The following is a 72,089-nucleotide window of genomic DNA, read 5'->3' on the forward strand; positions in this document are numbered from 1 at the left end:
GATGATAATGTTATCAAGTGAAATGCTAAGTTTCTCAGCCTCCTTTGCAGGCAGGGATGGCTAATAACTTTTCAGTAGCAGTCATACATTAAATAGGTGAAGTACGCATTTGCTTATGCTCACCCCTGTGTCTTCCTGCTGCTTGAAATATGGACAAAATCTTAAGAGCTCTAGTGGCCATCTGGAATTCATGATGCATTATTGAGAATGAAATCTCTAGCTAGACAGAAGAGAAAAAAGGTAGAGACTGAGTGCTTGATGACTCAGCACTGTCAAATCAGTCCTGGACTGCCCACCTCTGGATGCCGTTTATGTTGGAGGACAATAAACACTTACATGTTTCAGTCACTGCAATCGGACTTTTGTTACCAGCAGCTGAAGTAGTTTGTAAATGATACATTTCTGCTGTGGAAGTGTGAGGGGAGAAAGGGTGCTATGCATCCAAGCTGAGAGTTAACACTGAGTCAGCCACGGACATCCTCTCATCTGCCTCACGAGCGCAGGGAAACGACCTCCTTTTCCTTCCAAAGATCCACTGGAAGTTCTCCTTGTACTCTCGCTCTTCCTGCTTGGAGGGTCACTTACCTGTCTTCTCCCACATGGTTAGAAATGTGAGAGACAACAGTTTACTCCTCCTGATACTCCAAAACTATGTCATCACTTAATCGTTACATAATTCTGTTTGAACATCAATGTTAGTAATACTTGCGTGTTTCCAATTTACAACTGATTACAGATTCTGACTGTAGCTAAGGGTCAAAGTTATAGATTTGAAAGTCACCATCAAGTGCATGGTTGTTGAAGTCACCTGAGTCAGAGAGATACCTCAGGAAGAGCCCAGAAGAGAAGGACACCAAGAACTGAACCTAGAAGAATCTCAACCTTAAGAATGCTTCCTAAAGAGAAAAAAGTAGTCTTGCTAGAAATTAAAACGTCATGATGTGAGGAGATGAGAGAGTTGTGGTCTTGTGACAGAAGGACTCACTTTAGGACAGATCTGACACTCAGTTTCAAATTATGTCTCTGTTACTGGAATGCAACAGCCCTCAACCCTGCTTCTATTTGTTTAACACTGTGAGAACAAACAATTCCTTAATGTCAGCCCAAAACAATATGCAAGATGATCCATCCTTGGTTTGAGACAGAAGTGCAGACCTTCTGAACTTATTTAATGTTGTATTTTCTGTGGGAGCAATAGATGCTCTTATTTGACTGTTAACAAGAGCCAAGAAAAGTCACTCTGAGTTTTTATCATGTCAGATCCTCAGTCACAAAGGAACTTCTTTCCAAAAGATCCAAGCCAGTGTCTGATTAAGTCAAACATACCTTCACGGCTACTCACCCCAGTGCCAATATGGAGTGAATGCAGGGAAAGTTATTCTTGGACTTTAATGCATTGATTACATAATTGTTCCTTTCCATTCATATCCTATGCCCTGACTTAGTTCTTGTTCCCACTCATTTATACCAATGGTAATTGGGTTTTTTTTCTTTTTCCATATCAAAGTAGATTTACTTTTATCCTTCCTTATTCTTGATTCTTTTCTAATATCCCAAGACCCCCATGGACCTAGACACAGACGGTCCACTGGAGGGTGGGATTCAGCAAGGCCCAGAGGACTGACCAGCAGTGGTTGAGTAAGGTATTAAATCAATTCCAATAAATGAATTAATGTTTAAGATATCTCAAATAGTGCACAAACACATAGTGCAAGCTCAGTAACTGTTAATTGTCATAATTATCGTAATCAAGGCATAACCCAGGTATCAAAGTTTTTTTCCTCCAAAGATCTTCTTCCTCTAACAGACTTGGAGAAGATAGAGTTTGTCTCACGTCTCCTGTTGGTCAGCTCTGTGCTGCGAGTGCTTCTCTGCCCTGCTCTCAGCTGTCCCTCAGAATGTCTCCTGGCCACAAGCTGGAGCACCAAGCTCTTCATTGTAGAACAGCAGAACCTTTAGCAGAGTAATTCAGAGTGGTTTTCTGCACTCAAAATCCAGATCCCTTCCAGACTCCCTAAGAGTGGGAAGTGTAATATGACTTCTCTTTCTTTCCGATTCTGTATTGATTAATTGTAATACACACACACACACACACACACACACACACACATTGTCAGAACTGTAAAAATCTAAATCCACTTTAAAGAATAAGCAATCTTCCTAAAATCCAATAGTGTGCTCAGTATCTCCAGAGCAAGACAGAGGCCACATTTTACAGATCATGCAAATCTGTGGAGTTCTTTGTTTTTTCTTCAACCTGAGTCTCCAGAGCTGAAGAAATTGGGTCAATTACACAGGATCACTTACCCCTGATTACCATTCCAAGGCCCAGAAGTTTTAAAACTTTGAAATAAAAGATTTGGATTTGATTTATCCTTACACAGCAGAGCACAGAAAATTCTTGCATGAGGGCTTCTCTTATGTACATACATGTATATGAAAAGGAGGATTTATGATCTTCCTGACCAACCAACCTCCTGAAGGGCTGGAAGATTATATTAGCATTGGCAACAAGGTATCTACCTTTGATCTTTAATAAGTCTGCTCATGTAACTAAAGAGAAAATGTTCCTCAACCTTTATACCATCACCTGCCCCTTGTTCCAGCCAGAAACACTCTTGCTCAGAAAAACTCATTTAGCCTACCAAGAAAAGAATGGAAGGCACGGAGCCTCATCTTACTCATCTCTTGGGCCTAATACAGAGTTCAGTAAACAAAAGGCATTTCTTAGGTGCTAACTCGCATGCAATGAGCCAATTTAAGTGTTGCAAAATAGTATAATCCTCAAGGAGAGTATAGAAAAGAGATTTCCAATTTTTAAAAGTGGAGAGAAGACTCTCTGAGGAGAAAGATTAAAATTCCACCTATAGATAGAAAGACACTTGAGTATCATGCTTACCGAAAACCAGTTGCCAGTGATACAGAGAGACCCATTAGAAGCGCACTCTCTTCAGGGTTTTACCCAGGGCAAGTTTAACATCCTTATTCCTCAAACTGTAGATCAAAGGGTTAAGCATGGGAACCACATTGGTATAAAAGACTGAGGCAAATCTGCCATGGTTCACAGAGCTGGGAAAAGATGCTGTGAAGTAGGTGAATGCCCCTGACCCAAAAAACAGAGCAACAGCAATTATATGGGAGCTACATGTGCTAAAGGCTTTGGATCTGCCCTCTGCAGAAGGAATATGGAGGATGTTGGAGAGTATCAACGTGTAAGAGATGATGATGCTTAAGCTGGATAGCGTGATGATTACTCCAACAACAATGAAAAATACCAGCTCATTGATATGTGTGCTGGTGCAGGAGAGCTGCAAGAGAGGGAGAACTTCACACAGATAATGGTCAATGATGTTGGAATCACAGAAGCTCAATCTCAGCATGCTTCCAGTGTGGACCATGGCCCCAGCAAACCCTACCACATAGGAACCAAACATCAGCAGAAAGCAGACCCTTGGGGACATGGAGACCATGTATAGCAGAGGGTTGCAGATGGCCATATAGCGATCATAGGCCATTGATACCAACACATAGCACTCAGAATTGACGAAGAAACAGAAGAAAAATAGCTGAGTCATGCATCCCACATAAGAGATGATACTTTCTGACACAAAGTCATTCAGCATTTTGGGGGTAAACACACAGGAATAACAGAGATCTATAAAGGACAAATTGAAGAGGAAAAAGTACATGGGGGTGTGAAGGCTCAGATTTATTCCAATTAGGGTGATCAAGCCCAAGTTGCCCACCACAGTGAGCACATAGATCCCTAAGAACAGAAGGAAAAGAGGGAGCTGGAGCTCCGGCTGTTCTGATAATCCCACAAGGATAAACTCAGTCACTGAGGAGCTGTTTCTCAGAGTCATTCTCTCCTGGCGAGTTGTCTGGGGAATCAGAGGGCAAAACACAGAGTCATGACAGGCACAAGCATGGCTAAGGGAGGGAGGCTCTAGCAGACCAGCCAGTGTGCAGATGCCCTCTCTTCCGTCCTCCCTCATCTACACACCTGCCCACCCTGAGGTATGGACGTGTCTGTGAGAGGATTTCAGCTCTGCTGGGCCAATCATGAATTCAAGCTAGCATCTCTTACCAAGAATTCTGTCTCTGCTTGAGAGATGAGGAGGGAGAGAACACATCTGAATTGGCTGCCCAGGGACTCTCAGAAAGACACCCTGAGAACTAAGAGTACAACCTGGGCCGCTGCCTCAGGTGCTGAGAGACCAGAGCTCTCAAGGTCCCCAGGACGCCCTCCCATTCTCTGCCTCCATCTCCCAACTAGATAGTGGATTTCCATTTGGAGAGAAAGCCAGTAGTTTTCCCTACTGGCTCTGCACATCCCCCGACCCGCCGCCTCCTCAAAGATCCTCCACTCCATCTCAACAGTGTCAGTGTTGAGAGCAGAGACAGGATCCGTGCTTCCCAGAGCCCTCGGTTGCGAGTTTCAAAGAGACCATCAGGAAAGACGGGATTCAGACCTTCACTTTCCTTTTCCTGGGCCCCACTCAGTGCTGGGCCTCACGCCGTCTCCTTTTCCATTAGCCAGAAAGAGAAAATGGTGCTGCTTGTGGAGAAAGCACACAACCTTGCCTATTACCTCTTTTGACTCCCTCGGTGCTGAGAATCAGAGCTTTTACAGACCCCAGGCTTCAAGGTGCTCAAGGAATAGACCACGGTTTCTGTTTGTGGATTTTCCCAGATGGTCTCAGCAACTTCAGGAAAGAAAACTAGGGACTCTCATTTTGACCAGAACCCCAGCTGTCATATCGCAGAGGAATTTAAGCTGTTTGATGATCTCAGGGACCTGATTAGACACAGTTTCCCCTGGGAATTTCTCCAAGATCTGTCTCTATAGGGAAGGAATTGCACTTTGTTTACAGCCTGGATAACAGTGCTTATCTAGCATCTTGGGAGTGGGGGGTCCACTCAAACTTTCCCTCTACTCCAGGGATTTCATGTTACTCAGTGCTGAGTTTAGGAACTCATTTTTTCCTTTCTTATTAACTCTCAGAGCCTAAGCTTGAATTTAAGGATGAATAACCCCAACCTTAGCTACCATCTCCAAATCTTCACAGGGAGCTATGAGAGTAGGACCCCTCAAAAAAGGTCAGATCAGATCCACAGAGAGCACCTCAGACAAAAGGCTTCTTGGACCATGTGCTGCTCAGAACAGAAATCACACCACCTCCACCACAAACACCACCTACTTGCAGCTCTAATAAGGGCCACAGACAGGCCTTTACTATATATGAAGAGATTAAAATATCACAACACATATGCAAGAAAGCGCACACACACACACACACACACACACACACACACACACACACACCCTACACAGAGTTACTCTCTAGGCATGCAGGCTTAAAGTATAATGGGAGATGGATGTGAGGGTTTAATCCTGCCATTTTTCAGATGACAAAGTTGCTCTCCATATGATCTGCTAGATGAATATTTTAAGAAAAATTCAAAGACATGGGAGCATCTGCATTTGTAAGTTTCACTAAGCTGCCTAAAATAATCCCAGTTCGCCTGGGACGGTCCTGACTTCCACTCTTATCTCTGTATAATTATTAAGAGCATACCCTTTCACTCTCAGAAGCATCTGGACTTGGATAACAAATTGTATGATCACTGGATAAAAAGAGCAGAAGTAGGCGGGGCGCGGTGGCTCAAGCCTGTAATCCCAGCACTTTGGGAGGCCGAGGCGGGCGGATCACGAGGTCAGGAGATCGAGACCATCCTGGCTAACACGATGAAACCCCATCTCTACTAAAAAATACAAAAAAAAAAACTAGCCGGGCGAGGTGGCGGGCGTTTGTAGTTCCAGCTACTCGGGAGGCTGAGGCAGGAGAATGGCGTGAACCCGGGAGGCGGAGCTTGCAGTGAGCTGAGATCCGGCCACTGCGCTCCAGCCTGGGCGACAGAGCTGGACTCTGTCTCAAAAAAAAAAAAAAAAAAAAAAAAAGCAGAAGTAGCTTTTCAGGTCCTCTGGCCCCCAATGTCTCCTAAATCCACTGACTTTCATCCCCTTTTGGACAGTCTCTGTATTTCACCCTCCTTAAGCCCACCTTTCTGGACAACCAATGTTCTCTCTTAAGGAGAACCAGTCTTCAAAAATGGGAAAGGCATTAACTGCAAGCTGCTTCTGATTTATACCTAGCCCCAAAATCCTAAAGCAAAGAAGCACAACCCCTACCTAGTTTTCTGCCTAAAATCAGTGAAAAGGGAAAAAAGGGGGATAGGAATTACCTAGGTATAAGGAACAAATATTAGTACGTTGTTGTACATCACTGTATGTGGGAATAGTAAATTGGTTGGCAGTACTTGACAAACTTGGACATATGCATACATTTTGACCCAGTGGCCTACCACTAAGTGTATACTGAATAAAAATAAGTATGCATGTTTACCTAAAGACATGTCAAGATTTTGCACAGCAGCATCGTCCTTCATAGCCACAAACTGAAATCACCCCATCTGTCAGCCAACTGTAGACTGGAAAATAAATGGTAGGATGTTAATAAAATAAAATTCCACACAGCCATGAAAGATAATGACATAGATAAATGTCACAAACCAATAGGGAGTGAAAGGAGCCAAGCACAAAAGAGGGCATATTTTATGATTTCATTTATATACACTTTAGAAACAAGGAAGCTAATCTATGGTGCTAGAAGTCACACAGCACTTCCTCTTGGCTGGGCAGGCAGGGGCTAGTGACTGGAGAAGGATTTGAAGGGTGCTTTAGGGTTGTTGGCAATGTCTGGTTCTGACAGGGGTGCCGGTGACACAGATGTATGCAGTTAGCAAAAATTCATGGAGCTCTATCCTTATGTTATACTTAAATAAAAAGTTTATTTAAAACGTAAGTGGAGAACAAAAAATAAATCATCCTACCAAATTAGTTTAAGACAAAAATTACTCAAAAGCTTTGAGCTATAATTCCCCCATTTGTAAAATGGATATTTACTGCCCTGGCAACTCAGCATAGTAGAACGTGCAAGAAAAATAACACCGTTTATGTTTCTTTTCCATCTTATGGCACTTAAAATTTAAAAAAAAAACAACAACAAAAAAAACACATTTTTTAGTATAAAAGGAGGAAATCAAGAGAAAAGAGAATTAATGCATATGGAGCAACTACAGAGTGCCTGGCCTTATGCTGGATGTTTTCTGATGTAATATGTTGTTTATAACAACTATACAATGTGTATGTGTGTGGCAGATTGCATTTCCCGAGTATGACTATACCAGTGAACACACACATACACAGTCACACATGTATATACCTTGCATCCCACATGCTCTTGATATAATAAGACTGAAACTCCTCCAATCAAAAAGATGAGGCCTATATGCCCTAATTTTGCCTCTAGGCAGGGACTTGGGATTTTTCCAATCAATAGGGTATGGTGGAAGTGATGCTATGTGACTTTCAAGGTTAGGTCATAAAAGGGTAGAGCCTCCACCAGGCATGCATTCTCTCTCTCTCTATTCTCTCTCTCTCTCTCTCTCTCTTCCTCCCCCACCCCCATCCCCCGCTCCCCGTACTCCACATTGATCTCTCTTTTGACATCCCTTAACCTTCAGGAAAGTCATATCAAAACCCTCTGGCCTTGTCACAAGATAAAATTACATAATTACATGCCATAGGAACTTAACTCTTGTTTATGTCACTTACCCTGTAGGAAAATTGCTCTCATTATACAGTACATTATTTCATTTAAAGTTGTGATTTCCAAGCACCTACCAAAAATGTTGAGCGTGGACTTACTGTACACTATAAGGTAGCAAGTGGGTGGTCATTTGTCCAGTGTTGAGGAGCAGGAGCCCCTTAGGACCGACATGCCAGTGAGTGGACACTTGGAAAAACACTCAAGGGAAATAGCCAGGGGACTCACCAGGACAGGTATGGATCACTTGGCCCAATTCTCCCGCACTACCAAGAAAGTCTCCTTCCGGTTCCATATTTGAATAATGTTTATGAGGTTTACGAAGAAAACAAGCATTGCTTTTTAGTACACATAATTCCTTACCCATTGCATTTTCCCACCCTGAATGGCAGTTTATTAGATATGCAGCAATGGTCTAACAATGGAAGAGAGAATCATTAGAGTAGACATCAATTTATTAATCATCCAACAAATATTTATTAAAGCTAGTTATTTCCAGCAATATTGCAAATGCTATTGTATTAGTCAGGGTTCTCTAGTGGGACAGAACTAATGGGATATATATAGAGAGAGGCATTTATTAAGTATTAATTCACATGATCACAAGGTCCCACTATAGGCTGTCTGCAGGCAGAGGAGCAAGGAGAGCCAGTCTGAGTTCCAAAACTGAAAAACTTGGAGTCCAATGTTAGAGGGAAGGAAGCATCCAGCACTGGAGAAAGGTGTAGGCTGGGAGACTAGGCCAGTCTCTCTTCTACATTGTTTTGCCTGCTTATATTCTGATCTCGATGGCAGCTGATTAGACTGTGCCCATCCCAGATTAAGGGTGGGTCTGCCTTTCCCAGCCCACTGACTCAAACGATAATCTCCTTTGGCAACACCCTCACAGACACACCCAGGATCAATACTTGGTATCCTTCAATCTAATCAAGTTAACACTCAGTATTAACCATCACAGTTATATTCAGAAAAAGTTCTCAGGATAAAAAAAAAACAAGAATTCTGGACAAAATATTAAAAACATCTATTTGTTCACATTTGAGCTGCCAAAAACTAAGTAAAAATCTGTGGGAGCAAAAGAGAAGTAACAAAGTAAGATTTCAGAGGGATGCACAAACCCCAGAGCTAGAGTTTGTCTTTGGGGAACTAGCGGATTCCTGGGGAGCAGAGTTGGGGTTTAATGAGTTAGCTATGCAGGAGATAAAAAGATAAAGCCTGGAACCTTAAGCAGGTTGGAAGTTTGGAACCATGACTGACTCATAATACTGACTTCCCAGAAAAAAAAAAAAAAAAAAAAAAAAAAAAAAAAAAAATTCTCAGTGGCTAACTTGGAGAAAAAATGCCCACAGCAGGAGCCAGCCTAGAAATATAACTGACTTGGCGTTGGCTCTAGAATGGCAGAAAAACAGACAAAATAACCTCTGACAATTTCTAATCACCTCTGTGTTTCAAGTAAAAAATGCATATTACAAATATAACAATAACAAAAAGTTCTTTCTGGAGAATACCACTTAAATCCAGATATGAAATAATTTCCCCAGATAAATATCCAAGGATCATGAGCTTGTGGAATTACTAAACAAACACAGAATAATCCACCATCAATGAGACTCACCAGGAATGATAAAACACAAATTACATACCTAGCCAAACCTGCAAAATTACTAGCTTGTCAGGGACAGAAAACAAAATATATGTATATGATATGTTTTTAAAAATTATAAAAGCAAACAAAGTATAAAGAAGGAACCATCAAAACTGAAAGAACCCTCCAAACTTTAAAGAATCAAATAGAAGTTTTAGGAATGAAAATATGATGATTAAAATTGGGACCTCTATGAATATGTTAGATAGCTTATTGGACACAAGTGAAGAGAAAATAAGTAAACTGGAGGGTAGATCTGAAGAAAGCGTCCAGAAAAGTCAACATCAGTGTGAGAGAGACTATGAATTAGAAATACAATTTAAGATATGTAGAAATAAGAAGTTTCAATGTGCATGTGTATGTGTGTGTATACATAAGCATTTAAAATAATTTAAACCCTGTGTTTTGCTGCAAAAACAAGGCAACAATCAAAACAGACACAACCCCTGAACTTTCAAACATATAATCTAGATGGAGAAAGCTAGAAGAAACAGATATTGACACATAATTAGAAATACAGTAAGTGTGCCAGGAAGAGGTTCTAGAGTTCTATGAAACCATTTAAAGTGGGCCCTACGAAGTCTTCAAGGTCAGAGAAGGCCTCCCTAAAGAAGTGAAATTCAGTTTTAAAGCTAAATTTAAGTAGAAATTTAAAAATATATAGCTGTTTGTTTGTGACTGTCCAGCATTGGAATTCCTTCCAAATTGAGGACTCTGCCCCTATGTGAGCCTTGGCTGGAGCAAGCACCCAGCCTCCTTCTGTGAAAGCACCCCAGAGAACATCAGATCTGAGCTCAGCCAGTCAGATGTTCCCAGGCAGAACTCTTGAGTTTGGGGCAAGTGACAGAAAAAAAGCCACGAACAATTTATGTTTCATTTTTGCAAAATCAAAAACAAACACAAATCTACCGACCAATAATAAATGTTAGGTACTAGTGGTGCCAGCAGGAACAATCAGTGCAGTCTAACCGGATAGTAGTGTGGTATAATTTGGCTGAGATTCCACCTGTCTAGCTCCAAAAACTAGTTCCCTAGCCTGCTCTAAGATTCTATGAACTACCCCATTTATTGCTAATGAGCTCCCTTTTTTGCTAAAGTTAACCAGAATCAACTGCTGCTTGCAGCTAAGATCTCTGTCTACTAAAATAGGGACTGGTGGTTAAGGGGTCTGTGGGAAGGGACTAGAGACAGGGAAAGCATCACAGGCTGTGGGACAATTTTTTTCATCTCCCTATGATCGGGACAGGCACACTCCCTGCAATCATCTGCACAGAGGCGTGTAACAAACCCTCTTCAAAGCATGTAACAAACCCTCCTCAAAGTTTTGGTCTATTTTTAATAGACCAAATGATTTTCCCCTTCCAGGAATATGTTTGGATGTGGTTTGGAAAATAAAATAAAAAAGCATCCCAGTTTCCAAAGACTGCTATTCTTCATACTCTTGCAACAAAGTTCTTAAAACCTTGGATTCTTCAATGATTCCTTTTTTTCTAAATAAGCTAAATTATGCTTCTCAGTGGAATGAATATAAGTTTCTTTGCCAGTTAAACAGAAATGCATTTAATGAATTATCTAGCCAGGTTTTTTAATGGAATGTGGGCCATATATAAATAAAATAAAATGAAAAGATTATGTTTAAAATCTAAGGAAGTTAATGGCTCAATAACTAATTTTATTAATGAAGAATATCTAGTGTATGTTTACATTAGTCAATGTTATGATGGTGTTCTGCTTTTCCATATGCTCTATATTCACTTTATTGGTTTCGAGATCCCTTATAAAATCAATACATGGAATAACGTTTTGCACATCTTGTAAAATTTGGAAAATAATTTTGCTCTTAAAACTATTATAGGCTATTATGGAAAGTATATCTTTGATTTTATAACAGGTTATTTTATACTAAATCTTTATTCAGAACCTCTCCAGTTATTATATTGTTACTATGGAAATTCACAATCTGCTTTATGACATAGTTTTAGAAATGTATTGCTATCAGTCTTGAATAACAAGTAGAAGGTTACCAGCAGAGAAAATCAGGAAAACATTTTGAGCAAAAGGAACCACAAAAGGAAATGGAAAAGGTTATAAAGGAAAAAAAACACTGCAAATTTTAGGAATTGCCAAGTGACAGAGAACTGAACAGCTGTATACATGGCAAGGAGCGGTTGGAAATTGTGGAACGGGTTAATGATGAGAAATGTAAAAAGAAAATAAAATGTCAGTACCTTCCAAATTCATTGTACTGAAGGGAAAAGTTAAGCTCTGAAAGCTGACTCACTCATGTTAACATGACTGTTTTTCTTCTCTGCTGCTTGACTGCTGCTTTGTGTTGAGATGTTATACAGTAACTAAACTCCCTGTTCTTTATTCAAACTCAACTAAATGACACTGGAAATAGAGACCCCTTGTGACTGTTACCTCTTTACAATAACATGTAAAACAGCCCCCTTAGAGTGGAACCAATAGTAGTCAATCAAATCTTATATCTGTGTGTTAGCCTTTGCATGGAAAGTGTAATCCTGTTCCGCACCTCCGTTTTTTTTTCTGTATAAATTATCCTTATTTTTCACCACACCAGGAGCATGGATCACCATTCTTTGGTGTAGCTCTGCTCCCTGGACCATGCCCTCATACTTTCCATTTTAATGAACTCTGCTTAAATTAGATTCTGACCCTTTTGATTATCTTAGGGTGACATAATTAATCATATCCCTTTCTGTCTGAGACCAGAATCAATCAAAAAAATTAAAACAGCAGTAACACAGGAAAAAAAAAAAGCCAACTTTATTGCTGATAAAGTTAATTGGGAAACCAGCTTGGATGTGCAACAGGACCTTGTAATTCTCTCAATGCACATCACAGATTAAATTTGTTCATTTAGGTCTAAACTGAGCTGGACAACAGTTGTCTTCACTACAAAGGAGAAAGGTTGAAAATGCAAGAGATTAGTGGGGGCCCTGAGAACATACCTATTCCGCTAGGAAAAAAAAAAAGGAAAGGGTCTGTAGGAAGAAGGCTGGGTCACCCTGAACCACAAGTTCATTCTCCCAATTTCTCATCAGTCCTATAAACCACTCCTCTCCCTCAGCAGCTTCCTGATTTACCTTCTGGGACCGAAAGCCCCACATGCTCTAGAGAATGCGAGGTGCAAAGCATAAAGGAGACCAGAATCACAGTTTGGGCCCAAATCAGTTGTTACCACAATTTGGACTTGACTGTGGCCAATGGTAAGCAAGATGGGAGAGTGCTGACATCATCAGGCTGGCCTTCTGGCTTTTAGAAATGAGACAGATGGGACTGGAGACAAAAAACCTGAACTGGAATGGTGCAAGGGATATGCAGAATTTGACACCTAAGGATAAGAAAGGGAAAGCTACTTTTAGAATTTAGAAAAGGAAATAGGATCATCAGATGAAATGTCACTGTTACAAAGTTCTTTGCGAAGGAGGAAACTATGTTTTCTGTGAGGCAAACAGAAACATTTGTCTTTCTACTGACCTGATAGCTATAAACACAGCAAAGGAAAAATCATAATTTTGGTATATATATTTAATCATACAGAATTCTAGCTGTTTATAACATTTCACACAATGAAAATAAAATTGCAGTTCGGGTGCAGTGGCTAATGCCTATATTCCCAACACTTTCAGAGACCAAAGCAAGAGGATCACTTGAGGCCCAGAGTTCAAGACCAGCCTTGGCAACATAGTGAGACCCCATCTCTACACAAAATTTAAAAGTCAATTACAAAAAAAGAAAATTGCAAAAGGGAACTTAACATGATCACATCTTTGTGTGTGTATATATATATATGCACACATATATATGTCTGTGTGTGTGTATATGTGTTTGTGTATATATATACATGCATATATATATGCACATACATATATATATACGCATATATAATTTTTGCAAACTGGTCTGTGCAATCACAACTACACAGACACACCCAGGAAAATATACACCAAAATGCTAAAAGTAGTCACATTTAGGTGCCAGGATTATGGAATTTTAAAAAAATTTTGCTTATTGCTACATATTCCTTATCTCACATAGTCCTACAATAGTAAAACATGGCTTTTGCAAATTTAAGAAAAATAATTTTTAAAAATTAAAAAATACTGCATAATTTCAGTATTTTAAGGTCTAAGGGTTTCTTCAAAGTGTATTTAGCATCTTCTATACCTAGCAGGCATTATTACCTGGCTGAAGTTGGGAATATAACCTCAATAAACATTTTCTAAATACATTATTGCATAATCCATGTAACAGGAGATCAGTAGGTCTCCGATATGTTTATATTACTGATCCTTAATAATAATGACTGAGCTAATGCTCAGTGCATTAAATAAGGAGAAAAATCTTTAATGTCTTCATCTTAGCATTTTCTTTGACAAATTGTTTCAACTGAGAGTGAATGTAGGGACTTGTTCAGCTCAAAGGCAGCAAGGACTTGGACTTTGTACAAGGTGAAAATATATATGCACCACGCGTGCTCCTTCTTGCACACCCAGACTGAGCCTTCTGGAAGGCAACTAGTGTTGAAAGTGTGGGCGACTCTGGAGTCCTGCAGTCTCAATTCAATTCTTTACTCCACCACTGACTATCTGTGCAATCTTAGGCAAGTACCTTAACTTTTTACAGCCTCGGTTTGCCCATTTATAAAACAGGGACAATTATCTCATGCATTTGTACAGGAGATTAAATGAGAACTTGTATCTAAAGTTCATAAGACAAATAAAGTCTCAAAAATGTTATTATTAGGGTTTGAAAAACTCATGTCCCTTAAATATTAAATTTTTATCTATATGTGCACATTCATTCTCAGATCAGGGTAGTATGGAAAAAAATTTAAAAGGGAAGAAGCAGGAAAGGAAGATATTACAAAATACTACAAGAATGGAAGAAGCAAATGGAACAAGCTGTCATGTCTTTGAGGAGGCCAGACAGAATGGCATTTACAACCAAATTGCGTGGGTAAAAGTCTCAGGGCTTTCTTTCTTCCACCTCAGGCTGATTTTCTTCTCATCTAGTCCCATCAGTTACTAACAGGAACTGGAAGAAGCTGTCATGTGAGGAGGTAAAAAGTGGTAAGAAAAGGGCCACAAGTGACACTTAGGAATCATTGGCTTTGGCCAGAGTATTGGCCCATTCACAGAGACAAGTCCATTATTTGCCCACAGACAGGTGTATTCAGAGGGACAGACATAAAAATTGTATTTTACAGACATGAATGTTCTTCCACTCAATATCTGCTCACAGAATCACATTAAATATAGCTCATCTCCACTACCACTCATTTCTTAGTTGTAAATGCCATCAATCTCTAAACAGTACCAATGCTGGGCGGGGAACGGGCAGCAAGAACCTGAAATGTACCGTTTTGCCAGACAGTGATAAAGTGGTGCTATATTAAAAGGACACAGAAATCAGTGTGAAGTGGCTCCCCCTGGCCACATCAGGGACAAATTGAGCATCAGAGTAAACAATGATGATAATGAGTCATAACCAATTAGATAAAATTACAAAGCATGAGTCCATAATGACATAAATGAATGAACAAACTGATGAGAAGAAACAGTTCTTAACAGAATGCCCACTAACAAATAAAGAAGGCCTGATGGAATTAGAAAATCTTCATTTTTCAGGCATTAGAGTAATAATTGATTCAGGCAATAACTGATCATTAATGGATGCTAAAACCAATGTGTGAAAGTTTGAAAAAGAACAAAATATTTGCATAGTCTCAAAATATCTCCCTATAATGTACTGTGAATTGCAAAAGAAAAAGTGGCAATCTTTGCCATTAAAACTACTGAGGAACTTAGTTACAAAAAAACTCTGTATTATCAAATGCCCCAGAAGCAATTCTGGGAAGATATAAAACATACTTATTTGTGAGAATTTGTTTTTAAAAAAAAGGAAGATTTGTTCTGAGAAAGCAGTATCGTACCCTGCAAAGACAGCAAAAATGAATCAGGCTATGGTCTTGGTGGCTTTTTTCTAAGTATATTCATCTTTTCAAGGCGAGTGTTCAGGCAAGTATTCTGGGGAAAATGAGAGCTCCATGCGTGAATGATTCATTTTCTCATCATGTAAATTTTTCTTCAATGTGTTACCTCTGGGATATCAGTTTAAATGGAGAGTACAAAATGAATGCTCAATTGTTGGTGTTTTATAAAATCCTTCAAAGCCCTATGTTCAATTGAATAAAGATTTAGAGCTTAAGTTACCTATTTTATATTATGCTACACATTTTACCATATAAAGGGGTGGAAAGTTGAGGTTCACAAAACTAAGGGAGGGTCTACTTTCTACTACAGCCACTAGGTGACATGAGTCTAAAGTTGGGGATCCTGAGTGAACAGGAAGAATATGATCAGGGGACCGGAGTGACGGGCATATGTTCATCAATGTGGTGGAAGAAAGGAATGTGTTGCCAGAAGGATGAAAACAGGAAAGCCCCTTTCGTAAGGCAGCTTCTAAAACTGCTAGACACTCCATTCTTGTATCCAATAAATATTTGCTAAATTCCTACTCTATATATGCCAGACACTGTGCTAGGTATGGGGGATATAGCAAAACAGACACTGGTGATCTTGCCTGTACAACACTCAGAGTGTAATTTGTGGTGGGAGTATATACGGAAAAGTAAGCAAGTGACAGTCCCACACTGTCCAGCACTTACTAGGTTATGTTCGTGTGCTGTGAAAGCACAGAGAAGCGGCACTTAAACCCAAGAGGAAGAATGGAGGAAGGTATTCCAGAAAGAGACTTCATATTCATACATTACCACAAAGGCCAAGGGTGTCTGCCCTTCCTCAGATTAAACCGGTAACCAGAAATATGGTCAAGCCAAGAAAAAGCCATTTAAGAAATAAGGCGAGTTTATATGGAAGGAAATGTAGAAGGAAAAAAACATTTTCAACGTTGCTCCCTGTTTTCTTTATCGATCCACATACCACAAGTAGTTGTTGAAATAAAGTAACGGGAAAAAAGATGTAAAAAGGAGGAGACAATAATATAAACACTACCATCACCAAAACTAAAAGTAACACATCCCTATGAGCAGTGCCCCGGCTAGGACAGAACCTGACCAAGAGTAGATTTTCCAGATATGCTTATTCTGGTAATGAGAGTGCACACGGAGTTAAACTTTCAAGAGGATTTTTGCAACCAAATTCAGGAATCTTGTGCAATTCAGTCAGTCTCTGTCCAGGAATATATCCAAAGTATGGGGAAAACCCAAAGAGTTGCTGAATAAGTGTGTTAAACAAGTATTATTCATAATTTGGAAAAATGGAAATGGCCTAATGTACAGTAGTAGAAAACTGTTAATTACATATAATACATCGATATGATGGAATTTTGTGCAGTCATGAAAATTGAATTGGAGGCAACGGATCAGAACAAACAAATTCTTGCTGTGGGCTATGTCTTTCTTGGGGTGTACACTTTTGCAGCCAGAGCTAAAGCTCCCTTGTTTTCACATCATTACTTTCTCGCCCCCGCTTTTTTCCTAACCACAACCCTTCATATACACTTTTAGGCTTTTCTCTCCATTTATTTATCTTAGTAACAAACCCTAATTCATTCCTCTTCTAATTAATTTTCATAGTGGATATATTTCAAAGCAGGTTGTCATGACTTTGGAAACAAATTAAAAAAATTGTGTGTATGTATGTGCAGGCACACACAACTTGTACATGAAGTGGCTATGTAAAAATATACAGCTAACAGGCAACTATGATAACCCCTAGAAAAGAAGAGGACAGGATGACAAGAAAACTGAAGTAAAAGGAGGCTTCCTTTCACTGATTATTCTTTGGTACTAGTTTTAAATTAGTACCAAGACATAAACATTGTCTTAGTCTGTTCAATCCACTATAACAAAACCACACACCAGGTGGCTTTTAAACAACAGGAATTTATTTCTCATGTCTCCAGAGGCTGTGAAGTACAAGATTAAGGCAGCAGCAGATTCCGTGTCTGGTAAGAGCCCACTTTCTGCCTCATAGACAGAGCCTTCTTGTTTTGTTCTTACGTGGTAGAAGAGGTGGGGGAGGTCTCTCTCAGGCCTTTTTGTTGTTGTTTTTTGTTTTTTTGTGTGCTGGGATTATAGGTGTGAGCCACCACGCCCAGCCTCAGGCCTCTTTTATAAGGACACTAACCTCATTCATGAGGGCCTCACCCTCATTACCTAATCACCTCCCAAAGGCCTCACCTCCTTTCAACATCCGTCATTTCAAAATCTGAATTTGAGGGGACACATGTGTTCAGCCTACAGCAAATGTACGATCTGGTCAATATATAAATAAACACATCTTGTAAATGGAAAGTAGAAATAATCTGATAGAATATGATCATTTTCATATAAGCAAGCATAGGTCTAGAAAAACGAAGCAATTGTGCCAAAGTCACATAATAAATTAGTGCAAGCGCTGATACGAAAAGGAAAAGGATCTGGCAGGGATAGAAACAAATTTACCGCCCGGGCACGGTGGCTCAAGCCTGTAATCCCAGCACTTTGGGAGGCTGAGACGGGCGGATCACGAGGTCAGGAGATCAAGACCATTCTGGCTAACACGGTGAAACTCCGTCTCTACTAAAAAAAATACAAAAAAACTAGCTGGGCGGGGTGGTGGGCGCCTGTAGTCCCAGCTACTCGGGAGGCTGAGGCAGGAGAATGGCGTGAACCCGGGAGGTGGAGATTGCAGTGAGCTGAGATTGCGCCACTGCACTCCAGCCTGGGTGACAGAGCGAGACTGTCTCAAAAAAAAAAAAAGAAAGAAAAAAGAAAGAAAGAAACAAACAAACAAATTTACCGAGAATCTGGCATTTAATTATCTTAATACCGCTGAGAAAAACGTTTTTAAAGATGAAGAAATTGATGCTCAAAGACATCATGTAATGCTTAAGGTAACACAGCTGGTGAGGAGAAGCTCAGGTTCAAATTTGATTCTACCATCCAGTTCTCTGGGCTCTGCTCTTCTTGAGCCTTTATGCTGCTCTGCCCCTGTCAATCCCATAGCCAGCTAAATTCTGTGTTGTTTATCTAGTCCATGCTGTCCAAGACTCAATCCTCTCATTCTTTTGAATTCACCCTTATTAATCTGCACCATCACAAAGAGCAATACTATACATCCATTCAAACTTTACTCTTTCTAAATAGAAGAGAATCTTCCTAAAGGGAGACTCATAAGTCAACACATTTTCACAGCATTTCACATATCGTCGTTTTACAAAGAAATCTACTATTTATAATCTTGTTAAACCGAAAAGCAACTCTACCTTCCTTTATACAGTACCATTAGGCTGTGGGCCTACAAACCTGAGCCATGTCATTTCTCCCACCCTTTATTGGAAGGTGCAGCAGTCAGGGTTTCTGCAAAAATCAGATGATCCGCACAAAAACAGTAATTGAAAATACAACAGAGAAACTACTTGCATTCGTTTAAGCAAAAGTAGTTGGGAGAACCCACAAAGGGATGGTCAAGCTCTCTGAGTTAGCAACAGCAAGGAGACATTATCACTCCTTGGCATGAAGAGACGAGGGAGGGAGCAGTTATTATAATCCAGTAAGAAATGGGGCATTCAGTTACTGCCACTGTAGCCCAGCTGGGAGGAAGTCAGGTAAATAAATATCATAATATCACACTCCTACCCTTTGAAGTCCTCTGCTGATGTTGCCATTGGTCTAACCCAACTGAAACCAGAGGGCAAGGAGACCGGTTAGGGAATATCTCCCAGGATTCGGCATGAGGCGCCAAGGCGCAGAAGGTTGATCTATGAAACCATGCAAAAAATACCCCACATGGTTTCTGCTGCATGCAGCATTATACCACTTGGTGGTCATTCCCTCCACTGACTGACTGCTGTGTGGGTCTCATCTGACTACTGACTTGTAACACAAGGCTCTCTGTGGTTCTGAAATATTCTCCAGATCCATAACTGACCACCTGAGGCTGTGGACTTCTCCATCTTGAGATTTTGGTTTTTTTGTTATTGTTTTGAGATGGAGTCTTGCTCAGTTGCCCCAGGCTGGAGTGCAGTGGCATGATCTTGGCTCACTGCAACCTCCACCTCCTGGGTTCAAGAGACTTTCCTCCCTCAGCCTGCTGTGTAGCTGAGATTACATGCATGCACCACTGTACCTGGTCCCTACCTTGACTTTTGAAAACAGGGAAATGATTGTATGTGATAGTATGTGAAATAATTCCCAAATTCTGTTCTTCGTAACCTTGACATTTTCTATAAGTTCTTCCACCCAACATCGCTAAAACTCTTCAAGTCCAAGTCCCTGAAGCTCCACCCCACTATCTTAAGAGGTATCATGCATGCTGCTCTCTGGGTCCTAACACACTTCCCCTGCACCTTCTGCAAAATGCTTCAAGAATTTCCCTGGTCATTTGGCCAAGGCCATCTCAACAAAAAATTCTGTATACTCCCTACCTACTTGCAAAAGTGCGACATTTAAAATTAGCCTTTGAAAAGTTGCACATAATTTCTGAGGACAGAATCAGATTTTAACATCCTAGGCCAGCTCACATTTGAAATGAAATCTTCCAGAGGCTGAGGGAGGAAGAAAGTGAGCCATAATGAAAAGCAGCCAGTACTGGAAATAAAGAGCCTGGATTTTAGTCACAGTTCCACTGCTGAGCAGCTAAGCGACCTCGGGGAAGGTACCTAAGCCTGAGTCTATCCTCAGAAATAGCGGGCAACTGAGTGAAATGATCTTCAAGACTTGCTGTGTGAGTATTCAATGCTCTTAAGAATATTTCTAAATTAAAGAACCCTTAAAATGGGGATGAAGAACCTGTTTGAGGAAAAATTCTATTTCTTCCATGTAACCAATGGAATCCAAATCACTTATGGGAGAAACAGTGTTTCTTTCCCGAGCATTGCCCTTTTCTCAGGAGAATGCATTTTTGTTCAAGATTTTCTTTAGAGCAACTTTGACGTCCTTATTCCTCAGGCTATAAATTAATGGGTTGAGCATGGGCACCACAGTGGTATAGAACAGGGAAGACACCTTGCCCTGGTTCATAGGTAAAATAGAAGAGGGTCTGAGATACACGAATGCTCCTGACCCAAAGAACAGAGAAACTGCAATTATGTGGGAGCTGCAGGTGCTGAAGGCTTTGGACCTGCCCTCCGTGGAACGAATGTGGAAGATGCTGGAGAGAATGAGAGCATAGGAAATGAAGATGGTGACGGTGGGCACACCAATATCGATGCCCACAACAACAAACACTACCAGCTCATTCACATAGGTGCTGGTGCAAGCGCGCTCGAGAAGGGGAAGGATGTCACACATGTAGTGGTTGACAAGGTTATTGGCACAGAAGGTCACACCCATCATGCATGCTGTGTGGGCCATGGCCCCAGCAAACCCCATCCCATAGACACCCAGCAAAAGGAGCAAACACACCTGGGGAGACATGGTGACCGTGTATAACAGTGGGTTACAGATGGCCACGTAGCGGTCATATGCCATCGCTGACAGGATGAAGGACTCAGAAACAACAAAGAAAAGAAAGAAGAAGAGTTGAGTCATACACCCAGCATAGGAGATGCTGTTCTTCTTCGAGACAAAACTCATCAGCATTTTGGGAGTGATAACACTGGAATAGCAGAAATCTATGAAGGACAAGTTATAGAGGAAGAAGTACATAGGGGTGTGCAAGTGAGAGTTGAGCCCTATCAGGGTTATCAAGCCCAGGTTCCCCATCACAGTGACCACATAGAAGCCTAGAAACAGGAAGAAGAGGGGGATCTGGACTCCCGGTTGGTCGGTTAAGCCTGCGAGGATAAACTCTGTCAGGAAGGAGGAATTCTCTGCAGCCATTTTCATTTAAGGCATTCTGTGGGGACAAGGGAAAAAGTTTAGAGAGAGAGAGAGACCACTGCTGCCCTCCCAGTCACCCTTCTTTCCTTCTTGAGAATAGGAGGCACACAGAGAGATTTTGAACTTCAGCAGAGGCGGCTTTGCTGCGGCTCCTCTGGAGTAGGCCCCCTCTCCATGGCCAGGGCAGGTGCTGCCGGGAAGGCCTCCCGTCTTTACTTTGATCCCTTTGCTGCGTCCTTTCAACTCCAGTTTCTATTTAAGTTTACAGACACTGGGACCAATCTCCAGGAAGAGTCCTCGCAAAGGCCAGACCCAGTCCACCTGTGCCTGGAGACTTAGGGTTAGGGTCATCCTGGACAGAGCAGAAGGGTGGGGTGGTCTTCCCCAGGACTTTAGTACTTGACACTGAGGACTCAGGAGAAGTTCGGACTGCTCATCCAGATTCAGCCACTCACCCTCTTCAGCCCAGAGCTTCAGTGATGTACCTTTTGGTCCAGCTCTTATCTTCACTTGTTCAGACAGATTGGCTGCGGAGATATCACAGATGAAACACTAAGCACCAGCCCGCTACGCCCTATCCCGATGGCAGCACTGGAGCCTCGGCTGCCTCAGAACTCTTTCTGAGCTACAGAACATGGCATTTGATGGAGGCTGTGCCCTGAGGCCTTTCTCTAGCTTGCAGAAAGGTGACAGCATCCTTACCATTATCAGTGACAGCCGATGATAGGAGACTGAGCAGTTTTATTTTGAGTTTAGAGATCTGGGGTACTGATTAGAAGTAGAACAGCAGAAGTTCACCTGGGATCACAGCCCGAAATATACCAAAGTTGTGCTCATACCCTTGATAATATTTGAATGGGCTTTTAGAAACATGCAAATATTTGCTCAATTAACATTTACTCAGAAATACACAAAGCGTTGTGCAAAAACAATAATTTACCATTTATTGCGCACTTAATGTATACTCAATGCTTTTTTCATCCTAGCATTATGCACTGACCTTAGCATGCCAGGATCCAATACCATTTTTCATATAATGCTTCATTTTAATTCTACCCCAAATTCTATGAGCTGGGTTTTATCACCCTCATTTTAGAGATGAAGTAACTCCCTAAATGTTACATTACAAGGCCATATTATAACTAGGTTCATCTTACTCCAGATTTGGTGTTCTTAATAACTGAGTTTAATACCTCCCTGTAGAAGATAATGAAGTATGTAAAGCCCAGTTCTTGCCTTCAAGGCTCTGACCATGTCTTGAAAAAGACGCTAGAACACACATAACTAAGCAAAAGCATGCGATAACATCCAGAAAAGGTGAAAACAAAATGCTAGGCCACTCTGGTGGAAGACATTCAACCTATCATTTATATTTCAGTTCACTGCTGAGCTGCACAATACCCAGTCCAGAAGACAAACCAACCTGTCTTTCCTTGGAATTTGAGCTTTACAGTAAAAATCAATCTCCATTGGTTAAGAAGAGTTTTTTTCCAAAATTGCTAACTTGTTGGGGCTCCCCTAGATGGCCCCTGTCCTCTATCGTTGCTCTTTCCAGTCTTATTTTCAGCTTTCCTCAGGCTCCCATCCCCTCATCGTGAGCCTGAAGGCCTTGTAGTTTGATTCTCCTTCGTCCCACGGGGTATTTGCTTTCTTGTTTTGCTTGCTTTGCTCTTTTCATAACTTCCCTCTCTTATTACGAAAGTCATCCCTTCTGTGTCCCAGCCTCTCAGAGCCTTGCCTGAGCTCAGTGACAGCTAATTATCATTCTTGGAGCCCCATACATTTGAATCAATATTTAAAAATCATCTGATCCTGTGGTTCATAAACCTGGCTGTGCAATTGAATTAGATAACTCCATGCTTATTAAAAGTATGGATCCTGCTGCCCCATTAGCATCCCGAGGCATGGGGTTTTATAACTTGTATTTCTCACCCTGTTGATCTGGGTATTTAGACAGGTGTGGGGTTCTCTGGCCTAATCCTCTACCCTGTGTTTTCTAGGCAGGAAAGTTGAAGTCCACCAGTTAGAGTTGGTTGGTGGTGGAGTCCAGAATAAAACTTGGGTCTCCAATCTTTCCAGTTACATTGTCTGGAAGAAATTCACCTGGCCTTTAGTGTGGCTGGAATGTAGAGTACAGGAAGGGATATAATTGTGTATCAACACTGGAACAGCATCCCAGGTTCCTACTGTGGAGAGACTTGAATGTCATGACAGAAATTATGTATGCAATGTGAATCCATTACACCCCTGGGAGCCAGTGGGTAAATGTCTCCCTTTTCTGTATCTCCAGTGGTTCTTTCCTCTTAGTACATCAAAAGACCTCAGAGGAGCTAATCCTAAATTCCCCATTAAGGTAACATATAACAGAACGTTTTATTGGTTTTCCATACTTCTGTGTTTTTCTCCCTCTCTTCCCTGGGATGACCTCTAAAAATAAGCTATCTGCAAGCAAGGCCTTGTCCCCAGCACAGCTTTTTGTGGAAATCCCAGCTAAGGTACTCCTAAAACAGTATTTGGAGCAGGTTTCAACAAAATGTTCCTTACTTCACCTGGGAGGAAGCATCCTCACCCAAGGCTCTTTGATTCCAGGACAAGAAACTAAATATGAATCACTAAATTCATCAAGGACCTGAAATTATTCAGCACCATGTTACAGAGAATTTTTATGTCTTGAGCATGACCTATCAAAATGCCTAAATACCAGAAGGAGTAATCTCAAATAATTATCGCCTCACACCTTGATAGGGATTAGCCACGACAAATCCTGTGGTACTTTGTTCTTAGATCTCTTGTAGCTCTACTCACAATGTATTACTGTCCAATCCCTCCATGAACTATAGCGATGCTAGGAATGTTGTAGTTTTATTCACTTTTTTATCTTTAAATCATATAGCTCGCAAAATGCTCATTAATCGCTAATTCTCAATCTCCTCATCTGTAAAATGGGGACGATGGTGATAATTCACAGTGTTGTTGTGAGGGTTAAATTAAATCTTGAAAGTGGAAGAGCCAAGCAGAGTGGTTGACAAATGAAAGAGCCCTGATAAATGCTATAGAAAATAGACATAAACAAATATGAAATGTATATATTCTAGGAATGGCGTGAGGGAAAGAAAAATCTTGCTTAAAGCTAGATGAGCCTGAAAGAGGCAAGATAGGGTCTGCCATAGGGCAGAGGAAGAGAGCTGACAAGAGTGAGAGGAGCTTTGGAAAAATACACTCTTCAGACTTTAAGGCCTGTCTCTCCAACATAACCCAATCCACAGACAATATCAGGCCCTTGAGTATATAACCCTGTCCCTACTCGCTGTCCTATCACCAATGACTGTTTTTCAAATATCCACATTCCACCACACCACAAAAGCCAAATTCCAAAATCAGGTAAGGGTTTCTTTACAGTCTCCCGTTTTCTCTTCCTATACCCATCTCTAGTCTCCTAGTCTTAGCAAAAATTCCTCTTCCCCAGCATTCACAATCTTAGTGCTTACTTTCCTTCAATTCTATGTCAAAACTAAGTTTTCAGGAAGAATCTCACAAATGTATCCGCACACAATCTACTAAAACTTGCTGGCGGGCGCCTGTAGTCCCAGCTACTCGGGAGGCTGAGGCAGAAGAATGGTGTAAACCCGGGAGGCGGAGCTTGCAGTGAGCTGAGATCCGGCCACTGCACTCCAGCCTGGGCGACAAAGCGAGACTCCGTTTCAAAAAAAAAAAAAAAAAAAAACTTGCTGGGGACAATCCACATTCTTCACCTTCCTCAAGGCAGTTTTTAAAATGAAGACAAAGTCTTTAGCCAAAAAAAACAAAAACAAAAACAAACCAAAAAAAACATCTCTAGTTATGAAATTTCAAACAGCACTCAGTTAATGAGAGGTACATTTTGGTCAGGATAAGGCAGCTGAAGTGGTGGCATCACAATTAGAACCCCATTGGCAGCTGTCTGACCTCCATGCATCAAGTTGATTACCACCCTTCTCTCAGTCCTGTGTGTGTAGTGTGTGTCTATGTGTGTGCACGTGTGTGTTTTGTGTATAAGTGCTGGGTGACATCTGAACATACCTCAGAACTTGCCCCTCTGCCACATGTGGAATATATTTTAGTCACTGCTCAGAAACAAGAGGCCTCAAGTGTGACTCTTATACCTAGAAATTTGCCGCTCCCTCAGTGATTATAAGAAACCTCAATCCTTGCTCTCATTCCCACTGTAGTTAACTCACAGTTTAAGAAAATAAGTCATTACTACAAGCATGAAATGAGTCCCACAGGAAAGGTGCTCCTTAGGGCACAGAAAGCAAAGACTCCAGCTTCATTAAAAGTTGACTTTCCTCCGGGAGCCTTAGAGGATTCTTGTTTGGATGATAGAATAACCAAGAAAAGTTCTTCTGGATGTATGTCATTTTAAAGCCTGTTGCCATGGAAACTACGCTTCAAAATCCTCTCAACTGGGGCTTTACTAAAGTCTTGTTCCCTGAGGAGCAGATGAAGCCCAAGCAGGAAGCAGTGTAGGAAGAACTATTCTTAACTCTGTTCCTTTTGTTACAGAACTGCCCTCCTTCCAAAACTTGAATTTCTGTATAGTGCTTCTTTGTTTTATTTATTTCTATGTTTTCCTATCTTTTTAAAATTACATTCTAATTTGTGTGATTTCATATGTGATTTCACATGAATATGAGTCAATACAATGTTTCTCACACACATTCATTAACCTTCAGACTTCTGGTGGCACAAGGTTGGACCCAACTGCAGCAACCATCACAACACACCAAGAAGACCAAGTCCAAGTTTCATAAGAAGTTATAAGAAGTTACAGAGCCCGATCAGAGAAAAAAGATGGCAACTGAAAGGTCTTCATTTGAAATGGCCTTCATTCGCTCCTGAGAAAGCAATCTCAGCAGTAATCTGTTTCTGCATTATACTTCATCTCACTTTGCTTTTCTTATTTTCAACTCATTGATACACAAACCTATGCATAAATTATACGTGTATTTAATATAGAATTCTAGAGTTAGATGGGACCTTGGAGGTCTATGTCGGGAAATAATTACCATGTATAAACACATATGTACCAACCACTGTGTAGGAAGTTTTATATACATTATGTCATTTGTAGAATATGAGTAATCTGCACAAAGTACAAAGCTGACATTTTAAAAAATATCACCCAATGATATTTTAGTATCATTAGTACTAAGAATACTAATACTAGTACTAATGTTATACTTTGTAAGTGCTGACCATGTGCTGGGAACTATGCTAAATGCTTTACACCTATTAATGGCATTCATTTTCACAAGTTGTATTACATGGGCACTTTTATTATCCTACCCTGCACAAGAACATTTCCTTGAATTAAAGAAATCAAATCTGTTTATCTGTTAGTTGTGACAACCTTGTCTCTTTAGGCCTCGAGTATTTGTAGTGATAGAGGATTAATAGATTTGCTAGATTAATGGTTATAAAGAAAGAATCGAGAGGGAAGGCCAAGTGTCAAAGTTTACTAAAGTCTCAACCCCAGGACCCAGAAATAAGGAAGTAAAGAGAGAAATAAAGAGATAGAATTTAGACCTGACTTTCATGTGCTGAAAGGACATATAAGAGCAAATGGTCAGTAACAAGTCATCAGTGTGAGACAGAGCTGAGAAAAAGATATCAAGACCCATATTGAGAAGTCATGTAAATAAAAGTGATCGCAGAAACTACCAGTCAAGGGTAAAGGCTGGAACCACATAATTATCCATGATCAGTAAAAGGGAAGGAGAAAACTGTTAATAAATTTGTCAGAGAAAGCAAATATGGTACCCTGAGCAGGCTTTGTAGCAAAATAACCTGGGATCTCATTACATCTCCAACTAGCCAAGCAAGCTTACACTATTTGGACCTCAGTAACTCCATCTGAAATCAGGTATGTTAGCACCTAGCATACAAGATTGTGTGAGGATCAACTATCACAGTGTTCAACAAGTAGCTTCGAATTAACAAAGTGTTATAGACTTACTGAAGTGTTATTACTACACATCTTTTTTATCCACATAGTCTAATTCATCCTGTTTTAGGAGTTATTTACCCCAGCCACAACTACCTTATAAGCTACTAAAGTCAAGATCATATGTTCGGAGCTGGTGGCTTATACCTGTAATTTCAACAACTCAAGAGGCTAAGACAGGATGATTGCTTGAGGCGAGGAGTGTGAGACCAGCCTGGAAAAATAGAGAGATTTTGTCTCTTAAAAGTAAATAAATAAATAAATAAATAGCCAGGTGTGGTGGCACTCATCCGTAGAGTCAACTACTTGGAAGGCTAAGGCAGGAGGATCTCTTGAGCCCAGGAGTTGAAGCCTACAGTGAGCTATGATTACACCACTGCACTCCAACCAGGGTGACAGAGCAAGACCTTGTCTCTAGAAAAAAAAAATCGTATATGGCTTAAAAATCTAGTCAGAGCAAGATGGCTGATTAGAGACACCTGACTGTCATCTCTCCCACAAGAAAAGACCAAGACAATGACAAACAGCTAAGACTAGACTGGAGTGTCAATGTGAGAGCACCAGAGTGCAGGAAGGGAGTGGAGACGCATCTGTGATGATGGAAAATCCAAGAAGGCAGACTGCATCCATATCTCCCCAGTCCAGATCGGATTGGCCCAGAAACAGGAGGGACTTCTAATTACAGGGAAAATACACAATCCCAGGCCAGCAAAACAGCTGTGTACTCATGTGCTGGACCTGAGAAACAGCCCTGGAAACCAACCATAGGCCAGCCAAGCAGACTTGTGCCCATATCACAGGTCTGAGAAACAGTCTCACGAGCTGCCCCTGCTAGATACACCCCAAGGCTGAATGAGCAGCTGTACACCCATGTCCTGAGCTGGAGGAAGAGCCCTGTGGGCCACCCCCAGCAAACACTCACACACCACAGCTGAGAAGCCACATGATGGTCTGGGGCCGAGAAACACCCCTATGGGCTGCCTCTGGCAGACATGTCACCAAGCTGGCCAAGCAACCACATTTGAATGCACCCATCAAGAGTAACAGTGCCATGGCCTCAACTGCAGCAAGGTAGACCCCAAGTTAGTTGGCCCACCAAGTGCATGCACATGTCCCCAACCTGAGAAACAGCCCAGCAAACCCACTCCTGGCGAAGCCGTACCACTGCTGCCATAAACTCTCACAGCCTAGGCTATCAAGAAACTCACAAATGCCACTAGTGTGGATTACAGCTGAAGAAACTACACAGAGACCACACTATTGGGCTTACCTAGATCCAAGGCCAACACATTCCACTGAACTAACACCCCAAGACTCATTTATAAGAAATTATACAGAGACTACACTATTGGGTTTACCTAGAACCAAGGCCAACACATTCCACTGAACCATCATCCTAAGACTCATTTATACAAATAAGACTTTTCCTAAGAAACCTACTACATAAAATTGGAAAAGGTGACTTTTCCACCAGGTGTGTAGAAATCAACATAGGGACGTATCAACAACAAAAAAGCAAGAAAACACGTCACCTCCAAAAGAAGATAAGAATTCTTTAGTAGTAGACCCTAATCTTAATGTATAAACTGCCAGAAAAAGAATTTAAAATAATTCTCCTAAGGAAACTCACTGAGATATAAGAGAATACATCTAGACAATTCAACAAATCTGCAAAAATGATTCATGATTTAAATTAGAAATTCAACAGCAAGACAGATATTATAAAATAACCAAACAGAAAACCTAGCGCTGAAAATTTTGTGAATAAAATAAAAAACACAATTAAGACCTTCAACCACAGACTAGACCAAGCAGAAAAAAAGAATCTCTGAACTGGAAGACAAGTATTTTGGAAAAACACAGGCAGACAAATTAAAAAAAAAAAAAGAATCAAAGGATTTATGTAACATCATTAACCAAAAAAACGTCCATGTTATGGGTATTCCAGAAGGAGAAGAAAGGGAAAAAGATAAGGAAATCATATTTGATAAAATAATATAAGAAAACCTCCCCAGTCTTGGCAGATAGATGGACATCCAGGTCCAGAAATCTCAAAGAACCCCAGATACATTTAACTCAAACAGATCCCCTCTCAAGTACATTACAGTCAAGTTGTCAAAAGTCAAAGACAAAGAAAGAATTTTAAAAGCAGCAAGATAAAAGTATCAAGTTACATATAAGAAAATCTCTATAGGGCTAACAGTGAATTTCTCAGCAGAAACTTTGTGAGCCAACAGAGAATGGGGTAATATATACAAAGTAGTGAAACAAATAAAACTGGCACCCAAGAATATTATACCCAGCAAAGCTATCCTCCAGAAATGAAGGAGAAATAAAATATTTCACAGACAAACAAAAACTAAGGGAATCCATCACCACTAGACCAGCCTTACAAGAAATGCTTTAGGGAATCTTACATCTGTAAGTGAAAAATGATAACTACCATCATAAAAACAGGCAAAACTATAGAACTGTTACACAAAGGAAGGAATCAAACCTTATCACTACAGAAAACCACTCAACTGCAAAAATATATGAGAGAGGAAGTAAAGAACAAACAATATATTAAACAATGGAAAACAATAAAATGGCAGGAGTAAGTCCTCATCTATCAACACAATTGAGACTAAAATATTTAAAAATCAACAAACAGCTGTTTTTTTAAAAAAAGAAACAAAGTTGACAAAGTATTAGCTATACTAATAAAAAAGAGGCAACACCAAAATAAATAAAATTAGAAATTAAAGAGGAGATGTCACAACAAATACCGCAGAAATATAAAGGCTCATTAGAGACTATGGTGCGAAGTACACACCAATAAATTTGAAGACCTAGAGGAAATGCAAAAATTCCTGGACACATATAACCTACAAAGATTGAACTAAGAAGAAACAGAAAACCTAAACAGACCTTGACAAGTTTTCACAGGAGTGCAAGAATGGTTTAATATACATAAATCAATAAACTTCACATATCGCATCAATAGAATGAAGGACAAAAACCACATAATCATCTCAATAGATGTAGAAAAAAGCTGTTGATAAAATTCAACATTCCTACATGATAAAAACTCTTAATAAATTGGATGTAGAAGGAAAGTATCTCAATATAATAGAGGCCATATATCCCAAACCCACAGTTAACATCTTACTGAATAGGGAAAATTTGAAAGTTTTTTTCTCAATAACTAGACCAAGACAATGATGCCCAAATCTCACCACTCTCATTCAACATTGTACTGGAAGTCCTAGCCAGAGCAATAATGCAAGAAAAAGAAATAAAGGACATCCACATTGCAAAGGAAGAAGTCAAATTGTCCTTTTTTGTAGATGACATATGTTATATATATAGAAAAACCTAAAGACTTTACTAAAAAAAACTCTTTGAACTTATAAACAAATTCGGTAATGTTACAGGTGCAAAATTAATAAGTAAAACTCAGTGGTGTTTTTATACACAAACAATGAACTACCTGAAAAAGAAATCAAGAAAGCAATCCCATTTGCAATAGTGACAAAAAATTAAAATACCCAAAGATAAATTTAATCAATGAAATGAAAAATCTCTACAAGGAAAACTACAAAATCTTGATGAAAGAAATTCAAGAGGATACAAACAAAAAGAAAGACATCCCATGATCATAGATTAGAATAATTAATTTTATTAAAATGACAATATTGTCCAAAGCAATCTATAGATTCAATACAATCCCTATCAAAATACCAATGACATTCCTCACAAAAACAGAAAAAAAATCTAAATTTTTTTTGAAATCACAAAAGACCCTGAATAGCCAAAACAAGCCAGAGCAAAAAGAACAAAGCTGGAAGTATGATCCTGCCAGACATCAGAATATGCTACAAAGTTGTGGTAACTAAAACAGCATGGGAGTGGCATAAAAATAGACACATTGACCACTGGAGGAAAATACAGAGTTCAGAAAGTAATCCACATATCAACAGCTAACTGATTTTTTGACAAAGACACCAAAAGCACTCGTTGGAGAAAGGGCAGTCTGTTCAGTAAATGCTACTAGGAAAACCAAGTATTCTTATGCAGAAGAATGAAACTAGACCCTCACCTCTCACTCTATACAAAAAGAAATCAACTCAAAATGGATCAAAGACCTAAATGTAAGACCCAAACAATTAAACTACTATAAGAACCCATGGGGGAAATGCTTCAGGACATTGATAAAGGAAACGATTTTATGAATAGGGCCTCAGATGCACAGAACAAAAACACAAATAAACAAATGAGATTATATCAAGTTACAAAGCTTCTGCACAGTGAAGGAAACAATCCACAGAGTGAAAAAGTAACCTACAGAGTGGAAGAAAATATTTGCAAACTACTTATATGACAGACAATTTATGTTCAGAATACACAAGGAACTGAAACATCTCAATAGTAAGAAAACAAGCAATCCAATTAAAAAACAAGCAAATGATGTGCATGGACATCTCTCATAAGAAGGCATATAAATGGCCAACAGATACAAGAAAAAAATGTCCAACATCACAAATCATCAGGAAAATGCAAATCCAAACCACAATGAGATATCATCTCACCCCAGCGGATGGCTATTAACAAAAAGACAAAAACTAACAAGTGCTGGTAAGGATGCAGAGAAAAGAGAACTCTTCCATACTATTGGTGGGAATGCAAACTAGAAAACCACTAAGGAGAACAGTATGGAAGTTCCTGAAAAAACTACAAATAGAATTACCAGATGATCTAGCAATTCTGCTACTGGGAATCTATCCAAGGAAAGGAAATCATTATATGGAAGAGACATCTGCACCCTCATGTTTATTGCAGCACTATTCACAATAGCCAAGATATGGAATCAACCTAGGTGTCCAACAACAGATGAATTGATAAAGAAAATGTGATATATATACCTAACGGAATACCATTCAGCCATAAAAAAGAATGAAATCATGTCATTCACAGCAACATGGATGGAACTGGATGACATTATGCTAAGTGAAGTAAACCAGGCACAGAAAGTTAAACACCACATGTTCTCACTCATATGTGGAATCTGAAAATAGTTGATCTCAAAGAAATGAAAAGTAGAACAGAGGATACTGGAGGCTGGGAAGGGTAGGAGGAAGGGGGTGATAGGCAAGGATTTGTTAAATGATACAAAATTACAGCTAGCTAGAAAGAATAAGTTCTAGTATTCTATACCACTGTAAAATGACTATAGTTAACAATAATTATAATTTCAAATCGCTCAAAAGAGGATAGTAAATGTTCCCAACACAAAGAAATGATAAATGTTTGAGATGATGGATATGCTAATTACCCTCAGCTCATATATGCATTAAAACGTCACTATGTACCCCGTGAATATGTAAACTATTATGTCAATTTTAAAAATGTAAATTGAAAAAGAAAAATACCATATGTTCAAATACTACTCAACTTACACTCCCAACACTGAACACAATGATAAATGTATATATTGTTCATTAATACTTACTAGTTTCAATAGAAAGAAATATATATATGGTTCAATAAAAGCCTAGATTTTAAAAATGATAAATTAAGGGATATATTTATGTTTTTCAAATACTGAAGGAGCTTTTTAGAGATTTTTTATAAATAGCTATGTGGCTAAACCCATTTTCAAAAAATTTGTAAATCATGTAGATTATACATAACTAGTTTTACCATAAGTAGAATTGACATTTTGAATATGCAAATGATGACTCTGAATTGACAGTGATGCTAGGTGGTGTGTGCCCATTGGGTGTGACTTTCAAGGTCAAGATACTTACAGATTAAAAGGAGCTTCCTGATATTTTGAGGACTAAGAAAGGAAAGTTACTCAGTGACAGAAAGAGTTGCAAAGGCTTCTGAAGTTAGGAGCTGCCCAGAGCTCAGTTTCATCATAGCCCACAGTTTGGAGCTCTTAAAATAGGAATCCATTTTTAAGTGACATTCATCTCAGGAATATATGTGCTATAAAAAGCAAATTATACTAGGACTTGCAATGTAAAATATATGATTTCAAGGTGTATTAAAGGCACATCATGTTCCAAAATTGTGCTAGAGAAGGAAAATGTAAGGAGATACGGTCTTATTTAAAGACTATTTGATGGAGTGGGGGTTATTCTAGGCATTTGTGGGAATGTCAATTGATTTTAAAAACAGTAAGCCTTAAACATAAAGATTCACAAATCTTATAGAAAGCAACAGAGTTTCCTTGTTGGATAGAGATGTTTCAGAAATCCTAATTACAGCATGGTGGAGGCTGACTGCTATTTTCTGACATCTCTACAGGTCAGGAAAGCCACAAAACCTCTCTGTAAAATATTGACATACTTTTTTCAAAGCTTTCTCTAGGGAACCTTTTTCTAAAGACTTCTTGTAATCAAGAGGCAATGTGATGTACTAGAAGAAGCCAGGCTTATGTGTCTAAAGATCTAGTTGTGCAGCCTTGGAAAAGTCAAAATGTTTTTTAATCTGAGATTTCCTCTTCTGTAAACCGAAGTATCAAAACCTGACTTATCTGCTTTATGATATTGTACGCATCACACTTAATGGCTTCATCTCTGCCCATTATGAAATATTGAACTTCCTCCAATTTCCAACCTCATCTTTCTTATCTCCTCATCTCATAATTTCCTGGAGTAATTCCATTCATTCCTATGGTTCAAATATCACCTATTGATATGTTAATTTTAAGTTAATTACCTTAAGTACTGAATTGCTGAAAAAACTTACAAAAGACTCAAATCATTTATGGTTAGAAAACAGCTTTGTTAGGGGTGAAGTGTACATTACAGCAATAACAGGAGAAGCGTATGTATTTAAAGGGATCCAGAGATCTCTGGAGCAGGCTCATGTGCCATCTCATCACTGTGTTGCACAAGATGCACACTGCCACCAGATCTGGAACCACCACCAACATATGTAGGAAGCCTCTTGGTACCAAGAAGACCAAAGTCTGCTACTTTTATGAGATGATCTTGTAGACGGTCTACCTATGTGACCAACCTGAATCATGGAAACCTCCTAGGCTCTGCCGAAAGCAGGTGAAATTATTTTTATTATTTTATGAATATATTCCAATGATTATTTCTAGACAATGTTGGTAAGCTAGTACTTCCTGCTCCAAAACTGTTCATGGACTCATGGTTATAGAACATCATTTATCTTTAATAAATATACTTCTTCATAGCATTGGTCAATGTTCAATATCATGCCCCAGGAAACTCTGGAGATAAACATACAGTCAATCCATACTGCATGAGATTAGCTCATGCTAGACAATTGACAGTTGCCAAATGTACATGTCTAGGTCTGACTTGGGTCCTATATCTTTAATAGATTAACATCTCCACTTGAAGATCTCACAGGAAAACTAAAACTCAGCCAGGCAAAATAAATTTATCTCCCTAAAATGTTCTTCTCCTGTTTGTCTACCTAATAAAGGCATAACTTTTTTAGCCTAAAATCTGAATGTCATCCTGCATTCTGCCATTTTCTCACCCTCTATAATCCAATCAGTCAACAGATTCCGAGAAGATACTTTTTCAGGTGCCAATTCAATTTGCCCGATGACCGATTTATCAAAGTTATTTCTCTTAATTATTTACCATTAGCTGCCTTCTTATTTCTTATTAGGACACTTTCCAAACATATACAAAAGTTATAGTATAACAAACCTCCATATATTCATCACCAAATGTCAACGATTATCCTCATTTTAACAATCTTGTGTCATATATTTCTATTAATACATATTTTTTGGCTAAAGCATTTCAAAGCAAGTCCTAGATACAAGATTATTTCAAATAAAAATAATTCGGCATGTGTTTCTAATATATATGCCTATTTTCCCTTTAATGTAATCATAATACCAGTAAGTAAACTGGTTTTAATGAACTGGAGAAGAATGTGGGGCAGAGAGAGGAATAAGATTATTACTTATCATGTGCTAAGCACTCAATGTTATTATTAATTTTTCAAATTCAAGAATGTATTTCACTCAAACATATTCCCCTAGAGCATATCTTCAAACTTATTTTTGTTAAGGCTAAATTCAGTAAACATTTTTTTTCATAAAGTGTTATTATTCAAATAATGAACTCACTTTTCTACCTTTCTATTTCTTTATTCTCTTTGTTTTTCTTTATCAAAGATCTTCTCAACTTTATCTTCCAACCCTTCTATTTGAGCTTAATTTTTATTTTGGTTATACTATTTTTAGTTCAATAGCACTTTTCTTAATTTCTCTGATTTTTTTTCCTGTTTGTTTTTGCTTTGAAGATGCAATAAGAGATTAATTCAAAAATGAAATTTAAAATCAGATTTCAAAATATGCAAACACCTCAGGACAGCCAGCTTACTAACTTTTATCCATTTGGAATCACTATATCACATATAATCCTCCAGTTTTATAGACAATGTCTTTTCCACTCACACCCTTCCTTGCCAGTCATATTTTAAAATCATAATATCTAATAAATAAAAATGATATAATTGGTAATCCTACCCAATTGCCCATTTGTCCAGTAATCTATCACCCTTAACTTCTTGTTTTCTACTCAACAAGAGCACTCAGTTCACTTCATTCAAGTAATTTTTTAGAAGAAAGTTTCAGTTTGTATTTTTGTATGTGTTCTAGTCATTCAACAGCAAAGGTGAAATAAAGATAAAGTTGTCAGAAGTCACAAAGACAGTAATAACAATTATATCTAAAGATAGAACTTAAACTTCCTTTTTTTGTTTTGGTCCAGTTATTTCCAGGTAGCTTTGCCATCTACCTATAATGTCTGTTGGTTGCATGTTTCCGTGTGTTATGCATAAATTGACACTGAAGTTGAAAACTGTAAAAAAGTATACATTTAGAAATAGAAATCAACAGTATAAAAATAGAGGGAATAACAAGCAATGAAAGTGGTTGAGATTATTCAGGAAAATCAAGTAGAATGAGAAGACCATGGACAGACAGAAGCTTGGAGACCCCAACATCAAAGAGCACACAAAGATGGGGGAGCCAGTGAGGAAGCGTGTTCCCCACTCACACCCAATCTGCAAAAGCTCCATATTCTGTTTCTAAGTCCGCGAGTCCTAATCTTCATCTGACATTAATGTTATCTGGGCTGCTGTAGCCACCAAAAAAAGAAGAGAACATTTTTCTCATTTCCTATGTTGCATGCAAAATAAACTGTATCCCCAGCTTAGTTATGCCAACTCTTCAAGATACAAAATTAACAACCAAATGTAACACAATCTTTTTGTTCTTGATATGACCTCCCTATCCAAACAGAATTAAAGATACTTATTATTAACCCAAAACTTGACTTACCAGCTATGATTTTTTAAAAACCTGTCATTCATTAGTTTGTTACCATATGTAAAGCAAAAGTGGTTATTTGGCATCAATAATCAAAGAGCTACATCTCTTTCTTTTTGATTTTTTAAATTTAATTCTTAATATATATACCCACATATATATGCATAACTTTGCATAAATGGGAATACATATGTGACTTTTTGTGAATATGTGCATGTGGTATGTGGTATAAGGCCTAAAATTTAGGCCCAACATTATGTGATGCGTTGACATTTGGGGGAAATTAAGAGAGCCTCAAATGGCCTCACCACAAGTCCCCTCCTGACTCTGGTCCCACCCATAAAATGTACTAGCCAAACAACCCTCTTTATCGTGGAGATCAGGAAGACATCCCTGCTTATTCCTGCCTGTCCTAGAGTTTCAGTTTCCTGCTAGCCTGCAGAATTATTCAAATAAACCAATTCTATCTTCTCATAAAAGCCAGCGCCGCCCCACCCTCTTGACACCACAAAGCCTTTTCCCACAGCCCCTGGTTCTTCACCCTGTTTCTTAGTACAGCGCCTGTGTAGCCCTGCATGGCAAAATGTTTTCTTCCCCTGGGCTGTGAGTATCAATGACTAATAAACTTCTGTCCATTGCTGAGTGTTGTTGTGTTCAGCCCTCTTGATAACCATAGGGCAGGAATCCTTCTTTCTCAAATGGAGTGAGTAGAAGATGATAAAAATATTACAGCCTTTTTGAAAAGTCTTTTTAAGGACATCCTGCCCACAACACAGATACTACAGAGGGGTCTAAAACAAGCACGTTTTTCAATGATTTCCTTAATATCTGACTACTTTCAGGCAAGTTCCAGTGATGCTGATATCCTCATATCTTTCCTAAAGTGAGGCTCAAGTATCCATAAACAATGCTTTTACCCCAATTTATGCCCGGAACTCTAGTTGTTATCTGACTTCCCCCCACATTTTCTGGGTCCTCTACTATATTGGACTACAAACTACAAATCCAGTTAAAAGTCAAAAATAAAACCCAATGTCTGAATGACAATCCACGTTTAAAAAGCATACTAAAAATTGAAAAAAATTCCGTATTTATTATCTTAAAGAATCCTTAAAACAACTTTAAATTTATGATTTCTCTTTATTTTACAACTAAGGAAATTGACATGTTACTCCATAAAAGTTAAAACTGAGATTCAAGGGCTAGTCTTTTAAACATAAATACCAGTCTCTATCAACCATGCCACACTACCATTACCTGAATTTGGGATTGTAGAGCCATATTTTTTGTACCCTGGCAGGCATTCGAGGATTGCCCAGATGAAAAGAGAGAATTAATTTCTGAAGTAAGTTACATCAGCAGACTCAACTAATGAAATAGGTTGATTTTCACCTCTTACACTATTTGCCCAAAAGTTCTCAACGTGACTACACAGTAGAATCACCTGAAGCTCTTTTTAAATCCTGATTCTTGGGCCATACTACAAACCTATTAAATCAGAAATTTTGAGATGCACCTTGCCAGCAGTAATGTTTAAAGTTCCTCAGGTGGTACCAATGGGCAACTAAGGTTGAGAGTCACTGTTGTAGGTGGTAAAAGCTTCAGGTCTTGGCCCTTTTTCCTCTCACATTCTTAGTTTCTGAAATCAAGAAGACTCTGGTTGGTTCAACTGAAAGGAGAACGAAGGGTCGGGCCCAGTGACTCACGCCTGCAATCCCAGCACTTTGGGAGGCCAAGGTGGGCAGATTACGAGGTCAAGAGATCGAGACCATCCTGGCCAACATGGTGAAACCCCATCTCTACTAAAAATACAAAAATTAGCTGGGCATGGAGGTATGCACCTGCAATCCCAGCTACTCCGGAGCCTGAGGCAGGAGAATCACTTGAACCCAGAAGGTGGAGGTTGCAGTGAGCCGAGATCACGCCACTGTACTCCAGTCTGGCGACAGAATGAAAGTCCATCTGTCAGAGAAGAAGAAAGAGAGGGAGAGGGAGAAGCAGAAGCAGAAGCAGAAGCAAAAGCAGAGGAAGAAGAAGAAGAAGAAGAAGAAGAAGAAGAAGAAGAAGAAGAAGAAGAAGAAGAAGAAGAAGAAGAAGAAGAAGAAGAAGAAGAAGAAGAAGAAGAAGAAGAAGAAGGAAGAAGAAGAAGAAGAAGAAGAAGAAGAAGAGAGAGAGAGAGAAAGAAAGAAAGAGAAAGGAAGAAAGAAAGAGGAAGGAAGGAAGGAAGGAAGGAAGGAAGGAAGGAAGGAAGGAAGGAAGGAAGGAAGGAAGGAAGGAAGGAAGGAAGGAAGGAAGGGAGGGAGGAAGGAAGGAAGGAGAAGGAACAGAAATGAGTCCAGGACTGCTCAAGCAAGGGCAGATGTTCCTGCCTGGCTTCAACAGGCAAATGCACATATGACCTTTCACAGGGCTCTTCTTTTCCATTCCTACAAACATCCCACCCAGAGCAGAATGACTGTCAAAAGTCATTCTACAGTGACAGAGTTCATTCTCAGTGGATTAACAAAGCAGCCAGACCTCCAGCTCTTTCACTTCCTCCTCTTCCTCAATATCCATATGGTCACCATGGTGGGGAACCTGGGCATGATCATTCTAATTTGTCTGAACTCTCAGCTTCACACCCCCATGTACTACTTCCTCAGCAATCTGTCATTCTTGGATCTCTGCTACTCCTCCATTACTAACCCTAAGATGCTGGTGAACTTTGTGTCAAAGAAAAACATTATCTTTCATGCAGGGTACAGGTCATAGTTCTACTTTTTCCTGTTTTTTGTCATTGCTGTTACATGCTGACGGTGAAGGCCTGTGACTACTATGTTGCCATCTGCTGCCCTTTGCTTTGCAACATCATCATTTCTCATACTACCTGCTCCCTGCTGGTGGCTGTGGTCTACACCATGGGACTCATTGTCTCCACAATAGAGACTGGCCTCATATTAAAACTGCCCTATTGTGAACTCCTCACCAGTCACAACTTCTGTGACATCCTCCCTCTCATGAAGCTCTCCTGATCTAGTACCTATGATGTTGAGATGGCAGTCTTCTTTTTTGCTAGATTCAACCTCAGAATCATGATCTTAAGAGTTCTTGTTTCTTACACCTTCATTCTCTCCAACATCCTCCACATCAGCACCACTGAGGGCAGGTCCAATGTCTTCAGCACCTGCAGCTCCCACCTTGCAGCTATGGGGATGTTCCATGGATAGACTGCATTCATGTACTTAAAACCCTCCACAACCAGTTCCCTGGCCCAGGAGAATGTGGCCTCTGTGTTCTATACCATGGTAATCTCCATACTGAATCCCCCAATGTACAGCCTGAGAAACAAGGAGGTAAAAGCTGCCGTGCAGAAAACACTAAGGAGTAAGTTTTGTTGTAGATGTAATTATTTATCTTGAGTTGCCAATCAACCCAATATGATGTCAATATAGGAAAGAAGCTCTCTGGAGATTTACAAAACCATAAATGACTTTCCTTCCAATTTTCTAGTGGTCATACTTCTAGCAGTCTTCTCAGATGCATTCCAGCTGTTCCTAAGAGTGTCCTCCAGCATTGTCCCACCTGTATCTCCAGGTGAGAATCGTTCTCATCTTAGAACCCATGTGAGTGTACTGCTGTGATACAGCCCTCATCACCCACTGCTTCCTGTAAATTGCAGTAGAAGGAGACTTTCACAAGAAGTGTCGAAGAATTCTTCCCTTCCTATATTCAGAAAGCATACTCCTGGGAGTCCAGAAGCAAATTACTTTTTCTCAGTCCTCTCTCTTCCCTGGTTCTGACCAAATGTTCCTTAGATATACTGACCCCACCCACCGCAGTCCTTCACCATAATAAGTCCTTCCTCTTCCTTCTTTCCCTTCCGTATTTCCCTATCTCCTATCATCAGTTATCTCATTTCCACTCAGTATCTTCCAGTATCTCTGTATCTCAGTATCTTTAGTATCTCATTTCCACTCAGTATCTTCAAAAACTTCCTTGAGTAATGTTAAATAAAATTTTATCCCCATATGGAAAAATGTAAATAAGATCATTGATTCTTGAATATCAAGCTAGATCACTTACTAAAATGTCTGTTTGACTTTAATCTGAAACTCTTTAGTCAATTGTCCTGTGATATTTCAACTGATAAAGGGCAAGACATTTTACAACTTTATAAGGTAACAGTTTTGCATAAATTGATAAGTCATTATAATTTGTATAGCTCAATAGAAGAGTTAACTCTAAAAGGAATATGGTTGTACTGCTCTGTAGGACGTTAACCATTCATATATCTAACAAGTAATCTTATTTCAGCATGATTTTTCTAACTACATGCAAGTATGTGTTTGATTTTGTAGACACATATACAAAATGTTGTAGGTATGTCCCCATACCTTCAATGCTCTTAGAACTAGCTTCTTTGTCTTCCTGGTGGCTGCCTTATTAATAAATGAAATGTAATTTTGACATGTTCTAATAATGAATAAATATTTAAGAGCTGAGCTTTATAAAATTCATAGTAATAATATGAATGGTTAACATGTATTGGATGCTTAATTCAAACCAGATGTTACTGTTTATATGCTTTATCTCATTTAATTCTTAATGAAATAGATTCTGTTGTTAACTAATTTTACAAACGAGGAAACTAAAATTTAGAGATTGGTAATTTTCTGGCATTTACAGAAGTGATAACCCCAGGAAGCAATCCAAATTGTCTTATTCTAGTTGCCAAATTCTTAGCCAATTGGTAATCCGTTTCCTCTGAGCTTATTGTTTTGCCATAAACATGTGCTTCAAATTTCAATAGCTCCTTAAAAATAACTTCAGATCTTTTCCTTCCACTGTCTGCCCACAACTTCCTCCCTTTAGAGATAGCCTCTTCCTTATAATCAGGGCGGGAATACACTTCACTGCAAAGTCTTGTGTCTTGCATCAATAATTGTCTTCCTGCCCTCAAGGATGTATTTCTACATACTGCTGCCTACCCTATCACCCTGACCCACTAAGTCCAAAACCTACAGGTTGACACTGGTGTGGCCCACATTTAAAGCAAGAGTTGACCCCTGTACTGTACTATATATTTTAAAATCAATTCATGCCATGTCTTAATCAATCTTCACAATCCTGAAAGAGTGTATTATTTTTCTATTTTACATAAAAGGAAGCTGGGGCATATGTAACTTCTTTAACTCAAGTAGAGATCTTTTGCCTTTAAATTTCAAAGTTCATCATCTTTTCAATATTCTACCTGGCCAAGCTTCTCCTAACTTTTCCAGAAGACTTATGGGTATAAAAGAAAATTCTAACAATGATATTGAAACACTTTGGGAAAAGATTGGGGTCACAGAAATAAAGTTTGTGCTAAATGCAAGGCAGTTTGGAGGAATTAATCAGAGCCCAGAGCTAAACATCCCTGGGACAAAGAGTTCCATGAAGGGGAGCAATCCTAGCTGAGTCTTGTGTCTCCAATTTCACCCCCAAAAAAACAAAATGAAGGCCTTCAATGCATTTTTTAAAAACTCAAACCAAATTCCACACCCATTCCAATTAAATGTGTGGCCTGGCCCCAAAGCACTCCCCTTCCCCACCACCTCCCACACCTCAGTAATGAGAGGGCAACATAAAACCACAGGGCTCCACTTATTCAGGGCCAGCACAGGGAGAGTATCCTGGCACCAGTCCCCGGTGAAGCCAGCATCTGCATCCTCATCCAGCGACCTACTGAAGAGCAAACCTCCCTATCATTATCAGTGTTCTGGCCCACAGCCTGGCAAGATATTGTAGTCCCTTCTTGTCCCCATGGCTTTGCTTTCAGTTACCCACGGTCAACCATGGTCAGAAAATAGGAGAGTCCAGCACAGTAAGATAATTTGAGACAGAGACATTCACATGGCTTTTATTAAAGCATATTGTTATAATTGTTCTATTTTATTAGTTGTTATTATTGTTAGTCTCTTGCTGTGCCTTATTTACAAATTAAACTTTATTATAGGTGTGTATGTATAGAAAAAAACTATTCATAGTTTCAGGCATGAAGTCTGGAAAGGTATCCCCTGCTGATAAGGGAGGACTGCTGTATTTGGAGAATTGTCTTGTGCTCTTAACACTGATCTTCCCAATACTGGAATTGCAAACATCCTCTCCCCAGAGCCAGCTGTCTGAAGCTGTTACATCCTCATTCTGCCTATCCTGGGCTTGCAACCCACTGGCTCTGCACACTGCACACTCAGCAATATCACGTTCCTTACACATGCAATTGCAGAGCACACACTCTCAGGTGCCCGGCTGCCTCACCACACAGGCGCCACCTCCAGGGGCTGAGTCAGGAGTGGCCCCTGGATCTGACAGTCATGTTCATAGGAGCAGGCTTCCCCTTGTTGCTGATGCCCTGATGTCCCTAGTGGTCCACTTTTGAATTATCACCCACGGTTCAAAAAATCTGTGTCTGAAGCATGTATTTTGGAGACCAAAAAAGAAGGGACCAAACAAACTGTGAGAAAGTTAACATGACTTATTATCGTCTCTATAATATTCAATGAAAGACCTAGAAATAAGCTATTTTATCTTCAGGTTTGTTTCTTATTACCTTGAAAAATAACATTTTAAATCATATGGATCTTGGAATTTGGGCCACAATAATCCTTTCAGGGCTCAGAGCTTCAAAAGTTCTTAAGCGAGGCATTATTCTCTCCAGTGGCTTTCTGTTCCCCACCTCCAAAGCGCTAATTACACATGACTGGTGCCCAACACTGCCTGGCACACAGTATGTGCTGGATAAATGTTGCTTCTGTTTCTGCTTTCCTTTCCTTTCCATCTCCTTATAAACCCCATCCAAACCATTATTACATGTATAATTTGGAGCTCTCAACTACATCCACTACAAAATCTTACTACAGAGAAAGTGGCAGAGCACAGATGATTCTCAGAGCAGTGAAACTACTCTGTATGATACACTAATGGCGGATACATGTCATCATACGTTTGTCCAAACCCACAGAACGTACTATAGGCAGTGAGCCCTGTTGTAAATTACAGACGCTGGGTGGTGATGTGGTGTCAGTGCGGCTTCATCAGTTTCATGACAAATGGGGAATGACGATAGTGGGGGAGGCCGTGCATGTGTTGGGGTAGGGGGTATGTGGGAACTCTCTGTACTTCCCTCTCAATTTAGCTGTGACCTAAAACTGCTCTGAAAAAGAACAAACTCTTAAAAAAGAGAGGAGAGAATGTGGAACAACAGCGAGCTGGGAGACCTGGCCCTCTTTTCTCTTGTGATGTGATTTGCATACTAAATTATCCATGGAGGGAGCCCCAATCTCATGTTATCTGTTTTTTCACCACAAAATGAGGACTGCGTCAGCTCCTGTAGTTTCTCCTTGTGGGAAATGGTAATGGGAAAGGCTTTCTTCCTGCTCCTTCTCCTTTCCTTCAAGACCACCTCCAGCCTGCACCTAGGCTCAAAATCCAGGCCATAAATCCTCTAAAAGATGTCACCTATCCCAGGTTAGATATCAACATCAAAATTATAAGAGCCTGATGCCAAAATGCAGGTTAGCTGATGCCACCTACGGCTGGCCTGTCTGGTTCAGTAGCTGTGTGGAAGGAGAAGAACTCCCAGAGCAGAATCCAGAGTCAGTGCATTTGACTGGCCTGGGGCAGATGGCAGAGTGCTGTTCCATTCCTTCCATGGCTCAGCAGGGCCCCGCAGAAAACCTGGGCACAGGAAGTGGCAGACAGTGCCTGCCAGATGCAAAAGTTTCTGAAGAAGTGAAGCGTGGTCTCCAGAAAATTCCTTATTGGTTGTGTTGCAGCTCTCATTCTCCATTTCTGCAGAGCACTGATGGAAACGAGTGTTCCTGTTCCAGAGCTTCCTATTAGGAGTTCTTTCCCAGTAACTTCAGCAACAGGCAGTCTGCCTTCATGGTCATCCCAGGTAGGAACTTCCCAGTGACCACAAACATGATGAGACTGGTCAAGACAAGATAAGTTCTGGTCTCCCACCTTAGATCAGCAGTCTCAAGATTCTCATGCCATTAGATAGACAGCAACAGAACATAACATTCTCTGCTTCATTTGAGTTTCTTTTATTCATCTTGTAATCTTTCCTCAAATGCTCAATGATCCCTAAATGTTTTCTCAAAACTAAGAATATCCTTAGTTTTCTCTAATTTCTCCTTCTGGGAAATGACTATAGACATTGATAGCCACTCAGTGGGCTTGGGTCATGCATGGAAACTGGAGGATGTCACTCATCATGGTTCATGTGGGCTATTTTTTGGAGGAACACCAATTTCAGCATCTCTAGGTCTTTCCTTATAGGCTGGTAAGTCTCCCCAGAAAGGAGACCACAGTCTCCTAATTTATGGAGTAGAGATAAAGTGGCCTTAATAATGATGCCAGCGATATTAAGAGAGTTCTGTGATTAACTCCAAGAGTTTCACATAATCCCTGTCTTTTGAGCTCAGTCCTCTTACCCTCTACTGTGCCTTGTATCCAGAGTCCAGGGGCCCTCTGATTCAAACTCCCTAAAGAGTAAATTTTAAGACTTCTGTCAGACTTGGGAAGGGCAGAAAAATTGCAAAACTGTTTCTATGAGAAGGGAGGAAAAAGAAAAAACATGTGATAATATTTCCACAACTTTTCTGGAATGTTAGCTGTGAGTAGCAAGTTACTGAAAGTCTCTAAGTGTCAGTTACTCTGTCTGTTAAATGGGAAAAGAGAACTTATCTGTCACTGGTGTGCAACTCAAGAAGTGGCTCCCTTTTATGTTCTTACCTATTATATAGTACTTCAAAAATAAATTTTACTAAATTGAATTTCAAATATAAAACTTCACATTTCCTTTAGAAAGGAAAGAAATCAACTGAAAAGAAGTGTCTGACACTAAGAAAAGTGCTTTCCATAAATTACATACATTCATGTAACAGCCATATGAGACTGGCATTATTCCTATTTTACAAGGACCTAAACTGAGTTTAATATAGTAAAATAATTAGCTCCAATACATCTGGTTAGTAAAAGAGCAGAGCTACAAACTCGAGCCTACTGTATCTGAGAAAAGTATGCTATTATCAGTATGCCAGGCTGAAATATAACCAAACTTATAACAGATTAAAAATTATAACTGATTAGTAGGTTGTGGTTATAATACGGTGGGATCCAGGCAATAATTAGTTCTCTTGTTCTCAGATAAATTAAGATGATACAGCAATATCATTCAGTGCAAAAATATAGGTTTTAAGGCCAGTCCAAGCTGCTTCAAACTCTAACTCCCTCATTTACTGTGAGAACAATGATGAGCCCTGCTAGGTAGTAGGATTTCTTATGCAAAGTCAAAGGCATTGGCAGTGTCAGTGTCCCAAGGGAGACATAGACTCTCAAACAAAACCAACACTGAGAAAGATAGCCCTGCATAGATTGAGGAGGGAAAAGCGAGCCTCCCTCTGTACCTGGACTTTGAGACAGACATATTCAAGTGAGACTTTAAATCTTCATTCCACATGATGGAAGCAGCCACCACAGAACACACGACCCAGCCTCAGCCGCTTGGGTGCTTCCACTCAAGACCATGTCTCTGAAGAAATGTAGAGTTCATAATGGAGAAGGCAGAGGCAACATGTTCCAGCAACAGCTCTGGAGTGTGGTGAGATTTGGGGGTGGGGCTGCTGCCAGCAGTGCTCAGCTGCCTGTGGAGGTGGTGTTGGTGGTGCCCGTCAGCATCCTGACAGTTTCTGCGGTGTGACTTGGCTGTTTCCAGCTGTCTGCCTTCTCCTGAATCCTGCCTGTTCTCAAACCTAGCTCTTTCCAATAGCCCATTTCCTTCCAATAAACTCCCATCTTGTGCAACTTAACCGGCATCATATACAGTTGTTTGCACCTAAGAACCCTGACTGGTTACAGTGGAAGCTGGCCTGGCACAGGGCTGAGGAAGGGGTGGGAGGATGCCAGTGTCCAGGCTGTGCAGCAGCTCTCTCGTGCCCCAGTGGTTTCCCTTAAACCCCACATGTCATCGCCTTAGCGACGGGGTGACAGAATGTCCTTTTGCTTCCCACACACAAAAAAACAACTGTGCTCTGTTTGGATGTATTTAAACCTTCCAGGATGCTTTTGATAGAGTTTGAGGAAAAAAATGGATTAAAAGATCAAATTCCGAAGACGGCCATTCTTCATCTGCTTACACCTAAAATTCTTTGTGGGGTTCTTAAGCCCTTTATCATTGTAAGATATGCACACATACACTCCTGCACTCTAGAGTGTATGTAATGCAGGAATACATGTAGGAACAAAAAAGGGAAAATGCAGGAATTTCAAGTGTCCAAATCAATGTCTATCCAGCTCAAGATACAGAATATTTCCAACACATCAGAAGATTCCTTCATCCCCTTCCCAGCCTTTTCTATCTTCTATCACATACAATTACTTTTCCCTGTCCTTGAACTTTATATAAATGGAGCCATTTAATACATAGTTTTTTATGCCTGGCTCCTTATGTCCGTGAGCATCATCCATGTTGCGTGATGCAGTAGATCGTTCCTTCTTATTGCTGCACCTACACTAAGTGTAAATATGTGATTTCTTTATCCATCTGCTGTTGATAACAATGGTTATTTCTTAAAAGAGTAAGTCTTTTATCGAAGCATAAGGGAAAAGAGCTAATGCATGTTTGGTTTAATACCTACGTAATGGATTAATAGCTGCAGCAAACCACCCAGACACACATTATCTACGTAAAAACCCTGCATATCCTGCACACGTACCCCCGAACTTCAAAATAAAATAAAATAAAAAGAGTAAGTCAAACTTTGACGCTTTCATGATGATAGAATAAACATAAGCAAGAATTCATTTGCTACACAAAGATAATATATTGAATATATATATATATATATATATATCTGCTGAATATTTTCTGGACAGTTTTGTAAAATACTAGCCATCAGTTAATCCACTAAATTTGTTATTGCTTATTAAATCTAATGATGTAGTTATTAATTTAATGTTTAATTAAAATGAATGTAGTTGGCATTTAGATTTTAAATGGTCTATGTTATGACAAAGATCTATTTTTCATTGGCTATGTTTTACAGATTAATGGCTATTGAGATGCCTTATGTAATCAATACAGGGAGTACTTTATTGTCCATTTTATAAAATTGGAGATCTGATTTTAATTATAAAATAATTATTGCTTATTGCATGTATCTTTTTGCTTTTTTGACATATCATTGATATATTTTTATTTGACACTAAATTTCCCCTCAGACCCGATGTCTCATTATAGCATTGTTACTATAGAAATACACAGTCCGGTTTATGTTATGCTGGGAACATATTGCTACGAGTCCTGAATGATGAGTAGAAGCTGACCAGTAGAGGAGAGGGCAGACTTTTCCAGGCAGAGGAATGACCAGAGTCCCAAACCCTACATATTTGGGGAAAAGGAAGTGATATTAGGAGATGAATCACTGCGTGTATAAGGAGGTCGATAGAATATTTGGGGGAGAGGAATGGTAACGGGGACAATCAGTCCCCATTCAGCACTCTGAGGGTAGAACTAATGGAGAAATAAGATACAGCAGTCAGAAGGAGATCAAAAGAGGAGATTTAATGTGGATAAAAGTTGATTGGAAGGCAGAGCTTGGATCTGCAACTGATAGAATTCTCTAATACCTTCTAATGCCACAGAGTAATTTTACAAACCCGGCTATGATCACTTCCCTACAAATTGGGCAAGAGCACATCACATGCTCAGTTTGGTCTCCCAGTCCAGCAGTCTGGAGCATAACAACCCGTTTAGAAAGAGTGAGGAAGGAAATGTGAGCAAGAAAGCATTATTTTCATTCCCTTCCCTAGGGCATGCAAAGATAGGTTTCCAGTCAAAGAGGAATGGAATCAACTGCTTTAAACCAAAGATCAGCCCCTTCTCAGGATTTATTTGCACGAAGTCGTATTTCCTCTATGGACCAACATAGAAACATGAATCTCACATACATGCATAGCCACAGGTAAAAACTTGTTCCCAACATTCTATAAATATAACTCAAATCTCCTTGGGAGTGCAAAATATTTAATTTTTTAAAGCCCCAAAGAAGTAAACAGAAAGTTTAAAAACATAGCTTCCCTTCAATCCATCTATTTTCCTGTACTAGTCAGTGATATGAACTGTGATCTGGGAGCTCAGGATATTTGGGTATAATTTTTCTAGATAGCTTAACAAAATGTTTATCAAATCAAAAACACTTCAGAGACATCCTACCCTATTTGGGATGTCTCTGGGAGCTATATCACAAGCCTTCTTTCCCTGTAGATAACTTTGAGAAAGAGAAACACTCCTCTGAAGCAATTCACCAGCACTTCCAACTTAGGATGAGATTCCTGAATTCAGATTATGGACAAGAAACTCTACTCCACCATTCTTTCCATAAGCAAGCAGAGAAGAGAGATGCGTAACTGCTGATCATAATCTTCATCTTTCCTTTGTACCTCTATCCTACAGCCTGGTAAAGTAGGTGAATATACCCACACTGGCCAGACAAGAGCTTGGAAATGGATCTTTTGGTTCCACAGCTCAGCTTTCTGGTGCAGAATCTACAGAACAGAATAAACCCATATGGTTTACAGTGTTGTCAGTGGGATGTAGGAAAATCACAGGGTTAGTGCAGGGCTAGTAAAGGAGGCACCATTACAACGTGTAGGCTGAAGTGGACAAGGAGAGAGCTGTGTGGGAGGGCCACTTGGCATGAACGTGACTCCTAGTGGATGGATATGGTCCATAGCACTCCCACAGGAAGAGGATGGAGGAATAAATATCTTGCGTTGCTCTTTTCTTTCCCTGCATTGTTCACTAAGACAAAGAACAAGAAAGTCTGTTAATGTAGTTCAGATCAGCCAGACTCCCAGGGGACAGTGCAGGATGGATAAGTGCAGAGACTGCGTCTGAATGTCAGACAGAGGGCAATCAGCATAGTCAGAAACACAAGCCTACAAATGAGGCCCAAATGGATAGGACAAGTAAAGTGATAAAATGTAGGCCACCCAACTATCTCAGGCATATGGAACAGGAGGCCAGGAGCAGCATGAAGACATCCAAGTCCTCCAGGAGGGTGGGATCTGTTGAAAACTGCTAGTTTTCATCAGAAATGGAACAGGGCCAGGGTAAGTGGAACAGAGTCAGTGGTTGTAGCTCTAAATGTCTGGGAAGAGCAAAGACGGAGGAAGCAAGGATATCACTAACAGCAAAACGGGCCTCTTTTCCATGCTAAGGAGAAATAATTGATTCCAATGGGCAAAACCAAACCCTTACCCAACAAATAGAAACTAAAAATATAGATAAGTACACCAAACAAAGGAAAAGCTCAAGGGACAAAAAATTCAAATGAAATGCCGTTTGGATTTGGGGAGGTGGGTTTCACTAACATCACAGCAGCAACCTAAAAACATCTGGCAGTTGGGAGCCATACCACATCCTTTCGGTGTTCCTCCTATGTTCCCTCATCAGATTTTTTTTTTTTTTTTTTTTTTTTTTTTTTTTTTTTTTTGAGATGGAGTCCTACTCTCTCACCCAGGCTGGAATGCAGTGGTGCAATCTCAGCTCACTGCAACCTCCACCCCCAAGGTTCAAGCAATTCTCCTGCCTCAGCCTCCCCAGTAGCTGAGATTACAGGCATACGCTACCATGCTCGGCTAACTTTTGTTGTATTTTTTAGTAGAGACAGGGTTTCGCCTTGTTGGCCAGGGTGGTCTTGAACTCCTGACCTCAAGTGATTCGCCCACCTCACCCTCCCAAAGTGCTGAGATTACAGGCGTGAGCCACTGTGTCTGGCCTCTTATCAGATTTTTATGCACAACAGCTTCAAGTAAGTTTTCACAAAATTCAAACAACTGTTCCTGCTTCTCTTTTCCAGAGAGCTTGCCTCAGGGTGCTAAAGTGTGGTTTACCTACACAGGAGATGCAAAATTACTTGGAAATTTGCACTTTTTTGGAGGCAACCCAGAAGGAATGACCAATTAGTGTGAAGGCATAAATACTCTAGCCCCACTACCACTGACAAGAACAACTCCAACATGTGAGCTGAACTGAATTGAGAGCTTCTAAATCATACATAACTGCTAGATATGTATTCTTTTATATCTATGGTATATTTCTTAAAATTCAGACTTTGAGCAGGAGCAAAGCCTAAAAACCCTTTAAGAGCCCAGAAAAGCAAGATGCCACCTACAAAAATAGAAGGAGGTAAGTGAAAAGTGAGAGCAAGTTCCCAGCGCCCTAAAGAAAAATCTAGCTTGATTGATTGATTGCAGAATCCCTTTCCAACTCACTGGCTATGTTCCCCTCCTTTCCATACATGATCAAGTGGGATCCCCAGTTCCTCCACCAAAAGGAAAGAGATTTTGAATTAGGAATAAACCCTTTGGACAGTGTTTATATTACAATGTGTCATTTCTATATATATAGTTCTCCCAGCAAAGATGGGCTCGATTTTTCTAAATAAAAAGTTTGGCAGTCCCTGTGAAGTCCAAACTTAAAGTGCTCTTTCAGGTTTTGCTACATAGAGATACCTGTTTTCTGAGGACCCTAATTGACTGCTAGATAAAGATTATGAAGATGAGAATTGACAAAAAAAAAAAAAAAAACACTTAAGTAGAAAAAGACATTTAAATGGAATCTCCACTTTTTATAAAGTGCTGCCCTAATGAGGCTAATTTCTGACTGTGTGCACACTTCCCACTTATACCTGAGTACCTTTAGGAAATAATCCTTCTCATTCAGAGATAAAGAAGACAGACGGGTAGATGTAGAATGAACTCTCAAGAACAGAGAGCAACCACTGTGGAAAGTATGGGCCATTCACCTATATTTTGAGATGCTATCTATTCTCTTTGAATGTGTTTAAATTCATGGATTCAGGAAATCAAACACGGCCTTGCAAAAAAAAAATAATTTTCTCAACCTCCTAGACTCTTCATTCTTTCACCAACTAAATAGTTATTAAGCATCCACGGCCAGTCACTCTTCCAAGCAATGTTTAGGTAACTATGCCCTCAATTAATTTATATTCTTCATCTATGTATCTATACTTTCACCAATACCACATTGTCTTCAATAATATAGCTTCATCGTAAGTGTTGAAATCAAGTGGTATCCGTCTTCTGACTTTATTCTTCTTCTTCAGAATTGTGTTGGCTACTCTGAGTTTTCTCCCTTTCCATATAACTTTCTCAATCAGCGTGCTGATATAAATAAAATAACTTGCTGGGATTTTTATTGTGATTGCATTGAATATATAAATCAGTTGGAAGGAACTTAAATCTTAGCAATGTTGTGTCTTTCTATACATGAACATGGAATAGCTCTTTATTTATGTAGATCTTTCATTTGTTTCATCAGAGTTTCGTAGTTTTCCTCATATAGATTTTGTACATATTTTGTTAGGTTTATTCCTAAACACTTCAAGTGTTAATGTGAATGGTTTTGTGTTTTTAATTTCAAATTCCATTTCTCCATTTGCTGGCATACATGAAAGCAATTAACTTTTTATATTTTTTCCTATTTTTATATTAACCTTGTCTCCTGAAACTCGTTATAATTGCTTATCGGTTCCATGGGGTTTTTTATGTTCATTCTTTGTGATTTTCAACAGACATTTATGTTAGCTGCAAACAAAGTTTTATTTCTTCCTTCCCAATCTGTATACCGTTTATATCATTTTCTTTTACTATTGCATTAGCCAGGACTTCCAATACCATGTTACATGGGAGTGGTGAGAAGCAGCATCCTGCCTTTGTTCTGATTGTAGGAGGAAAGCACCTAGTTTCTCACCAATACCTATGATGCTATCAGTAGGTTTTTTTGTAGAGATTCTTTATCAGATACAAAAATTCCCCTTTATTAATAGTTTTTCAGGAAGTTCTTTCATGAAAGGGGGTGGGATTTTGTCAAGTGCTTTTTGTGCATCTGTTGATAAGATCTTGTCTTTTTTTTCTTCTTTAAACTTCTCTGGTCTTAATGAAGCATTTTATATTGATTCTATCTTTTTCTCCTTTGTTAGCAGATCAATTATATTTAAAAAAATATTAGTGGGTACTCTAAAGTTTGCAGTGTGCATTTACAACTGACATAAGTCTACTTTCAAATAACACCATATCACGTCCTGGGTAGTGCAGGTACTTTATAACAGAGTATTCCCAATCCCTCCCTTCCATCTCTTATAACATTGCTGTCATTTATTTCATCTGCTCATAAGCTATGGTTACCCAATATGTTGGTGCTATTATCATTTTAGCAATCATTTCTCTGTCAGATTAATTAAGACTAAGAAAAACAAAGGAATTTATTTAACTTTCACTCATTCCTTCTCTAATGACTTCCCTTTTTTTATGTAGATCTTAGTTTATGATCTACATCTTATTTCTGGAGAACTCCTTTCTTGCCTGACAGCTGTACCGGCAACAAATTCTCTCCGCTTTTGTTTGTCCAAAAAAGTTTTTGCCTAACTCTCCATTACTTTTGAAAGATAATTTCACCAGATACAAAACTCTAGATTGGTGAATTGTTGTTGTTGCTGTTGTTTTTCCAGCACTTTAAATATATTACTTCACTCTCTTCTTGCTTGCATGGCTTCTGAGTAGAAGTCTAACGTAACTCTTATTCTTTTATAGATAAGATAAGTAAGATGGGTATTTTTCCTCTGGCTTCTTTCAATATTTTTTTACATTGTCTGGTTTTCTGCTATTTGAATATGATATGGCTAGGTGTAGACTTTTTAATATTTATCCTTCTCACTGTTCAGTGAGGTTCTTAGATCTATAGTTTTGATGTCTGTCATTAATTTTAGAAAATTCTTAGCCATTATTATTTTAAATATTTCTTCCAGATTTCTTCTTTTTTGCTCTCTTCTAGTATTTTTATTATGCATATGTCATGCCTTTTATAATTGTCCCACAATTCTTGCGTATTCTGTTCCATTTTTTTCATTCTATTTTCTCTTGACATTTCTGTTTGGGAAATGTCACTTAACATATCTTCAGGACCACTGATGCTTTCCTGTACCATACTCAGTCTACTTATGAGTCCATCAAAGGCATTTTTCATTTCTCTTGCAGTGGTTTTTGTTTTTTTAAGCATTTCCTTTTGATTCTTTCTTAGAGTTTCCATCTCTCTGCTTACATTGCTCATCTGTTCTTGCCAGATGTCTGCTATTTTTATTAAAGTCCTGAGTGTATTAATCATAGCTGTTTTAAATTCCCAGTCTCATAATTCCAACATCCTCCCCTATATCTTAGCATGGTTGCTTGTTTTGTCTGTTTACTGTTTGCGGTAGCTGTAGGTGTCTAAAGCTTCAACTTTCTCTAGTACCTTCTTGACTCCTCCTGTTGTCTCAGGATTTCCCTAGAAACTCTCTTAAATAGAGTCTGAGCCGTGCTCTAATCCCCTGTTTTTATAAAGGAGATTAATGGATGTGATAGTAAAGTGTGGGCGGGAGGCAAAACATTCTCTATTGCTATGATTATGTCTCGGCCTTTTAGTTGGCCTATTCCCTGGGGCTGTGACCTTCACAAGTGCCTCTCAGCTTTTTCTACCCATTATGTGAGACAGAAAGACTAGAGGGAACAGGAGGCGACTGAAGTTGAGAATTTTACTTCCCCAATATTGCGTAGACTGAAGTATGGTTTTCTCTTCTTGCTGCCTAATAATGTCCTGTGCTCCCTCCTCTTTAAGTCATTTCCATTGGAAGATACAACCCTAAATCCTCTTTTACTAAATTTCAAAACAAAAAAGGGTCTCTAAATATATAAATATGTAGGTAGATAGATAGAAGGTACAGAGATATGCTTGTATATGCCTATTCTATTTCTGGGAATAGTTGCATCCAGGAGGAAGAACATAAGCATGGGAGAACTGACATGAAAGGAAACCTTATTTCTACTGTATAATTTTTTGTACTGTTTAATTTTTTACCATGACATGAATTCTCAGGAAAAATATATTCCTTCTTAAATGGAAGCTGTTAATCATCCACCCATAATCTTTTTTATTTGTTTATTTTATTTTATTTTATTTTGAGATGAGTCTCACTCTGTCACCCAGGCTGGAGTGCAGTGGCATGATCTCTGCTCACTGCAAGCTCTGCCTCCCGGTTCACATCATTCTCCTGCCCCAGCCTCCTGAGTAACTGGGACTACAAGTGCCCGCCACCACGCCTGGCTAATTTTTTTGTATTTTTAGTAGAGACAGGGTTTCACAGTGTTAGCCAGGATAGTCTCGATTTCCTGACTTTGTGATCCACCCTCCTCGGCCTCCCAAAGTTCTGGGATTACAGGGATGAGCCACTGTGCCGGCCCACCCACCCATAATCTAATTACTGCCTTCTGCAGAAGAAAACAAATGCTAGAGCAAACGTCTTATTCAACAGTGAAAGCCTTAATGCCTTTATCCTAAGTTCAGAAACAAGACAGGGATATCCATTCTCATCTCTATTCACTATTGTGTTGGAAGTCTTAGACAGGACAACGAAAAACATTAAATAAAAGGTATAAAGACCATTAAGGAAGAATCAAACCTGTCTTTGTTTGCAGATTACATGAGTATATGCAGAAAAAATAAAGTACAAATTTTTATTTTCTCTTTTGTCAAGTTTAGTTAACAATTCACAAAGTTGCTAGATACAAACTCAATTTACAAAAAACAACTGTGTTATTACATACTACTAAAAAACAATTGAAAATTAAATTTTAAAAAGTTATTTAAAATAAAGTGAAAGGTATGAAATTCCACTTCGAAACAAGACAAGCATGTCTGTTTTCCTCATCACTATTCACCATTGTAATGGGAGAATACAGCACTTTGGCTGCAAATCAACTTCTCTCAAATTAGTTCCACTAAATTATTGTCACTTGATCTTCAAATACACACATACAAATATAGCCAATACAATTCAGGGAGGAGAGAAGGTCTGTCAATAAATGATGCTGATGCAACTTAACACCTTTATGAAAGCAGTAAAACTTACTCCCGCATACCATAACATGATAACTGATTTAAAATTGATCTAAAATCTAAATATTAAAGGAAAAATCATGAAGCTTTCAAAGGAAAACCTGAGAATGACTTTGTGACTATGTAGTAGGAAAAAATTAAACAGAACAAAGCATGAACAGTAAAAGTGGACAAATGAACTTTGTTAAAATTAAAATATCATTATCAAAGGACATAATTAGTGAGTGGTCATGGGGAAAGCCAGAGACTGAGTAAAGATAACTGCAATGTGTGTGTCTGAAAAAGCACTCATATCCAGAATATACTTTTTTTAAAAACTCTAATCAATAAGAAAAAAGACTAACAACACTTTTTTTTTTTTTTTTCTTGAGATGGAGTCTCGCTTTGTCGCCCAGGCTGGAGTGCAGTGGTGCGATCTTGTCTCACTGCAACCTCCGCCTCCCAGGTTCACGCCATTCTCCTGCCTCAGCCTCCCGAGTAGCTGGGACTACCGGCACCCGCCACCACGCCTGGCTAATTTTTTTGTATTTTTAGTAGAGACGGGGTTTCACCGTGTTAGCCAGGAGGGTCTCAATCTCCTGACCTCTTGATCTGCCCACCTCAGCCTCCCAGAGTGCTGGGATTACAGGCGTGAGCCACTGCACCCAGCCAGAGCACTATTTTTAAGTGGCCAAATGACTTGAACAGGCATTTCACAAATGGTGATGTCCAAACAGCTAATGAACATATAAAAAGTGCCCAACAAGGCTGGGTGTGGTGGCTCACACCTGTAATCCCAACACTTTGGGAGGCCAGGATGAGAGGATCACTTGAGTCCAGGTATTTGAGAACAGCCTGGATAACCCAGTGAGCCCTCATCTCTACAAAAAGTAGAAAAAGTGGTCAGGTGTGGTGGCATGTACCTATAGTTCTCCTTGCTCAGGAGGCTGAGACAGGAAGATAGCTTGAGCCCAGGAGTTCAAAGCTTCAGTGAGCCATGATCACACCACTGCACTCCAGCCTGGCAACAGAGCAAGACTTTGCCTCTTAAGAAAAGGTCAGGAGTTCAAGGCCAGCCTGGCCAACATAGTGAAACCCCGTCTCTACTAAAAATACAAAAATTGGCCAGGCGTGATGGCAGGCTCCTGTTATCCCAGCTACTCGGGAGGCTAAGGCAGGAGAATTGCTTGAATCTGGAAGTTGGAGGTTGCAATGAGCCAAGATCACGCCATTGCACTCCAGCCTGGGCAATAAAGCAAGACTCCATCTAAAAAAAAAAAAAAAATCACTGTTTATCAAGGGAATATTTAAAAGACTAAAGCAATACTGTAATACACACCCAATAGAGTAATTAAAATGAAAAATACTGAAAATAAAGATGAAGAGTATCCTTTTCTGAAATTTGTTGATGGGAGTGCAAATCAGTCCAAATATTTTGGAAGACAATTTGATAGCATTTAGAAGCCTAAACATATGCCTACCTTGTGACCCATAAAATCTACATCTACGTATATACCCAAACACAATAAGTGTATATTTCCAGCAAAATACATGTTCAAGAATGTTTATAGGCTGGGCATGGTGGCTCATGCCTGTAATCCCAGCACTTTGGGAGGCCGAGGTGGGAGGATCACGAGGTCAGAAGTTCAAGACCAGCCTGGGCAACATGATGCAACCCTGTCTCTACTAAAAATACAAAAATTAGCTGGGTGTGGTGGCGGGTGCCTGTAATCCCATCTACTCAGGAGGCTGAGGCAGAAGAATCATTTGAACCCGGGAGGTGGAGGTTGCAGTGAGCCGAGATCGTGCCATTGCACTGCAGCCTGGACAATAGTGCGAGATTACATCTCAAAAAAAAAAATGTTTATAACAGCTTTATTAATAATATGTAGAAATTGAAAACAAGGCAAATGTCCATAAAGAAGATATTGGTAAGTAAATTGCTCTACATTCATACAATGGAATACTAAAATAAACAGCAATAACAAAGCAAATTGTTATGGATGAATCTCACATGACTCTCTATGTTAAGTGAAACACAAAAAAGTAAATGTACTATTTAACATTTATATGAAGTTCAAGCATGAGAAAAATGAAACTGTGATGATAAAGTAAGAATGTGGATATTTCCAGGAAGAGCATGGGGAGTAGTAATTGCTGGGAAAGGGAGGGCAGGAGTACCCTAAAATGATAAAAATCTTCTATATTTTTGTTTGGGTGGAGGTATGTAATCATAGCCTTATAAATGTGAAAAAAAAAAATTCATCGAGCAGTTAATGTTCGTGCACCTCAGTGTAAAATTTATATTTCAATTAAGAAGGAGTAGGACGTTTTCACTATACTGATTCTCCACTACTCCCACTGCACCGTCAATCTATGTGTCTTGAATTTAATAATCATTCCTCTCCTTTAGCATCAAAATGCAGTCCTACCCTATACTTTCATTTCCTTAATTATATCCTAATTAAACTAAAAGATTCCAAATGAAAAAAGCTAAACATTAATCCAAACTTTCCCTTTTTCTAATAGAAGATAACTTTCCAAAGTTTGTAAATTAAACTATCTTCCAGACAGTTCACATGCCATGACTTCTGAAAGAATTGTTACCATTACTAATGTATTCAGATCAAAAAAATTATTCTTCTCATTCTTTATACAAAGTTGTACTTCCACTTGCCCAATGCTGTGAATATATGACCTCTTCTAAGACCACCATCCCTTCCCTTTATGCCTTATTAAATATATAACGACAATTGCCTCCCCTAACAACTAGTTGGTTGCTGTGGTGCTAATGGCTCACTTATCCAGAGCTGTCTATTACTCATTTACATTATTCAGACCCTTGAGGTGGGGCTCCAAATTCTGCCTCCATTAATCTTCAGATAAAGAATGAAGCTTGTATCTAACAAACTTAACTCCCTCAAATCTGTTTATCTCTCCCTTAGAAGGCCTTCTATTGTTAAGTCTTGACTCAAGGTTCTATACCATCTCTGTGGGCACCATCCTTGGTTCTATAAGAAACCTAACCTACTTCTCACTCACACACCCCAAAATTCTTTAAAAATTTCGTTTCTCTTTTTGTCAAGACCACATCAACCACATTTTTCACTTCCAACACTCTTGCAAAAATGTTATTCCAAAACTTAACCCTTGAAAAGTTGCAGGACATCGCTATGAATATAATTAGATTTCTTTAAATGCAAAAAAAAAAAAAAAGAAAAAACAATTTAAAATGAAATCAGTCAGGGAAACGATGGAACAAGGAAATGTAGCTGAAGAAAAGCACAGCAGATTATATTAAAATTCAAGAGCCCGGACTCCAGTTTCAGCTCTGGCACCAGGTACATGTGTGTCCTTTGGCAGCCTACGGCATATTTATGAGTGCGATGTATTACATGAGGAGACTGGAGTAAATGATTTCATAAGCCTATTCAAGATTAAACCCTGTATAACAGTAGAAACTATTCTCATAAAATAACAGTTGGAATAGTTGGGGTGGATAAGCAGTGCAGGGAGTAAGTGCACTTAAGAATAAAAGTTAAAATTTTTCTCTAAGTATGGGAGAGAAAGAACTGGCATTTGTTCCCTCCCTGAAACAAGAAAAGAAACCCCCTGAATAACAAAGGTTTGGATTCCCTTTCTCATTCATTTTTAAGAGACTAATTTTCTGCAAAAGGTTCTCCTCAGGGCAACTTTGACATCTTTATTCCTCAGACTGTAGATTAATGGGTTAATCTACATGGGCATCACAGCAGTATAAAAAATGGAGGACACGTTCCCCTGGTCCAGGGGTAGACTAGAAGGTGGTTTGAGGTACATGAAAGCATCTGACCCAAAGAAAAGCGATACCACAATTATGTGGGAACTGCAGGTACTGAACGCTTTAGACCTGCCCTCTGTGGAGCTAATGTGGAGAATGCTGGAAAGAATAAAACCATAAGAGATAAAAATGGTGACAATTGGCACCCCAATGCCAATGGTCACAATAATAAAAACCACCAGCAAATTTATGTAAGTGCTGTTGCAAGAGAGCTCAAGGAGAGGAAGGAGGTCACACATGTAGTGATTGACAAGGTTGTCTCCACAAAAGGACATAAACGTTGTTTCCCATATGAGTCACAGCCCCAGAAACCCCCATCCCATAGACACCCAGCAAAAGGAGCAAACACATCTGGGGAGACATGGTGACCGTGTACAACAGTGGGTTACAGATGGCCACGTGGCGGTCATACGCCATCGCCAATAGAATATAGGATTCAGAAAAGACAAAGAAACAGAAGAAAAAATACTGAGTCATACACCTTGCATAGGAAATGATGTTCTTCTTTGAGACAAAACTCATCACTATTTTAGGGGTGAGGGGAGTGGACTGACTAAAATCTATGAGGGACAAGTTGAAGAGGAAAAAGTACATGGGAATATGCAGGTGAGAGTTGAGCCCTATCAGGGTTATCAAACCCAGGTTCCCCACCACCGTGACCATGTAGAAACCTAGAAACAGGAGGAAGAGGGGGATATGGAGTCCCGGCTGGTCGGTTAAGCCTGAGAGGATAAACTCTGTCACGGAGGAGGAGTTCTTGGCAGGCATTCTCCTCTAGGACTGTCTGTGAGAGAAAAAGAAGGAGTCACTCAGAAAGAGAGAAAGGCTACACACACTGGGAAGTTAATGGAAATTAAGGGAGTGGGAGGGAGAAGAAAAGAAACATTTACTGAGCACTAACTATGGAATAGGTGCTGTTCTAAATGCTGTGTGGCGTTACACTCATCCCCGTTCCACAGATGAGGACACCCAGCCTGGGCTACCTGCACGAAGTCCCAGGGCTACAGAGTTGCAGCAGCCAGAGAGCTCTGTGGTCTGGCTTCCCGGTCTGAGTTTTTTTGGGTAGGGGATGGGGGGCGGGGCAGGGATAACGGTTTTATTTTCCACTGTATATTCTCAATGCTTACTTGGTTTTTAGTTTAGTTTTTTTTTTAAAAAAACACAAATTAACAATTTAAAACTTGTAATTAAATGATACTCAATTACAGAGGAAAACATCCACAGTGCTATAGAAAAAGAAAACACCAATGGGCACAGGAAATATTATAAACATGACTCATCAGTAAATAAATGCAGATTGAAGGTAGGAACAATAATATGAGTTAGTGTGAGCTTCACAGGAACATCGAAATTACTCCTCTTACCTTCTAACAGTTGACACTGAGCCTTCAAGTGATAAGCCAGGGCTCTGACAGCTGAGAGTGATCTGAGCTTTCTTTTAACCACTCTGTTGTGGCACCCAGTGGCTCAGACAGGCACTCACCCCCTTCAGCTTGGAGCCTCGGTGCTGCTCTCTACTGCCTGTCGCTCATCTCTTTCACAGAAATCCAGTGGCCCTGCTGAAAAGAACATGACAACTTAGAGCCCAGGCCCCTCTGCTTCTGCTTCTCCACTTTGAGAATCTTGGTTCTCTTGCAGAGCTGAAGAAAACGATCTCTGATTGTGACTTTGTCCCAAGGCTTCTGCTCAGCTGCCAGGAAAGAGACAGCAGTCTTTCCTAACACCGTGGATAACAGGCATCTGGAGAGTTTTATTCTGGAGTAGAGACTTCAGAGTAGTTAACAGAGGCTCCCTCAGAGCCATTGCCAGAGACCACCTTCCCTGAGGAAAATAAAATGTTTACACTCTTGATCATACTTTTAATGACCTATTCTTTCATTCAGGTTACATCTTTTTAAGCATAATTAAGGACAAGGCACTATGGGAAAAAGCAATGCTTGCTACCTTGTATTAAGCACTTACTGTATACCAAACACTATCCAATCCAGCACCTTCATACAGACACCAAGAATCCAACACCAATGTACGAATGATTTTACCTCATTTATTTCTCATAACAACCTCATGAATTAGACATGTTAATCTCTGCTTTAAAAGTGAGAAACACACACAGCTAACAGATTCCAGAATTTTAAGTCAAATGCTGGTCTGTCTAACTCCAATTCTCATGGTCTTTTCCACTGGCTGTACTACCTCCCTGTGATAATGAATTCTCTGAAGTATTTTTACTTACAAGGGTTTCATGAGATTCTTAATAGATAAAAACGAGCAGTCTTAAAGGATGGCTGCTAAAGTTTGGATACTTTACCTTCCAAACCTCATGTTGAAATTTGATCCCCAGTGATGGAGGTGGAGTCTAAGAGGAGGTGTTTGAGATACAGGGGCAGGGCCATCCTAGTGGTAACGAATGAATCCTCACTCTATTAGTTCTCAAGAGAGCCTGGCACCTCTCTTTCCTCTCGCTTCCCCTTTATTGCCATGTGATCTCTACATGCCAGTTCCCCTGGCTTTTCACCATGGGTGGAAACTCCCTGAGGTCCTCACCAGAAGCAGATGCTGGCACCGTGTATTTTGAACAGCCTGCAGAACAGTGAGCCAAGTAAAAGTCTTTTCTTAATAAATTACCCAGTCTCAGGTATTCTTTCACAGCAACATATGTGGAATAAGACAAGGGTAGAAAGTATTAGAGCCAGGAAAGGTCAAATTAGGGAGTACTGGACTTCAGAGGAGAAGAGTCATTATTCCACTCACATCCAACATGAACTTTTCCAAGCTCAAAAAATAAAGAAATCTTCCCTAATTTTCCTGCACTACCTGTTCATGCAAATTAAGCTTGATAATTAAAAACAAATACTAATTAGATAACTAATATCAATTTTCGTCAAGATGTGAAGGCCTGGGAAGGGATCCCACAGCTAATATGTCAGATGATGGGGACCTGAAGAAAGACATAAACAAAAATAAATAATATTCCTTCAGCAAATACATATTTAGCATCCACTGTGTTCCAGAAACTCTTCTAAGTTCTTAGCTGGGGGGAAAAAAAAAAAACAGGCAAATTCTTGCCCTCGTGAAGTTTTCATTCAAGTGGGAGAAGACAAAAAAAATGAAAGAAAAAAAACATGTAAAATGAAAAATGCTATTAAAAAAAAGCCAGGGAGAGGGGTAGAAAAGGAAGGGGCACAGATTTAATTTTAAATAGAGTAATCTGACATTTCAGCAATGACTCAGAAGAGATTTGAAAAGTGTTTGCTTGATAAGATCGGTTACTCTTCTAAAACATTAGGCACTCGTGGCTTAACCAGCAGCCCTCCAAGGCATCACATTTTCATCCTTCACTTTAAATGCAATATCTTAAGCCAAATTACTGGCTCTAAGGAAGAAAATTATGAAAATAGTAAGAAGATAAGGGGGCAAGAGACCTTGTTGAGGATTCAGATAATCACAGGTCACGCAATGTTGGTTAATGGCTGAGACTGGTATGAAAGCTAAAAAAGCTTTGTGTAGCAACTTGCATTTTATAGCCCTTACTATGGACTTTTATATATTAAAGATGACAGATTCCATGGCCAAGAAATAAGTCTCTATTTGGGGAAATTCAAGCTTCAGTTAGCAGACGGATTATACATGCTTTTAGCCAGAGTTAAAGGCTGCAGTCCTCTTGGAGAAGTTATGAAATCATAACACAAAGGGAGAAGTCTTCTTCCAGGCAATTCCACTGCACACAGGCCAGATGTGCACTGTATCAGTGAAGACTTGTTCACCCTCAGCTCAGTCTCAGCAATGATAGTGTCTCATTGGTCAATGTACACTTGGAACTGTCCCCGTCCCGGAGTAGTTCCAATGAACCCCAATCCTTGTTCTCAATCCCATTATACACACTTAATAGAGAAAAACAATTCATTATCAAAAAATTTTAAAAATAATAAAAATTAAAATGAAAATAATGCAAGTTGCTACACAAACCTTTCTTAGCCTTCATACCAGCCTCAGTCATTAACCAACATTGTGTGACTTGTGATTATCTGAATCCTCAACAGGTCTCTTGCCCCTTTATCTTCTTACTATTTTCATCATTTTCTTCCTTGGAGCCAGTAATTTGGCTTAAGATATAGGGTCTTGAGACCCAAAGGGCAAAGAGGACCTTAGGGGTTCATCTAACATTTACTTTCCTCTAGAAGATTTAGAGGGTTCTTGTATTCCTGATGCCACACCAGGAAAGTTCTTCTGAGGTTTTTGTCACTTCAGAGATGGTTTCCATGGGAACTTCATTTCAAATGCATCAGCGTTTTATGTCCAATGAACCAAGGTTTCTTTAAATCATTTTCACTGTTGATTTGCTCCAATATAAGCACAGAGAAGCATAGAAATAAATATTCTTACTTAATTTACTTTTGATGCAGAACTGTCCGTTTTTCCAAAACTTGAATCTCTGTATAATGGATTCTTCGTTCTATTTATTGCTAACATTAACATTATTAAAATATATGTGAGACATGGATTATAACATACTTATGTGGTAAGCATATGTACAATGCGCTTTGTATATATGGCACATGCATTAACCTTCAAGTGTCTCATAGACCGTACAACAGCACAAGGGTGGTGGTAAAGGCGGTATCCTTCACTCCACACAAAAGAAATACAGGAATAAGCCATGGTTTCAACAAAAACCATGTGAAAACCTGTCCAGAGAGAAAAGATGGCAGCTGAAATGTTTGCATATGAAATAATTTCAGTTAGGATCTAAGGATGGGCACAAAATTAGTCTTATCTACCAGAAGTCATATGGTTTGCAATTATACTTAATGGTATATTGGTTTTCAATATGTGTGTGTGGCATATGAAAATGCTAATAAAGGATGCAAAAGAAATTGTTGACTTCCTAAAGAGATTTGCAGTCTAATAGAGTCATCTCCCATTCTGTCTCTTTATCCTCCTTACTCACTCAATGTTTCAAATTCCCAGTGGCCAGTTCTCAATCATCTGTGCCTCTTCTTTCTTAAATGTTTGGGCATCTCATCTCATGACTTTGAAAACATTCTCTACATTGTTAATACCTAAATTTGCTCTTACCTTTCTGTTAATTCCCTGTCCTGTGTATATGGCCTCTCTAGTAAAATGTTCCGGTATCATGCTCTGTTGTCACCCTGAACTCAACAAGTACAAAGATTAACATATCATCTTTGTCCCCAAAACAGACATCTGTCTAACCTTCCCAGTTTTACTAGAGAGGAAGTAGAGGGTAGTATTAATATGGTATTACTAGTCCTGGTTTGTTTGGGATCCTCCACTTTTAGAGCTACTGTCCCAGAAAATTATTAGTAACAATCCTTTTCGCTATGAAATATATTCCACGTAGGTCACAAATTGCATGGTCTCTGTATGTGTTCAGAGCATAAACTTTAGGATCTAACCAACCTCTATGATTACTTGCTCTGCCACTTACTAGTTGTGTGACCTTGAAAATGTTTAACCTCTCCTGAGCTTCAAATTACTTATCTTAAAATGGGGATAATAGTCATAAATGGTGCAGTTTCTAGTATGTAGAACACAACACAGAAGTTATTAAAAAGTATTATATTCAAATCTATGCCCGTGGATGAAAGAAGTATTTTAAACTGCAGCATTATACAGGATCAGCTAAAACAGAGAGAGACTTAAGGCAGGAAGATCAGTTAAGGTGGTTTCACAAGCAGTAGAAATAGTAAAGCAAAAACAGAATCAAGCGATGACATCATGAAGAAATAGGATTTAATATCTCAGGTTTGGAGAAGGACAGAAAGGGAAAAAAGCACAAGTGAAACCTGACCAAAATTTTAAGACGAGGGAAGTTTGAGTAGGATGGCAGAAAATGAACAAATAAGGAATGAGGAAGATAAAAAGCTGAATTTCAGTCTACATGACAAAATGCTGCTCAAACCCTTCAAAAGGAATAATAAGCTTTAAAAAACAACAATGAAGGAGGGAGAAAAGGAATCAAAATACAAATTACGTAATCAGCTAAACATAGGTGAACCCAAAAGAGTGATGAATTGTTCCAAGCAGAAATTTTTAAAGACAGAATAGTCAAGGATTAAGAACTAAGCCCTTCCAAAAATACCCACAGTTAGAAAATGGGAGAAGGAAATTGACCAACGGAAATGTCAGAAAAGCCAAGGGAAACAACTGAGAGCAAGATTTAGAAACAAACAGACCTGGAATCAAATTCCACTCCATAGCTGTGTGAATTTGGAAAAGTCATTAACATCATGAAGACAGTGTTTCTATCTGAAAACCAGATATAGTAATAACACACTTGCAGATGTACATAAGGTATAAAATTTGACTTTGGTGAATATCCATTTAGTATTTCTTGAATTTATGGAATTCACAGAGACCCAAAAAAAGAGAATTTCAAGAGTGAGGATAACTAATATTTCTGTACATTCAAGAGGATAAAAAAGAACTGAAAATGACTAAGTAACTTGTACCCTTGCGCTCCAGTTTTCTTCTTCCATATCACTATTTATCTACATTTCGACCTTAAGTGTTTGGAAGAATTCATCATTGAAGCCATCTTGGCTTGAAATTTCTTTTGTAAAGCACTTTAAGAACAAATTTTATTTTTTAATCCATTAAGAGCTGTTCAGAGTTTCTGTTTCCTCTTTTGTAAATCTTAATAATTAGCATCTTTCAATGAATTTTCTAGTTCTTCTAAATTGTCAACTTTATTGGCATAAAATTTTTTATAATATTTTTATATATATATATAAAAAATCTGTAGGATCTGTAACGATTGACCCGTTCATTCTTGATATTATTAATTTTAGTTTTAGATCTTTTTCTTGATTGACCTAACTAAAATTTCATTAATTAAAAAATTAAAATTTTGTTGACTTTTTACAAGAGCTAATTCTGTTTTCATTTATTTTTCTCTACTAATTGTTAATCTTCTATTTCATTAATTTATACTTCACCTTTATCATTTCTTTCCTTTTACTTACTTTGGGTTCAATTTGCTATTCTATTTCTAGGTTTTTACAATGAGGGTCATGGGTTATTGATTTTAAACTTTTCCTCTCTACTATGAAAATTTTAAATTATAAATTTATCTTCAAAAACTGCTTTAGTTGAATCATACAAGGCCTAGCATTTTCTTCATTTTTATTCATTTAGAAAATATTTTCTAATTTCCATCATGGCTTCTTTTTCAATAATTGGGTTATTTAGAAATGTGTAGTTCAATTTCCAAATATTTAGAGATTTTACAGAGATCTGTTCCTAGTTTCTAATTTAATTCCACAGTAGTCAGAGAACATATTCTGTGTGTTTTCAGTACTTCTAAATTTATTGAAACTTGTTTAATCTCTCAGCATATGGTCTATCTTGGTGAATTTTCCATTGGTACTTGAAAAAAGTCTGTATTCTATTGTTGTTGAGTAAGATGTTCTATAAATGTCATTTTGTTCCTGTAAGTTGATAGTGTTATTTAAGTCTTCTATGTCCATAATACTTTTCTGTCCCCTTGCACTAAAAGAAGAATGTTGAAATCTTCAACTTGAATGATGAATTTTTCTGTCTTTTTTCAGTTCTGTCAATATTTGCTTTATGTATTTGAAGTTCTGTTATTAGTTGGGTACACATTTAAAATTGTGTATCTTTGCTAACTTGATACTTGAATTATTATGAAATATCTGTGACAATCTTTGTTAATATTCCAAATTCTCAAGTCTACTGTGTCAGAAATTAATATAGATATTCCAGATTTTGTTAGTTCTTATACAGTGTTATCTTTTCCCAACCTTTTTTGAAAGAAAATATCTGTCTTTATATATAAAATGTGGTTTATTTAAATTGCATTTAGTTGAGTTTTGGGGTTTTTTTAATCCAGTGTGGCTTTTTCTGTCTCTTAATTGGCATGTTTAGACTATTTATATTCAATGTAATTATTGAGTTAAGCCTACACTCTTGCCGTTTGTTTTCTACCCGTCCATCTGGTCTGGTCTTTGTTACTTTTTTCTTCTCTTTTCTTGCCTTCTTTTGGTTTATTTGAGTACCTTTTAGTATTCTTTTTCATCTCTTCTGTTGTCTTATTAACTCTATCTCATTTTATTAGTGGTTTCTAGTAGCATAGACAATATGCAACTTTATCAAAATACCTTCAATTAATATTTTAATACTTTATACATGGTATAAAGAACCTCAAAAGAGTATATTTTCATTGCTCCTTCTATCCTTTATGCCATCATTGTTATACATTTTATTTTATCATGCTGTGAACCCCATAATAGGTGGTTCTAATCTTTGCTATAAACAGTAAATTACATACTAAGGAATTTTTTAATGAAATAAACATTGGTAGATTATATTTAGGTTTTTTAAGGTGATCATGGAAATCATTTCTCAGATATACCCCTTCAGGAAGTGTGAATAACTGATCACCCCAGCTGCTGCACTCTAAAATCAGTTAACATATTTGCACTGAGGCCATGCTTCCCAAAGGCTACACCCAGCCAATGACTACACCGAGCCAGAGATATTAAAGCAGGTCTATTTCTGCTAGACATGAGATTTCTCCCATAAAATTTGGCTCAAAAATTCTGTCAGTCTTTCCATCAGCCTGACCAGTTTGCTAACGCTTTCAGCTTCTTTTAGCTCCCTCCCTATTTTCCCTGACAGGTGTTAAATATCTAATCTTGTCTTAATATCTGCTTTTCAGAGGACTTTGACCAATGCAAGTGATAACAAATGTGATCCAATCAAAAGTGCCATAAAATAAGAACTGGAGACTGACTCCACTGATTGTCTTGTGGGTGAAGAGATTGCAATCCTAGCTGATAGGTCTGGCATGGATAGTATCTGGCACACAGTGACTGCTTAATTGCTAAAGATTTCATTGGGGACCACCTAAGAATATGCCCCTGTGGATAGTAACACAGTTGTAGGTGGATTGATTAAACCATTGAAAATAATACCTTCGGAGGCAAAAGAATTGGCTGGTTAGTGCTAAGTTGCCTGGCAGACAGATAATGAAAGACTACTAACCATTGGTCATTAAAGAATAGTTAATAGCTAAGTATTAGAGTTAGAGCACCTTTTGTTTTTGTTTTCATGCCAGTTAATAAAGTTGTATGTACTTTTTTTTCAACTTTTACTTTAAGTTCTGGGGTATATGTGCAGGATGTGTAGGTTTGTTACCTAGGTAAACTTGTGCCATGGTGATTTGCTGCACAGATCAATCCATCACCCAGGAATTAAGCCCAGTACCTTTTTGACAAGTTACAAAGAAATTCTTATCTTCAACCTGAGTAGTAGGCCGAGATCAAGTAGTTGAAGTCACAAAGCTCCCAAAACTGTTTTCATTTTCCCATTTTACAGATAATAAAGTCAGAGCACATATGACTTGCCCAAAGCAACATAGCAAGAAATTAGCATAACTTGCCTCCTATGGAAGTTTACCTCCAAATTTCAAAGATATAATACTACTCTACTACTGTATGCATTTTCCAACTATTCTAGAGGACTTTGCGAGTCTCAAAAGGAATTGTAATAATGTGATTGAGATATTTTGGAAAATGATATATGACAGGGAGAAAAATTTAACACCAAATGCAGAGCAGTTAGGGTAATGAGCCAGGAATGAACGCTAAATCTGTCATGGTGATAAAAGACTATTATGCTGATGTAGCAATCCTTGTCAAGACTTGGATCTCTAATCCCACTCCAAACAACAAAATGAAAACCTTCAACACATGTAAGCAAACTCAAACTAAATTCAACACCAATTTAATGAGTGGCCTGGCCTCACAGGACTCCCTCTTGCCACCCAGACTCATTAATAAGTGGGCAATGAAAGCCACAGGACTCCACCTACTTCAGGAGAGTAGCCTGGCACCACCACCAGTTGAAGTCCCATCCACAATCAAGGGCAAGCGTCCCTATAATTACCAAGATACTGGCACATAGCCTCACGAGTTATTTAGAGAATCATCTCCTGCTCTTAGTACTGATCCTCCTAAAGACAGAAACTATAGGCACCCTCTGCTCAGAACTAGCTGCCTGAAGCTGTTGCATCCTCATTCTGCCTATCTTGGGATTCCATCCCGATGAATCTGCACACCCCATACTCAGTAGTATCATATCCCTTACACATGCAATTGCAGAGCACATGCTCTCAGGTGCCCTGCTGCCTCATCATGCAGGCGTCACCTCAGGAGGCTGAGCCTGGAGTGGCCCCTGGATGGGATGGTCAAGTTTCTAGCTACAGGCTTCCCCCTGTTGCTGATGTCTCAGGCATTTTCCCAAACTCTTCTTGAGAGAGCTGCTGCCATTGTCCACTTTTGAATTGCAGCCAACAGTTGAAAACCCCATATGAAGCATTTACTTTGGAGACCAACAAAGAAGAGGCAAAAGAAAAATGTGAGAAGATTCAGCCTAACTTATTGTTGCTTCCAGAATTTTTCAATGAAAAACCTGGAAACAAGCTTTTTTTCCAGCATGTATGTTAGATAGAGGTACCCACAACAGAAACAGAGCCATGTGGTAAAGTAACTGCCTCATAACATTCTCAGTTTCATCTGAATCTTTCTTTATGTTATAATCTCTTTTCACTGCCTAGTGATCCTTGGCTCTTTTCTTCAAACTTAAAATGTATTAAACTGATAGGACACAGTGTGCTTTGGTCATACTGGTCAAAAAGAGGATTCCACTAATCAGTGCTTCATGTGGGCTGTATTATTAGGTAACTCCTATCCTTCAGATATAATTCTTTTCTCCTGGGCTGAATTTAATTCAAATATTTTTTATAATTAGATTTTAACTTTCCTGTTCATTATTTTAGCTATGCTCTTTGCATTAATTTATTAGTGATTGTCCTATTAAGAATTGTTCTATTGTGATATACATCCTTAACTTTCCACAGTCATTGCAGTTAATAATGTACCATTCCATGTAAAATATGGAAATCTTGCAATACATGGGTCTATATCACTCATTTTTTATGTTATAGTTACATATCATATTATACGTCAACATACACTACAAATTCCACAATAATATGTAATTTTTATTTAAACTTTTATATCATTTCTATATAAGTTGAGAGAAAACCACGACATCATAGGTATCCACATTTCTTTATCCATTTCTTGCCAAAGGACATTTACGTTACTTCCACCTCTTGGCTATTGTAAATAATGCTGCAGTGAAGTTGGTGGCGCTAATATCTCTTCCAGATCTTGTTTTCAATTTTTTGGCATATATCCAGAAGTGGAAAAGATAATAGTTTTTATTATCCAGATACCTTCCATTCCTGGTGCCCTTCTTTGTTTTTATTTTATTATAGTTTTAGGACCCAAATTTTTAATCTGATTAATTTTTCTTCATCCTGAAGAACTTCCTTTATCATTTCTTATGTTTAAGTCTGCTGGCAATGTATTATCTTATTTTTCTTCTATCTCAAAGTGTATTTATTTTGCTTTTGTTCTCGAATACGTTTGCTAAATATAGATTTCTGGGTTGACAGTGGTGTTTGGTTTGTTTGTATGTTTTACCACTTTAAAGATATCTCTGTACGCTGTTCAGAATTTCACTGGTTTTTTGGAGAAATCATGGTACTCCATATGTAATATTTTTTCTTGCTGATTTTTAAAATTTGTTCTTCATATTAGACTCAGTTTCATGATGATCTTCTTTCATAGGGCTTCTTTAAATTAATTCGGCTTGGTGATTCAGTATAACCCCTCTGAATTGCCTAAATTTCATGAAAGATAGAAAAATATCTAGCGTTTATGAAATTTAGTAAATTCAGATGGGTTATTTCTTCAGATATTATTTGTACCTTGTTCTTTCTTTTCTCTCCTTTTGGTATTATGATTAAACATGTTTGACCATTTGATACCATCTGACAGATCTCTGAGGTTCTGTTCATGATCTTCAACCTTTTTCTCTGTGTTTTACCTTACGCGATTTCCATCGGTCAGTCTTCAAGTTTGCCTACCTTTTATTCTGTCATGGCTATTAAGTACATTGCCTCTGTTATTTGCAAAATTGTATGTTTCCATTCTAGAACTTCCTTCGTTTAGTGTTGGTATTTATATGTTGAGATTTATCACTCCTCACCTGAGACTTTCATTTGGTAAACAAAAGTTTTGTTTTACTTTATTGAAGCAATATATAATAACTGCTTATACATTCTTATCTATTAATTTCAACATCTGGTTCCTCTTGTGTGCCAATGAATTGATTTTTTTCTTGAGAAATTTTTTTCATTTTCATAGTTCTTTGTATGTCAGGTAACTTGAGATTGTATCCTGGACATCGTAAATGTTAAGTGGAGAGTCTGGGGTTTGTATTTTTTTTTTTTTTTCTCCAATGAGTTTTGTTTGCCTTCCCTTAACACAGAACTTTCTTGGCTGGGCTTAAAATGCAAGTTTTTCTTTCTTGAGCATGTCTGATACCAATCCAGATATTTCATGTTTGCCTGAGCTGCTGAGTCTGTGCTGCACATGCATGATTTAGGTCAAAGATGTGAGTGAATCTAGTTTGGGGATCTCCTCTCTTCATTTGTTTCCAGAACTTCCCCAACTCTCTTTAGTATTTGGAATTTCTTGACTTTGCTTTTCTGGTTTCCTGAGCTAGAGAGGCTGTGAATTTTTCCACATGGGCACTGTATAGGCTGCACTTGGTGCCAAGGAAAGAGCTATCAAGATGGCCGCTTACTTAGTATTGCTCCCCATCTCCCCTGCTCCAAGTGATTCTTCATTCCCTACCAGAATCAGTCTGCTTCTGTTCGTTCTACAGCACCTTCAGGGATTTTTGCTTTTCTTTAATTATGTCTGCATTTAATTTTTCATGTGGGGT

The 72,089-nt window shown here is 38.9% G+C and overlaps 2 protein-coding genes and 2 pseudogenes across 2 annotated transcripts; 1 reads left to right on the forward strand and 3 right to left on the reverse strand.

The window, feature by feature from the left end:
- Positions 1 to 2,933: 2,933 nt before the first annotated feature.
- Positions 2,934 to 4,295, reverse strand: LOC103248732 (olfactory receptor 8B4). The gene has a single exon (XM_038004916.2). It carries the CDS (start codon positions 3,993 to 3,995, stop codon positions 2,934 to 2,936), a length of 1,062 nt encoding a protein of 353 aa, XP_037860844.2. The 5' UTR covers positions 3,996 to 4,295.
- A 15,812-nt stretch (positions 4,296 to 20,107) lies between these two features.
- On the reverse strand, positions 20,108 to 21,328 carry LOC103248731 (olfactory receptor 8B8). Its single transcript, XM_008021330.3, has one exon. It carries the CDS (start codon positions 21,173 to 21,175, stop codon positions 20,234 to 20,236), a length of 942 nt encoding a protein of 313 aa, XP_008019521.2. The 5' UTR covers positions 21,176 to 21,328; the 3' UTR covers positions 20,108 to 20,233.
- A 17,582-nt stretch (positions 21,329 to 38,910) lies between these two features.
- Positions 38,911 to 44,328, forward strand: LOC103248730 (olfactory receptor 8A1-like; annotated as a pseudogene).
- Positions 44,329 to 59,077: 14,749 nt separating this feature from the next.
- On the reverse strand, positions 59,078 to 60,070 carry LOC103248729 (olfactory receptor 8B12-like; annotated as a pseudogene).
- Between the last annotated feature and the right edge of the window lie 12,019 nt (positions 60,071 to 72,089).

Source organism: Chlorocebus sabaeus, chromosome 1, assembly GCF_047675955.1.
Source record: "Chlorocebus sabaeus isolate Y175 chromosome 1, mChlSab1.0.hap1, whole genome shotgun sequence".
NCBI classification, from domain to species: domain Eukaryota; kingdom Metazoa; phylum Chordata; class Mammalia; order Primates; family Cercopithecidae; genus Chlorocebus; species Chlorocebus sabaeus.

Excerpts from the sequence above, each read along its gene's own strand:
- LOC103248732 (XM_038004916.2), bottom strand. The coding sequence starts at position 3,995 with ATGAGGGAGGACGGAAGAGAGGGCATCTGCACACTGGCTGGTCTGCTA.
- LOC103248731 (XM_008021330.3), bottom strand. The coding sequence starts at position 21,175 with ATGAAAATGGCTGCAGAGAATTCCTCCTTCCTGACAGAGTTTATCCTC.